The sequence below is a fragment of the Salmo salar genome, chromosome ssa01 (assembly GCF_905237065.1).
Source record: "Salmo salar chromosome ssa01, Ssal_v3.1, whole genome shotgun sequence".
Lineage (NCBI taxonomy): Eukaryota > Metazoa > Chordata > Actinopteri > Salmoniformes > Salmonidae > Salmo > Salmo salar.
The window spans coordinates 446,732-518,820 of record NC_059442.1 but is presented as its reverse complement, the minus strand read 5'-3'; the positions used below and the strand labels follow the sequence as shown (position 1 = coordinate 518,820).

The 72,089-nt window shown below is 41.0% G+C and overlaps 1 protein-coding gene across 1 annotated transcript; it reads right to left on the bottom strand.

Annotated features, from left to right (window-relative positions):
- Nucleotides 1-18,636: 18,636 nt before the first annotated feature.
- LOC106563190 (ubiquitin-conjugating enzyme E2 D2) lies at nucleotides 18,637-54,962 on the bottom strand. The gene is made up of 7 exons (XM_045703845.1): nucleotides 54,395-54,962; nucleotides 46,540-46,603; nucleotides 45,486-45,517; nucleotides 45,240-45,317; nucleotides 38,994-39,099; nucleotides 38,610-38,703; nucleotides 18,637-20,395 (listed from the first exon to the last, which is right to left on the bottom strand). Exons 1-7 carry the CDS (start codon nucleotides 54,416-54,418, stop codon nucleotides 20,350-20,352), a joined length of 444 nt encoding a protein of 147 aa, XP_045559801.1. The 5' UTR covers nucleotides 54,419-54,962; the 3' UTR covers nucleotides 18,637-20,349.
- Nucleotides 54,963-72,089: the final 17,127 nt, after the last annotated feature.

The window sequence follows — 72,089 nt, the reverse complement described above, 5'->3', positions numbered from 1 at the left end:
TGTATGTATGTGTATACATGCAGTATGTATGTATGTGTATATATGCAGTATGTATGTATGTGTATATATGCAGTATGTATGTGTATATATGCAGTATGTATGTGTATATATGCAGTATGTATGTGTATATATGCAGTATGTATGTGTATATATGCAGTGTGTATGTGTATATATGCAGTGTGTATGTGTATATATGCAGTATGTATGTGTATATATGCAGTATGTATGTGTATATATGCAGTGTGTATGTGTATATATGCAGTGTGTATGTGTATATATGCAGTATGTATGTGTATATATGCAGTATGTATGTGTATATATGCAGTATGTATGTGTATATATGCAGTGTTTATGTGTATATATGCAGTATGTATGTGTATATATGCAGTATGTATGAGTATATATGCAGTATGTATGTGAATATATGCAGTGTGTATGTGTATATATGCAGTATGTATGTATGTGTATATATGCAGTATGTATGTGTATATATGCAGTGTGTATGTGTATATATGCAGTATGTATGTTGTGTATATATGCAGTATGTATGTATGTGTATATATGCAGTATGTATGTATGTGTATATATGCAGTGTGTATGTGTATATATGCAGTATGTATGTATGTGTATATATGCAGTATGTATGTCTATATATGCAGTGTGTATGTGTATATATGCAGTATGTATGTGTATATATGCAGCGTGTATGTGTATATATGCAGTGTGTATGTGTATATTTGCAGTATGTATGTGTATATATGCAGTATGCATGTGTATATATGCAGTGTGTATGTGTATATATGCAGTATGTATGTATGTGTATATATGCAGTATGTATGTGTATATATGCAGTGTGTATGTGTATATATGCAGTATGTATGTATGTGTATATATGCAGTATGTATGTTTATATATGCAGTGTGTATGTGTATATATGCAGTATGTATGTATGTGTATATATGCAGTATGTATGTGTATATATGCAGTGTGTATGTGTATATATGCAGTATGTATGTATGTGTATATATGCAGTATGTATGTGTATATATGCAGTGTGTATGTGTATATATGCAGTGTGTATGTGTATATTTGCAGTGTGTATGTGTATATATGCAGTGTGTATGTGTATATTTGCAGTGTGTGTGTGTATATATGCAGTGTGTATGTGTATATTTGCAGTGTGTATGTGTATATATGCAGTGTGTATGTGTATATATGCAGTATGTATGTGTATATATGCAGTATGTATGTATGTGTATATATGCAGTATGTATGTATGTGTATATATGCAGTATGTCTGTGTACATATGCAGTGTGTATGTGTATATATGCAGTATGTATGTATGTGTATACATGCAGTATGTATGTATGTGTATATATGCAGTATGTATGTATGTGTATATATGCAGTATGTATGTGTATATATGCAGTATGTATGTGTATATATGCAGTATGTATGTGTATATATGCAGTATGTATGTGTATATATGCAGTGTGTATGTGTATATATGCAGTATGTATGTGTGTGTATATATGCAGTGTGTATGTGTATATATGCAGTGTGTATGTTTTGCGTGTGTATGTGTATATATGCAGTATGTATGTATGTGTATATATGCAGTATGTATGTGTATATTTGCAGTGTGTATGTGTATATATGCAGTGTGTATGTGTATATATGCAGTGTGTATGTATATATATATGCAGTGTGTGTGTATATATGCAGTGAGTATGTGTATATATGCAGTATGTATGTGTATTTTTCTGTGTATGTGTATATATGCAGTGTGTATGTGTATATATGCAGTGTGTATGTGTATATATGCAGTATGTATGTGTATATATGCAGTGTGTATGTATATATATATGCAGTGTGTATGTGTATATATGCAGTGTGTATGTGTATATATGCAGTATGTATATATGCAGTATGTATGTGTATACATGCAGTATGTATGTATGTGTATATATGCAGTATGTATGTATGTGTATATATGCAGTGTGTATGTGTATATATGCAGTGTGTATGTGTATATATGCAATGTGTACGTGTATATATGCAGTGTGTATGTGTATATATGCAGTATGTATGTGTATATATGCAGTATGTATAAATGCAGTATGTATATATGCAGTATGTATATATGCAGTATGTATGTGTATATATGCAGTATGTATGTGTATACATGCAGTATGTATGTATGTGTATATATGCAGTATGTATGTATGTGTATATATGCAGTATGTATGTGTATATATGCAGTGTGTATGTGTATATATGCAGTGTGTATGTGTATATATGCAGTGTGTATGTGTATATATATGCAGTGTGTATGTGTATATATGCAGTGTGTATGTGTATATATGCAGTATGTATGTATGTATGTATGTGTATATATGCAGTATGTATGTGTATATATGCAGTATGTATGTGTATATATGCAGTGTGTATGTGTATATATGCAGTATGTATATATGCAGTATGTATGTGTATACATGCAGTATGTATGTATGTGTATATATGCAGTATGTATGTATGTGTATATATGCAGTATGTATGTGTATATATGCAGTGTGTATGTGTTTTGCTTTATGTTGTGTATATATGCAGTGTGTATGTGTATATATGCAGTGTGTATATATGCAGTATGTATGTGTATACATGCAGTATGTATGTATGTGTATATATGCAGTATGTATGTATGTGTATATATGCAGTATGTATGTGTATATATGCAGTATGTATGTGTATATATGCAGTGTGTATGTGTATATATGCAGTATGTATGTGTATATATGCAGTATGTATGTGTATATATGCAGTGTGTATGTGTATATGCAGTATGTATGTGTATATATGCAGTGTGTACGTGTATATATGCAGTATGTATGTGTATATATGCAGTATGTATATATGCAGTATGTATGTGTATACATGCAGTATGTATGTATGTGTATATATGCAGTATGTATGTATGTGTATATATGCAGTATGTATGTGTATATATGCAGTATGTATGTGTATATATGCAGTGTGTATGTGTATATATGCAGTGTGTATGTGTATATATGCAGTGTGTATGTGTATATATGCAGTGTGTATGTGTATATATATGCAGTGTGTATTTGTATATATATGCAGTGTGTATGTGTATATATGCAGTGTGTATGTGTATATATGCAGTATGTACGTGTATATATGCAGTATGTACGTGTATATATGCAGTGTGTATATATGCAGTATGTATATATGCAGTATGTATGTGTTTACATGCAGTATGTATGTATGTGTATATATGCAGTATGTATGTATGTGTATATATGCAGTATGTATGTGTATATATGCAGTGTGTATGTGTATATATGCAGTGTGTATGTGTATATATGCGGTGTGTATGTGTATATATGCAGTATGTATGTGTATATATGCGGTGTGTATGTGTATATATGCAGTATGTATATATGCAGTATGTATATGTATATATGCAGTATGTATTTGTATACATGCAGTATGTTTATATATATGCAGTATGTATGTATGTGTATATATGTAGTATGTATGTGTATATATGCAGTATGTATGTGTATATATGCAGTGTGTATGTGTATATATGCAGTATGTATGTGTATATATGCAGTGTGTATGTGTATATATGCAGTATGTATGTGTATACATGCAGTATGTATGTATGTGTATATATGCAGTATGTATGTATGTGTATATATGCAGTATGTATGTGTATATATGCAGTGTGTATGTGTATATATGCAGTATGTATATATGCAGTGTGTATGTGTATATATGCAGTATGTATATTGCAGTATGTATGTATGTGTATATATGCAGTATGTATGTATGTGTATATATGCAGTATGTATGTGTATATATGCAGTGTGTATGTGTATATATGCAGTGTGTATGTGTATATATGCAGTATGTATGTGTATATATGCAGTATGTATGTGTATATATGCAGTGTGTATGTGTATATGCAGTATGTATGTGTATATATGCAGTGTGTGCGTGTATATATGCAGTATGTATGTGTATATATGCAGTATGTATATATGCAGTATGTATGTGTATACATGCCGTATGTATGTATGTGTATATATGCAGTATGTATGTGTATATATGCAGTGTGTATGTGTATATATGTATTGTGTATGTGTATATATGCAGTATGTATATATGCAGTATGTATGTGTTTACATGCAGTATGTATGTATGTGTATATATGCAGTATGTATGTATGTGTATATATGCAGTATGTATGTGTATATATGCAGTGTGTATGTGTATATATGCAGTGTGTATGTGTATATATGCAGTGTGTATGTGTATATATGCAGTATGTATGTGTATATATGCAGTGTGTATGTGTATATATGCAGTATGTATGTATGTGTATATATGCAGTATGTATGTGTATATATGCAGTGTGTATGTGTATATATGCAGTGTGTATGTGTATATATGCAGTGTGTATGTGTATATATGCAGTATGTATGTGTATATATGCAGTGTGTATGTGTATATATGCAGTATGTATATATGCAGTATGTATGTGTATATATGCAGTATGTATGTGTATACATGCAGTATGTATGTATGTGTATATATGCAGTATGTATGTATGTGTATATATGCAGTATGTATGTGTATATATGCAGTGTGTATGTGTATATATGCAGTATGTATATATGCAGTGTGTATGTGTATATATGCAGTATGTATATATGCAGTATGTATGTATGTGTATATATGCAGTATGTATGTATGTGTATATATGCAGTATGTATGTGTATATATGCAGTGTGTATGTGTATATATGCAGTGTGTATGTGTATATATGCAGTATGTATGTGTATATATGCAGTATGTATGTGTATATATGCAGTGTGTATGTGTATATGCAGTATGTATGTGTATATATGCAGTGTGTACGTGTATATATGCAGTATGTATGTGTATATATGCAGTATGTATATATGCAGTATGTATGTGTATACATGCCGTATGTATGTATGTGTATATATGCAGTATGTATGTGTATATATGCAGTGTGTATGTGTATATATGTATTGTGTATGTGTATATATGCAGTATGTATGTGTATATATGCAGTGTGTATGTATATATATATGCAGTGTGTATGTGTATATATGCAGTGTGTATGTGTATATATGCAGTATGTATATATGCAGTATGTGTGTGTATACATGCAGTATGTATGTATGTGTATATATGCAGTATGTATGTTATATATGCAGTATGTATGTGTATATATGCAGTGTGTATGTGTATATATGCAGTGTGTATGTGTATATATGCAGTAGTGTACGTGTATATATGCAGTGTGTATGTGTATATATGCAGTATGTATGTGTATATATGCAGTATGTATAATGCAGTATGTATATATGCAGTATGTATATATGCAGTATGTATGTGTATATATGCAGTATGTATGTGTATACATGCAGTATGTATGTATGTGTATATATGCAGTATGTATGTATGTGTATATATGCAGTATGTATGTGTATATATGCAGTGTGTATGTGTATATATGCAGTGTGTATGTGTATATATGCAGTGTGTATGTGTATATAGGCAGTATGTATGTGTATATATGCACATGTATGTGTATATGCAGTATGTATGTGTATATATGCAGTGTGTATGTGTATATATGCAGTATGTATGTGTATATATGCAGTGTGTATGTGTATATATGCAGTATGTATGTGTATATATGCAGTATGTATGTGTATATATGCAGTATGTATGTGTATATATGCAGTATGTATGTGTATATATGCAGTGTGTGTGTGTATATATGCAGTATGTATGTGTATATATGCAGTATGTATGTGTATATATGCAGTATGTATGTGTATATATGCAGTATGTATGTGTATATATGCAGTGTGTATGTGTATATAGGCAGTATGTATGTGTATATAGGCAGTATGTATGTGTATATATGCAGTATGTATGTATGTGTATATAGGCAGTATGTATGTGTATATATGCAGTGTGTATGTGTATATAGGCAGTATGTATGTGTATATATGCAGTATGTATGTGTATATGCAGTATGTATGTGTATATATGCAGTGTGTATGTGTATATATGCAGTATGTATGTGTATATATGCAGTGTGTATGTGTATATATGCAGTATGTATGTGTATATATGCAGTATGTATGTGTATATATGCAGTATGTATGTGTATATATGCAGTATGTATGTATGTGTATATATGCAGTATGTATGTGTATATATGCAGTGTGTATGTGTATATATGCAGTATGTATGTGTATATATGCAGTGTGTATGTGTATATATGCAGTGTGTATGTGTATATATGCAGTATGTATGTGTATATATGCAGTATGTATGTGTATATATGCAGTGTGTATGTGTATATATGCAGTGTGTATGTGTATATATGCAGTATGTATGTGTATATATGCAGTATGTATGTGTATATATGCAGTATGTATGTGTATATATGCAGTGTTTATGTGTATATATGCAGTATGTATGTGTATATATGCAGTATGTATGAGTATATATGCAGTATGTATGTGTATATATGCAGTGTGTATGTGTATATATGCAGTTGTATGTATGTGTATATATGCAGTATGTATGTGTATATATGCAGTGTGTATGTGTATATATGCAGTATGTATGTATGTGTATATATGCAGTATGTATGTATGTGTATATATGCAGTGTGTATGTGTATATATGCATTGTGTATGTGTATATATGCAGTATGTATGTATGTGTATATATGCAGTATGTATGTCTATATATGCAGTGTGTATGTGTATATATGCAGTATGTATGTGTATATATATGCAGTGTGTATGTGTATATTTGCAGTATGTATGTGTATATATGCAGTATGTATGTGTATATATGCAGTGTGTATGTGTATATATGCAGTATGTATGTATGTGTATATATGCAGTATGTATGTGTATATATGCAGTGTGTATGTGTATATATGCAGTATGTATGTATGTGTATATATGCAGTATGTATGTTTATATATGCAGTGTGTATGTGTATATATGCAGTATGTATGTATGTGTATATATGCAGTATGTATGTGTATATATGCAGTGTGTATGTGTATATATGCAGTATGTATGTTGTGTATATATGCAGTATGTATGTGTATATATGCAGTGTGTATGTGTATATATGCAGTGTGTATGTGTATATTTGCAGTGTGTATGTGTATATTTGCAGTGTGTGTGTGTATATATGCAGTGTGTGTGTGTATATATGCAGTATGTATGTGTATATATGCAGTATGTATGTGTATATATGCAGTGTGTATGTGTATATGCAGTATGTATGTGTATATATGCAGTGTGTACGTGTATATATGCAGTATGTATGTGTATATATGCAGTATGTATATATGCAGTATGTATGTGTATACATGCCGTATGTATGTATGTGTATATATGCAGTATGTATGTGTATATATGCAGTGTGTATGTGTATATATGTATTGTGTATGTGTATATATGCAGTATGTATGTGTATATATGCAGTGTGTATGTATATATATATGCAGTGTGTATGTGTATATATGCAGTGTGTATGTGTATATATGCAGTATGTATATATGCAGTATGTATGTGTATACATGCAGTATGTATGTATGTGTATATATGCAGTATGTATGTGTATATATGCAGTATGTATGTGTATATATGCAGTGTGTATGTGTATATATGCAGTGTGTATGTGTATATATGCAGTGTGTACGTGTATATATGCAGTGTGTATGTGTATATATGCAGTATGTATGTGTATATATGCAGTATGTATAAATGCAGTATGTATATATGCAGTATGTATATATGCAGTATGTATGTGTATATATGCAGTATGTATGTGTATACATGCAGTATGTATGTATGTGTATATATGCAGTATGTATGTATGTGTATATATGCAGTATGTATGTGTATATATGCAGTGTGTATGTGTATATATGCAGTGTGTATGTGTATATATGCAGTGTGTATGTGTATATAGGCAGTATGTATGTGTATATGTGCACAATGTATGTGTATATGCAGTATGTATGTGTATATATGCAGTGTGTATGTGTATATATGCAGTATGTATGTGTATATATGCAGTGTGTATGTGTATATATGCAGTATGTATGTGTATATATGCAGTATGTATGTGTATATATGCAGTATGTATGTGTATATATGCAGTATGTATGTGTATATATGCAGTGTGTGTGTGTATATATGCAGTATGTATGTGTATATATGCAGTATGTATGTGTATATATGCAGTATGTATGTGTATATATGCAGTATGTATGTGTATATATGCAGTGTGTATGTGTATATAGGCAGTATGTATGTGTATATAGGCAGTATGTATGTGTATATATGCAGTATGTATGTATGTGTATATAGGCAGTATGTATGTGTATATATGCAGTGTGTATGTGTATATAGGCAGTATGTATGTGTATATATGCAGTATGTATGTGTATATGCAGTATGTATGTGTATATATGCAGTGTGTATGTGTATATATGCAGTATGTATGTGTATATATGCAGTGTGTATGTGTATATATGCAGTATGTATGTGTATATATGCAGTATGTATGTGTATATATGCAGTATGTATGTGTATATATGCAGTATGTATGTATGTGTATATATGCAGTATGTATGTGTATATATGCAGTGTGTATGTGTATATATGCAGTATGTATGTGTATATATGCAGTGTGTATGTGTATATATGCAGTGTGTATGTGTATATATGCAGTATGTATGTGTATATATGCAGTATGTATGTGTATATATGCAGTGTGTATGTGTATATATGCAGTGTGTATGTGTATATATGCAGTATGTATGTGTATATATGCAGTATGTATGTGTATATATGCAGTATGTATGTGTATATATGCAGTGTTTATGTGTATATATGCAGTATGTATGTGTATATATGCAGTATGTATGAGTATATATGCAGTATGTATGTGTATATATGCAGTGTGTATGTGTATATATGCAGTATGTATGTATGTGTATATATGCAGTATGTATGTGTATATATGCAGTGTGTATGTGTATATATGCATTGTGTATGTGTATATATGCAGTATGTATGTATGTGTATATATGCAGTATGTATGTCTATATATGCAGTGTGTATGTGTATATATGCAGTATGTATGTGTATATATGCAGCGTGTATGTGTATATATATGCAGTGTGTATGTGTATATTTGCAGTATGTATGTGTATATATGCAGTATGCATGTGTATATATGCAGTGTGTATGTGTATATATGCAGTATGTATGTATGTGTATATATGCAGTATGTATGTGTATATATGCAGTGTGTATGTGTATATATGCAGTATGTATGTATGTGTATATATGCAGTATGTATGTTTATATATGCAGTGTGTATGTGTATATATGCAGTATGTATGTATGTGTATATATGCAGTATGTATGTGTATATATGCAGTGTGTATGTGTATATATGCAGTATGTATGTATGTGTATATATGCAGTATGTATGTGTATATATGCAGTGTGTATGTGTATATATGCAGTGTGTATGTGTATATTTGCAGTGTGTATGTGTATATTTGCAGTGTGTGTGTGTATATATGCAGTGTGTGTGTGTATATTTGCAGTGTGTATGTGTATATATGCAGTGTGTATGTGTATATATGCAGTGTGTATGTGTATATATGCAGTATGTATGTATGTGTATATATGCAGTATGTATGTATGTGTATATATGCAGTATGTATGTGTACATATGCAGTGTGTATGTGTATATATGCAGTATGTATGTATGTGTATATATGCAGTATGTATGTATGTGTATATATGCAGTATGTATGTATGTGTATATATGCAGTATGTATGTATGTGTATATATGCAGTATGTATGTGTATATATGCAGTATGTATGTGTATATATGCAGTATGTATGTGTATATATGCAGTATGTATGTGTATATATGCAGTGTGTATGTGTATATATGCAGTGTGTATGTGTATATATGCAGTATGTATGTGTATATATGCAGTATGTATGTGTATATATGCAGTGTGTATGTGTATATATGCAGTGTGTATGTGTATATATGCAGTATGTATGTGTATATATGCAGTATGTATGTGTATATATGCAGTATGTATGTGTATATATGCAGTGTTTATGTGTATATATGCAGTATGTATGTGTATATATGCAGTATGTATGAGTATATATGCAGTATGTATGTGAATATATGCAGTGTGTATGTGTATATATGCAGTATGTATGTATGTGTATATATGCAGTATGTATGTGTATATATGCAGTGTGTATGTGTATATATGCAGTATGTATGTATGTGTATATATGCAGTATGTATGTATGTGTATATATGCAGTGTGTATGTGTATATATGCATTGTGTATGTGTATATATGCAGTATGTATGTATGTGTATATATGCAGTATGTATGTCTATATATGCAGTGTGTATGTGTATATATGCAGTATGTATGTGTATATATGCAGCGTGTATGTGTATATATGCAGTGTGTATGTGTATATTTGCAGTATGTATGTGTATATATGCAGTATGCATGTGTATATATGCAGTGTGTATGTGTATATATGCAGTATGTATGTATGTGTATATATGCAGTATGTATGTGTATATATGCAGTGTGTATGTGTATATATGCAGTATGTATGTATGTGTATATATGCAGTATGTATGTTTATATATGCAGTGTGTATGTGTATATATGCAGTATGTATGTATGTGTATATATGCAGTATGTATGTGTATATATGCAGTGTGTATGTGTATATATGCAGTATGTATGTATGTGTATATATGCAGTATGTATGTGTATATATGCAGTGTGTATGTGTATATATGCAGTGTGTATGTGTATATTTGCAGTGTGTATGTGTATATATGCAGTGTGTATGTGTATATTTGCAGTGTGTGTGTGTATATATGCAGTGTGTATGTGTATATTTGCAGTGTGTATGTGTATATATGCAGTGTGTATGTGTATATATGCAGTATGTATGTGTATATATGCAGTATGTATGTATGTGTATATATGCAGTATGTATGTATGTGTATATATGCAGTATGTCTGTGTACATATGCAGTGTGTATGTGTATATATGCAGTATGTATGTATGTGTATACATGCAGTATGTATGTATGTGTATATATGCAGTATGTATGTATGTGTATATATGCAGTATGTATGTGTATATATGCAGTATGTATGTGTATATATGCAGTATGTATGTGTATATATGCAGTATGTATGTGTATATATGCAGTGTGTATGTGTATATATGCAGTATGTATGTGTGTGTATATATGCAGTGTGTATGTGTATATATGCAGTGTGTATGTGTATATATGCAGTATGTATGTATGTGTATATATGCAGTATGTATGTGTATATTTGCAGTGTGTATGTGTATATATGCAGTGTGTATGTGTATATATGCAGTGTGTATGTATATATATATGCAGTGTGTGTGTATATATGCAGTGAGTATGTGTATATATGCAGTATGTATGTGTATATTTGCAGTGTGTATGTGTATATATGCAGTGTGTATGTGTATATATGCAGTGTGTATGTGTATATATGCAGTATGTATGTGTATATATGCAGTGTGTATGTATATATATATGCAGTGTGTATGTGTATATATGCAGTGTGTATGTGTATATATGCAGTATGTATATATGCAGTATGTATGTGTATACATGCAGTATGTATGTATGTGTATATATGCAGTATGTATGTATGTGTATATATGCAGTGTGTATGTGTATATATGCAGTGTGTATGTGTATATATGCAATGTGTACGTGTATATATGCAGTGTGTATGTGTATATATGCAGTATGTATGTGTATATATGCAGTATGTATAAATGCAGTATGTATATATGCAGTATGTATATATGCAGTATGTATGTGTATATATGCAGTATGTATGTGTATACATGCAGTATGTATGTATGTGTATATATGCAGTATGTATGTATGTGTATATATGCAGTATGTATGTGTATATATGCAGTGTGTATGTGTATATATGCAGTGTGTATGTGTATATATGCAGTGTGTATGTGTATATATATGCAGTGTGTATGTGTATATATGCAGTGTGTATGTGTATATATGCAGTATGTATGTATGTATGTATGTGTATATATGCAGTATGTATGTGTATATATGCAGTATGTATGTGTATATATGCAGTGTGTATGTGTATATATGCAGTATGTATATATGCAGTATGTATGTGTATACATGCAGTATGTATGTATGTGTATATATGCAGTATGTATGTATGTGTATATATGCAGTATGTATGTGTATATATGCAGTGTGTATGTGTATATATGCTTTATGTATGTGTATATATGCAGTGTGTATGTGTATATATGCAGTGTGTATATATGCAGTATGTATGTGTATACATGCAGTATGTATGTATGTGTATATATGCAGTATGTATGTATGTGTATATATGCAGTATGTATGTGTATATATGCAGTATGTATGTGTATATATGCAGTGTGTATGTGTATATGCAGTATGTATGTGTATATATGCAGTGTGTACGTGTATATATGCAGTATGTATGTGTATATATGCAGTATGTATATATGCAGTATGTATGTGTATACATGCAGTATGTATGTATGTGTATATATGCAGTATGTATGTATGTGTATATATGCAGTATGTATGTGTATATATGCAGTATGTATGTGTATATATGCAGTGTGTATGTGTATATATGCAGTGTGTATGTGTATATATGCAGTGTGTATGTGTATATATGCAGTGTGTATGTGTATATATATGCAGTGTGTATTTGTATATATATGCAGTGTGTATGTGTATATATGCAGTGTGTATGTGTATATATGCAGTATGTACGTGTATATATGCAGTATGTACGTGTATATATGCAGTGTGTATATATGCAGTATGTATATATGCAGTATGTATGTGTTTACATGCAGTATGTATGTATGTGTATATATGCAGTATGTATGTATGTGTATATATGCAGTATGTATGTGTATATATGCAGTGTGTATGTGTATATATGCAGTGTGTATGTGTATATATGCAGTGTGTATGTGTATATATGCAGTATGTATGTGTATATATGCAGTGTCTATGTGTATATATGCAGTATGTATATATGCAGTATGTATATGTATATATGCAGTATGTATTTGTATACATGCAGTATGTTTATATATATGCAGTATGTATGTATGTGTATATATGTAGTATGTATGTGTATATATGCAGTATGTATGTGTATATATGCAGTGTGTATGTGTATATATGCAGTATGTATGTGTATATATGCAGTGTGTATGTGTATATATGCAGTATGTATGTGTATACATGCAGTATGTATGTATGTGTATATATGCAGTATGTATGTATGTGTATATATGCAGTATGTATGTGTATATATGCAGTGTGTATGTGTATATATGCAGTATGTATATATGCAGTGTGTATGTGTATATATGCAGTATGTATATATGCAGTATGTATGTATGTGTATATATGCAGTATGTATGTATGTGTATATATGCAGTATGTATGTGTATATATGCAGTGTGTATGTGTATATATGCAGTGTGTATGTGTATATATGCAGTATGTATGTGTATATATGCAGTATGTATGTGTATATATGCAGTGTGTATGTGTATATGCAGTATGTATGTGTATATATGCAGTGTGTACGTGTATATATGCAGTATGTATGTGTATATATGCAGTATGTATATATGCAGTATGTATGTGTATACATGCCGTATGTATGTATGTGTATATATGCAGTATGTATGTGTATATATGCAGTGTGTATGTGTATATATGTATTGTGTATGTGTATATATGCAGTATGTATATATGCAGTATGTATGTGTTTACATGCAGTATGTATGTATGTGTATATATGCAGTATGTATGTATGTGTATATATGCAGTATGTATGTGTATATATGCAGTGTGTATGTGTATATATGCAGTGTGTATGTGTATATATGCAGTGTGTATGTGTATATATGCAGTATGTATGTGTATATATGCAGTGTGTATGTGTATATATGCAGTATGTATGTATGTGTATATATGCAGTATGTATGTGTATATATGCAGTGTGTATGTGTATATATGCAGTGTGTATGTGTATATATGCAGTGTGTATGTGTATATATGCAGTATGTATGTGTATATATGCAGTGTGTATGTGTATATATGCAGTATGTATGTGTATATATGCAGTATGTATGTGTATACATGCAGTATGTATGTATGTGTATATATGCAGTATGTATGTATGTGTATATATGCAGTATGTATGTGTATATATGCAGTGTGTATGTGTATATATGCAGTATGTATATATGCAGTGTGTATGTGTATATATGCAGTATGTATATATGCAGTATGTATGTATGTGTATATATGCAGTATGTATGTATGTGTATATATGCAGTATGTATGTGTATATATGCAGTGTGTATGTGTATATATGCAGTGTGTATGTGTATATATGCAGTATGTATGTGTATATATGCAGTATGTATGTGTATATATGCAGTGTGTATGTGTATATGCAGTATGTATGTGTATATATGCAGTGTGTACGTGTATATATGCAGTATGTATGTGTATATATGCAGTATGTATATATGCAGTATGTATGTGTATACATGCCGTATGTATGTATGTGTATATATGCAGTATGTATGTGTATATATGCAGTGTGTATGTGTATATATGTATTGTGTATGTGTATATATGCAGTATGTATGTGTATATATGCAGTGTGTATGTATATATATATGCAGTGTGTATGTGTATATATGCAGTGTGTATGTGTATATATGCAGTATGTATATATGCAGTATGTATGTGTATACATGCAGTATGTATGTATGTGTATATATGCAGTATGTATGTGTATATATGCAGTATGTATGTGTATATATGCAGTGTGTATGTGTATATATGCAGTGTGTATGTGTATATATGCAGTGTGTACGTGTATATATGCAGTGTGTATGTGTATATATGCAGTATGTATGTGTATATATGCAGTATGTATAAATGCAGTATGTATATATGCAGTATGTATATATGCAGTATGTATGTGTATATATGCAGTATGTATGTGTATACACGCAGTATGTATGTATGTGTATATATGCAGTATGTATGTATGTGTATATATGCAGTATGTATGTGTATATATGCAGTGTGTATGTGTATATATGCAGTATGTATGTGTATATATGCAGTGTGTATGTGTATATATGCAGTGTGTATGTGTATATATGCAGTGTGTATGTGTATATATATGCAGTGTGTATGTGTATATATGCAGTGTGTATGTGTATATATGCAGTATGTATGTATGTATGTATGTGTATATATGCAGTATGTATGTGTATATATGCAGTATGTATGTGTATATATGCAGTGTGTATGTGTATATATGCAGTATGTATATATGCAGTATGTATGTGTATACATGCAGTATGTTTGTATGTGTATATATGCAGTATGTATGTATGTGTATATATGCAGTATGTATGTGTATATATGCAGTGTGTATGTGTATATATGCAGTGTGTATATATGCAGTATGTATGTGTATACATGCAGTATGTATGTATGTGTATATATGCAGTATGTATGTATGTGTATATATGCAGTATGTATGTGTATATATGCAGTGTGTATGTGTATATATGCAGTATGTATGTGTATATATGCAGTATGTATGTGTATATATGCAGTGTGTATGTGTATATGCAGTATGTATGTGTATATATGCAGTGTGTACGTGTATATATGCAGTATGTATGTGTATATATGCAGTATGTATATATGCAGTATGTATGTGTATACATGCAGTATGTATGTATGTGTATATATGCAGTATGTATGTATGTGTATATATGCAGTATGTATGTGTATATATGCAGTATGTATGTGTATATATGCAGTGTGTATGTGTATATATGCAGTGTGTATGTGTATATATGCAGTGTGTATGTGTATATATGCAGTGTGTATGTGTATATATATGCAGTGTGTATTTGTATATATATGCAGTGTGTATGTGTATATATGCAGTGTGTATGTGTATATATGCAGTATGTACGTGTATATATGCAGTGTGTATGTGTATATATGCAGTATGTATATATGCAGTATGTATGTGTATACATGCAGTATGTATGTGTATATATGCAGTATGTATGTATGTGTATATATGCAGTATGTATGTGTATATATGCAGTGTGTATGTGTATATATGCAGTGTGTATGTGTATATATGCAGTGTGTATGTGTATATATGCAGTATGTATGTGTATATATGCAGTGTGTATGTGTATATATGCAGTATGTATATATGCAGTATGTATATGTATATATGCAGTATGTATTTGTATACATGCAGTATGTTTATATATATGCAGTATGTATGTATGTGTATATATGTAGTATGTATGTGTATATATGCAGTATGTATGTGTATATATGCAGTGTGTATGTGTATATATGCAGTATGTATGTGTATATATGCAGTGTGTATGTGTATATATGCAGTATGTATGTGTATACATGCAGTATGTATGTATGTGTATATATGCAGTATGTATGTATGTGTATATATGCAGTATGTATGTGTATATATGCAGTGTGTATGTGTATATATGCAGTATGTATATATGCAGTGTGTATATGTATATATGCAGTATGTATATATGCAGTATGTATGTATGTGTATATATGCAGTATGTATGTATGTGTATATATGCAGTATGTATGTGTATATATGCAGTGTGTATGTGTATATATGCAGTGTGTGTGTATATATGCAGTATGTATGTGTATATATGCAGTATGTATGTGTATATATGCAGTGTGTATGTGTATATGCAGTATGTATGTGTATATATGCAGTGTGTACGTGTATATATGCAGTATGTATGTGTATATATGCAGTATGTATATATGCAGTATGTATGTGTATACATGCCGTATGTATGTATGTGTATATATGCAGTATGTATGTGTATATATGCAGTGTGTATGTGTATATATGTATTGTGTATGTGTATATATGCAGTTTGTATATACGCAGTATGTATGTATGTGTATATATGCAGTATGTATGTATGTGTATATATGCAGTATGTATGTGTATATATGCAGTGTGTGTGTATATATGCAGTATGTATATATGCAGTATGTATATATGCAGTATGTATGTATGTGTATATATGCAGTATGTATGTATGTGTATATATTCAGTATGTATGTGTGTATATGCAGTATGTATGTGTATATATGCAGTGTGTATGTGTATATATGCAGTATGTATGTGTATATATGCAGTGTGTGTGTATACATGCAGTATGTATATATGCAGTATGTATATATGCAGTATGTATGTATGTGTATATATGCAGTATGTATGTATGTGTATATATTCAGTATGTATGTGTGTATATGCAGTGTGTATGTGTATATATGCAGTGTGTATGTGTATATATGCAGTATGTATGTGTATATATGCAGTATGTATGTGTATATATGCAGTGTGTATGTGTATATATGCAGTATGTATGTGTATACATGCGGTATGCATGTATGTGTATATATGCAGTATGTATGTGTGTGTATATTATTGTACTGCTCTAGGGATATAATTATTGTTTGGATAACATTGACTACTATGTATTGTATTTGTTTCACTCTTCATGTGATGGACAATGCAGAGAACGCTGGAAGAGTTATCATTTAATTACCATAGTAAATTATTGTAATGTTTGTTAATGTGCCAATTAATCCCACAAGGGATGGGCTGCCAATTAATCCCATAAGGGATGGGTTACCAATTAATCCCATAAGGGATGGGATGCCAATTAATCCCATAAGGGATGGATTACCAATTAATCCCATAAGGGATGGGCTGCCAATTAATCCCATAATGGGCTGCCAATTAATCCCATAAGGGATGGGCTGCCAATTAATCCCATAATGGGCTGCCAATTAATCCCATAAGGGATGGGCTGCCAAATTGGCGATTTGACACAAAAATCTAATTTCATTCATTCAGTATCTGTGATCAACAGATGCATATCTGCATTCTCAGTCATGTGAAATCCAGAGATATTGGCGTAATGAATATATTCCAATTGACAGTTGCATGTATATTTTTGTTCAGTACAGTGATGTGAACCGGGTAGATAAGGGAGTCAAAAGATAGTTAATTAACTATCACAGCTTTCCTCGCTGTTCAGTGCTGCCTGACACCACCACCAATGGCCTCCCTGTATGTAAAAGGACACTTCCACCTTTGCCAAGAGGTCTGAACCTTTATTGCACAGAATCTGGATCTACCCTTTAAAATCACTACATTATAAACTCAACAGCTCAAAAAACACACAGGCATGTAGAACATTTACAGTAGACAACAATAAAATTGATAAGAGCCTAGAAAGTGTTTTATGATTTAACTTTATTGATGGGAAAACAGAAGAAGAAAAAAAAAACGAAATAAAAAACAAAATGGCGACAGAGGAACCAGTAGATAGTTGAACCAATAGCTCTTCGGCACGTCTCAGGGCTACAAGACAGTGTTTAGGTTGGTGACCTAACGAGAAGCTCTCAACTTCTAAAAAAAAAAAATTCATCAAAGATCGAAAGCTTTCATTTAATAAATTTCCCCTCCCCATTTGCCCACCCCCTGCAACATATCCACTTCATATGGATAACATCCCCCTATTCCTATCACATGCATAAAATACATTACAGTTATTTTTTTTTCTTTTTTTGGCTGACTGGATGTTGTTGACATACCCGCAGCATTTGTTTGTCTGTTCACACATTTGGTTATGAGGTAAATATTCTCTCAGGCCATGGGTCGACAAACAATATTAAAAAGCATAACACTGCTACCACTGAAATGGCATCGAATTCTTGATATAATGCACAACTTTAGACCAGGATCCCCAGAGATATTCCCCCTGGTGGACCAGGATCCCCAGAGATATTCCCCCTGGTGGACCAGGATCCCCAGAGATATTTCCCCTGGTGGACCAGGATCCCCAGAGATATTTCCCCTGGTGGACCAGGATCCCCAGAGATATTCCCCCTGGTGGACCAGGATCACCAGAGATATTCCCCCTGGTCGACCAGGATCCCCAGAGATATTCCCCCTGGTGGACCAGGATCCCCAGAGATATTTCCCCTGGTCGACCAGGATCCCCAGAGATATTCCCCCTGGTCGACCAGGATCCCCAGAGATATTCCCCCTGGTCGACCAGGATCCCCAGAGATATTCCCCCTGGTGGACCAGGATCCCCAGAGATATTTCCCCTGGTCGACCAGGATCCCCAGAGATATTTCCCCTGGTGGACCAGGATCCCCAGAGATATTCCCCCTGGTGGACCAGGATCCCCAGAGATATTCCCCCTGGTGGACCAGGATCCCAGAGATATTCCCCCTGGTCGACCAGGATCCCCAGAGATATTCCCCCTGGTGGACCAGGATCCCCAGAGATATTCCCCCTGGTGGACCAGGATCCCCAGAGATATTCCCCCTGGTCGACCAGGATCCCCAGAGATATTCCCCCTGGTGGACCAGGATCCCCAGAGATATTCCCCCTGGTAGACCAGGATCCCCAGAGATATTCCCCCTGGTGGACCCCTGGCTAAAAGTAATGCACAATACAGGGGAATAGAGTTGCCATTTTAGACACAACCAACGACATCACACACACCAGTTATTGTATCCTGAAGCGACACGTCTGTCCGGTTTGGTCTTCGACGTCCTCAGAACAACCCGGACGGAAAACGCTGTCTAGTGGTTTTAGTGTGATAACCAAGAGGCCAATCGGCACGGCCGTATACTGCTGTTGCATGCTCAACATGAAGAGTTCAGAACCCATGAAAAGACTTACATTAAAAATGTGTTTTTTTTTTTCTTTTTATCTCTCACTTAAAAAAAATTATAATAAATGAAACCAGTACATGTTGACTGTCCGAGGAATAAACACTTATCTTTTTAATAGCACATGAATGAAGGAGTGGAGAAAAAAAAAATGGGGGCAAAATGAGTCTAATTCAATAACAAAATGAACAAAATAATGGAAACCAGCTATTGAAGTTGACTCCAGCTACGACGACGTTCTCCTTCCGCGAGGCCAGTCATCACATGGCGTATTTCTGCGTCCATTCTCTTGCTATTCTGCTGTATCTGCATGAGGGAGAACAAAAAACAAAAACAATAGATGCAGCTTCCCAAACGGCACACTATCGACTGCACTAGTTTTCACCAAAGCCCTACTACTAAGGGGAACAGCCCTACGGTCTGCCGGGGGGGGGAACGGCCCTACGGTCTGCCGGGGGGAACAGCCCTACGGTCTGCCGGGAGGGGAACGCCCTACGGTCTGCCGGGGGAACGGCCCTACGGTCTGCCGGGGGGGAACGGCCCTACGGTCTGCCGGGGGAACGGCCCTACGGTCTGCCAGGGGGAACGGCCCTACGGTCTGCCAGGGGGGAACGGCCCTACGGTCTGCCAGGGTGGAACGGCCCTACGGTCTGCCGGGGGGGAACGGCCCTACGGTCTGCCGGGGGGAACGGCCCTACGGTCTGCCAGGGGGAACGGCCCTACGGTCTGCCGGGGGAACGGCCCTACGGTCTGCCGGGGGGAACGGCCCTACGGTCTGCCGGGGGAAACGGCCCTACGGTCTGCCGGGGGAACGGCCCTACGGTCTGCCAGGGGGGGAAACGGCCCTACGGTCTGCCAGGGGGGGAAACGGCCCTACGGTCTGCCAGGGGGAAACGGCCCTACGGTCTGCCAGGGGGGAAACGGTCCCTACGGTCTGCCAGGGGGGAACGGTCCTACGGTCTGCGGGGGGAACGGCCCCTACGGTCTGCCAGGGGGAAACGGCCCTACGGTCTGCCAGGGGGGGAACGGTCCCTACGGTCTGCCAGGGGGGAACGGTCCCTACGGTCTGCCGGGGGGAAACGGTCCTACGGTCTGCCGGGGGAACGGCCCTACGGTCTGCCAGGGGGGGAACGGCCCTACGGTCTGCCTACGGTCTGCCAGGGGGGAACGGCCCTACGGTCTGCCAGGGGGGAACGGCCCTACGGTCTGCCAGGGGAACGGCCCTACGGTCTGCCGGGAGGGGAAACGCCCTACGGTCTGCGGGAGGGGAACGGTCCCTACGGTCTGCCAGGGGGGAAACGGCCCCTACGGTCTGCCAGGGGGGAACGGCCCCTACGGTCTGCCGGGAGGGGAACGGTCCTACGGTCTGCCAGGGGGGAACGGCCCTACGGTCTGCCGGGGGGAAACGCCCTACGGTCTGCCGGGGGGGGAACGGCCCTACGGTCTGCCGGGGGGGGAACGGCCCTACGGTCTGCCGGGGGGACGGCCCTACGGTCTGCCGGGGGGGAACGGCCCTACGGTCTGCCAGGGTGGAACGGTCCTACGGTCTGCCGGGGGGAACGGCCCTACGGATTTCTACGTCCCTGTCCGAGTCTGTAATACCTACTCGTTTCAAGCAGAACACCATAGTGCCTGCGCACAAGAACGTCAAGGTAATCTGCATAAATGAGGCGTCACTACAGACCCTGGTTCGATCCCAGGCTGTATCACAACCGGCCGCGATCGGGAATCCCATAGGACGGCGCACAATTGGCCCAGCGTCGTCCGGGTTAGGGGGTTTGGCCGGGGTAGACAGTCACTGTAAATAAGAATTTGTTCTTAACTGACTTGCCAGGTTAAATAAACGTTAAATATATATTTTTAATGACTACCACCCTGTAGTGCTCACGTCTAACCATGAAGGGCTTTGAAAGGCTGGTCCTGGCTCACATCAACACCATCATCCCAGGGTCCTCAGAACCTCAAAAAGTTCTACAGCTGCACCATCGAGAGCATCCTGACTGGTTGCATCACCGCCTGGTATGGCAACTGCTCGGCCTCCAACCGTTACAGAGGGTAGTGCGAACGGCCCAGTACGTCACCGGGGCCAAGCTTCCTGCCATCCAGGACCTCTATACCAGGCGGTGTCAGAGTAAGGCTCTAAAAATAGCCAAAAGCCTTCAGCCACCCTAGTCAGAGACTTCTCTCTGCTACCCCTAAGCCATAAGACTGCTGAACAGCTAATCAAATGGATACCCAGACTATTTGCATTGACACCCCCCCCCTTTTTTTATGCTGCTGCTACTCTGTTTATTATCTATGGATGGTCACTTTACCCCTACCTACATTATATTACCTCAACTACCAACACTGCTGCTACTCTGTTTATTATCTATGGATGGTCACTTTACCCCTACCTACATTATATTACCTCAACTACCAACACTGCTGCTACTCTCTGTTTATTATCTATGGATAGTTACTTCACCCCTACCTACATTATATTACCTCAACTACCAACACTGCTGCTACTCTCTGTTTATTATCTATGCATGGTCACTTTACCCCACCTACATTATATTACCTCAGTTACCTAGACTAACCTGTACACAACCTGGTTATTATCTATGGATGGTCACTTTACCCCACCTACATTATATTACCTCAGTTACCTAGACTAACCTGTACACAACCTGGTTATTATCTATGGATGGTCACTTCACCCCACCTACATTATATTACCTCAGTTACCTAGACTAACCTGTACACAACCTGTTTATTATCTATGGGTGGTCACTTTACCCCACCTACATTATATTACCTCAGTTACCTAGACTAACCTGTACACAACCTGGTTATTATCTATGGATGGTTACTTTACCCCACCTACATTATATTACCTCAGTTACCTAGACTAACCTGTACACAACCTGGTTATTATCTATGGATGGTTACTTTACCCCACCTACATTATATTACCTCAGTTACCTAGACTAACCTGTACACAACCTGGTTATTATCTATGGATGGTCACTTTACCCCACCTACATTATATTACCTCAGTTAACTAGACTAACCTGTACACAACCTGGTTATTATCTATGCATGGTCACTTTACCCCACCTACATTATATTACCTCAGTTACCTAGACTAACCTGTACACAACCTGTTTATTATCTATGCATGGTCACTTTACCCCACCTACATTATATTACCTCAGTTACCTAGACTAACCTGTACACAACCTGTTTATTATCTATGCATGGTTACTTCACCCCACCTACATTATATTACCTCAGTTACCTAGACTAACCTGTACACAACCTGGTTATTATCTATGGATGGTCCCTTCACCCCACCTACATTATATTACCTCAGTTACCTAGACTAACCTGTACACAACCTGGTTATTATCTATGGATGGTTACTTTACCCCACCTACATTATATTACCTCAGTTACCTAGACTAACCTGTACACAACCTGGTTATTATCTATGGATGGTCACTTTACCCCACCTACATTATATTACCTCAGTTACCTAGACTAACCTGTACACAACCTGGTTATTATCTATGGATGGTTACTTTACCCCACCTACATTATATTACCTCAGTTACCTAGACTAACCTGTACACAACCTGGTTATTATCTATGGATGGTCCCTTTACCCCACCTACATTATATTACCTCAGTTACCTAGACTAACCTGTACACAACCTGGTTATTATCTATGGATGGTTACTTTACCCCACCTACATTATATTACCTCAGTTACCTAGACTAACCTGTACACAACCTGGTTATTATCTATGGATGGTTACTTTACCCCACCTACATTATATTACCTCAGTTACCTAGACTAACCTGTACACAACCTGGTTATTATCTATGGATGGTTACTTTACCCCACCTACATTATATTACCTCAGTTACCTAGACTAACCTGTACACAACCTGGTTATTATCTATGGATGGTTACTTTACCCCACCTACATTATATTACCTCAGTTACCTAGACTAACCTGTACACAACCTGGTTATTATCTATGGATGGTTACTTTACCCCCACCTACATTATATTACCTCAGTTACCTAGACTAACCTGTACACAACCTGGTTATTATCTATGGATGGTTACTTTACCCCCACCTACATTATATTACCTCAGTTACCTAGACTACCCTGTACACAACCTGTTTATTATCTATGGATGGTTACTTTACCCCACCTACATTATATTACCTCAGTTACCTAGACTAACCTGTACACAACCTGGTTATTATCTATGCATGGTTACTTTACCCCACCTACATTATATTACCTCAGTTACCTAGACTAACCTGTACACAACCTGGTTATTATCTATGGATGGTCACTTTACCCCACCTACATTATATTACCTCAGTTACCTAGACTAACCTGTACACAACCTGGTTATTATCTATGGATGGTCACTTTACCCCACCTACATTATATTACCTCAGTTACCTAGACTAACCTGTACACAACCTGGTTATTATCTATGGATGGTTACTTTACCCCACCTACATTATATTACCTCAGTTACCTAGACTAACCTGTACACAACCTGGTTATTATCTATGCATGGTCACTTTACCCCACCTACATTATATTACCTCAGTTACCTAGACTAACCTGTACACAACCTGTTTATTATCTATGCATGGTCCCTTCACCCCACCTACATTATATTACCTCAGTTACCTAGACTAACCTGTACACAACCTGGTTATTATCTATGGATGGTCACTTTACCCCACCTACATTATATTACCTCAGTTACCTAGACTAACCTGTACACAACCTGGTTATTATCTATGGATGGTTACTTTACCCCACCTACATTATATTACCTCAGTTACCTAGACTAACCTGTACACAACCTGGTTATTATCTATGGATGGTTACTTTACCCCACCTACATTATATTACCTCAGTTACCTAGACTAACCTGTACACAACCTGGTTATTATCTATGCATGGTCACTTTACCCCACCTACATTATATTACCTCAGTTACATAGACTAACCTGTACACAACCTGGTTATTATCTATGGATGGTCACTTTACCCCACCTACATTATATTACCTCAGTTACCTAGACTAACCTGTACACAACCTGGTTATTATCTATGGATGGTTACTTTACCCCACCTACATTATATTACCTCAGTTACCTAGACTAACCTGTACACAACCTGGTTATTATCTATGGATGGTCACTTTACCCCACCTACATTATATTACCTCAACTACCAACACTGCTGCTACTCTCTGTTTATTATCTATGCATGGTCACTTTACCCCACCTACATTATATTACCTCAACTACCAACACTGCTGCTACTCTGGTTATTATCTATGGATGGTTACTTTACCCCACCTACATTATATTACCTCAGTTACCTAGACTAACCTGTACACAACCTGGTTATTATCTATGGATAGTCCCTTCACCCCACCTACATTATATTACCTCAGTTACCTAGACTAACCTGTACACAACCTGGTTATTATCTATGCATGGTCACTTTACCCCACCTACATTATATTACCTCAGTTACCTAGACTAACCTGTACACAACCTGGTTATTATCTATGCATGGTTACTTTACCCCACCTACATTATATTACCTCAGTTACCTAGACTAACCTGTACACAACCTGGTTATTATCTATGGATGGTTACTTTACCCCACCTACATTATATTACCTCAGTTACCTAGACTAACCTGTACACAACCTGGTTATTATCTATGGATGGTTACTTTACCCCACCTACATTATATTACCTCAGTTACCTAGACTAACCTGTACACAACCTGGTTATTATCTATGGATAGTTACTTTACCCCACCTACATTATATTACCTCAGTTACCTAGACTAACCTGTACACAACCTGGTTATTATCTATGGATGGTTACTTTACCCCACCTACATTATATTACCTCAGTTACCTAGACTAACCTGTACACAACCTGGTTATTATCTATGGATGGTTACTTTACCCCACCTACATTATATTACCTCAGTTACCTAGACTAACCTGTACACAACCTGGTTATTATCTATGGATGGTTACTTCACCCCTACCTACATTATATTACCTCAGTTACCTAGACTAACCTGTACACAACCTGTTTATTATCTATGGATGGTCACTTTACCCCACCTACATTATATTACCTCAGTTACCTAGACTAACCTGTACACAACCTGTTTATTATCTATGGATGGTCACTTTACCCCACCTACATTATATTACCTCAGTTACCTAGACTAACCTGTACACAACCTGTTTATTATCTATGGATGGTTACTTCACCCCACCTACATTATATTACCTCAGTTACCTAGACTAACCTGTACACAACCTGGTTATTATCTATGGATGGTCACTTCACCCCACCTACATTATATTACCTCAGTTACCTAGACTAACCTGTACACAACCTGGTTATTATCTATGGATGGTTACTTTACCCCACCTACATTATATTACCTCAACTACCAACACTGCTGCTACTCTGTTTATTATCTATGGATGGTCACTTCACCCCTACCTACATTATATTACCTCAGTTACCTAGACTAACCTGTACACAACCTGGTTATTATCTATGGATGGTTACTTCACCCCTACCTACATTATATTACCTCAGTTACCTAGACTAACCTGTACACAACCTGTTTATTATCTATGGATGGTCACTTTACCCCACCTACATTATATTACCTCAGTTACCTAGACTAACCTGTACACAACCTGGTTATTATCTATGGATGGTTACTTTACCCCACCTACATTATATTACCTCAGTTACCTAGACTAACCTGTACACAACCTGTTTATTATCTATGGATGGTTACTTTACCCCACCTACATTATATTACCTCAGTTACCTAGACTAACCTGTACACAACCTGGTTATTATCTATGGATGGTTACTTTACCCCACCTACATTATATTACCTCAGTTACCTAGACTAACCTGTACACAACCTGGTTATTATCTATGGATGGTCACTTTACCCCACCTACATTATATTACCTCAGTTACCTAGACTAACCTGTACACAACCTGTTTATTATCTATGGATGGTCACTTCACCCCTACCTACATTATATTACCTCAGTTACCTAGACTAACCTGTACACAACCTGTTTATTATCTATGCATGGTTACTTTACCCCACCTACATTATATTACCTCAGTTACCTAGACTAACCTGTACACAACCTGGTTATTATCTATGGATGGTCACTTTACCCCACCTACATTATATTACCTCAGTTACCTAGACTAACCTGTACACAACCTGGTTATTATCTATGGATGGTTACTTCACCCCACCTACATTATATTACCTCAGTTACCTAGACTAACCTGTACACAACCTGGTTATTATCTATGGATGGTCACTTTACCCCACCTACATTATATTACCTCAGTTACCTAGACTAACCTGTACACAACCTGGTTATTATCTATGGATGGTTACTTTACCCCCACCTACATTATATTACCTCAGTTACCTAGACTAACCTGTACACAACCTGTTTATTATCTATGGATGGTTACTTTACCCCTACCTACATTATATTACCTCAGTTACCTAGACTAACCTGTACACAACCTGGTTATTATCTATGGATGGTTACTTTACCCCACCTACATTATATTACCTCAGTTACCTAGACTAACCTGTACACAACCTGGTTATTATCTATGGATGGTTACTTCACCCCTACCTACATTATATTACCTCAGTTACCTAGACTAACCTGTACACAACCTGTTTATTATCTATGGATGGTCACTTTACCCCACCTACATTATATTACCTCAGTTACATAGACTAACCTGTACACAACCTGGTTATTATCTATGGATGGTTACTTTACCCCACCTACATTATATTACCTCAGTTACCTAGACTAACCTGTACACAACCTGTTTATTATCTATGGATGGTCACTTTACCCCACCTACATTATATTACCTCAGTTACCTAGACTAACCTGTACACAACCTGGTTATTATCTATGGATGGTTACTTTACCCCCACCTACATTATATTACCTCAGTTACCTAGACTAACCTGTACACAACCTGGTTATTATCTATGGATGGTCACTTTACCCCACCTACATTATATTACCTCAGTTACCTAGACTAACCTGTACACAACCTGTTTATTATCTATGGATGGTCACTTTACCCCACCTACATTATATTACCTCAGTTACCTAGACTAACCTGTACACAACCTGTTTATTATCTATGCATGGTTACTTTACCCCACCTACATTATATTACCTCAGTTACCTAGACTAACCTGTACACAACCTGGTTATTATCTATGGATGGTCACTTTACCCCACCTACATTATATTACCTCAGTTACCTAGACTAACCTGTACACAACCTGGTTATTATCTATGGATGGTTACTTCACCCCACCTACATTATATTACCTCAGTTACCTAGACTAACCTGTACACAACCTGGTTATTATCTATGGATGGTTACTTTACCCCACCTACATTATATTACCTCAGTTACCTAGACTAACCTGTACACAACCTGTTTATTATCTATGGATGGTTACTTTACCCCACCTACATTATATTACCTCAGTTACCTAGACTAACCTGTACACAACCTGGTTATTATCTATGGATGGTTACTTCACCCCACCTACATTATATTACCTCAGTTACCTAGACTAACCTGTACACAACCTGTTTATTATCTATGGATGGTTACTTTACCCCTACCTACATTATATTACCTCAGTTACCTAGACCAACCTGTACACAACCTGTTTATTATCTATGGATGGTTACTTTACCCCACCTACATTATATTACCTCAGTTACCTAGACTAACCTGTACACAACCTGGTTATTATCTATGGATGGTTACTTTACCCCACCTACATTATATTACCTCAGTTACCTAGACTAACCTGTACACAACCTGGTTATTATCTATGGATGGTTACTTTACCCCACCTACATTATATTACCTCAGTTACCTAGACTAACCTGTACACAACCTGTTTATTATCTATGGATGGTTACTTTACCCCACCTACATTATATTACCTCAGTTACCTAGACTAACCTGTACACAACCTGGTTATTATCTATGGATGGTCACTTTACCCCACCTACATTATATTACCTCAGTTACCTAGACTAACCTGTACACAACCTGGTTATTATCTATGGATGGTTACTTTACCCCTACCTACATTATATTACCTCAGTTACCTAGACTAACCTGTACACAACCTGGTTATTATCTATGGATGGTCACTTTACCCCACCTACATTATATTACCTCAGTTACCTAGACTAACCTGTACACAACCTGGTTATTATCTATGCATGGTTACTTTACCCCACCTACATTATATTACCTCAGTTACCTAGACTAACCTGTACACAACCTGGTTATTATCTATGGATGGTTACTTTACCCCTACCTACATTATATTACCTCAGTTACCTAGACTAACCTGTACACAACCTGTTTATTATCTATGGATGGTCACTTCACCCCTACCTACATTATATTACCTCAGTTACCTAGACTAACCTGTACACAACCTGTTTATTATCTATGGATGGTTACTTTACCCCACCTACATTATATTACCTCAGTTACCTAGACTAACCTGTACACAACCTGGTTATTATCTATGGATGGTTACTTTACCCCACCTACATTATATTACCTCAGTTACCTAGACTAACCTGTACACAACCTGGTTATTATCTATGGATGGTTACTTTACCCCACCTACATTATATTACCTCAGTTACCTAGACTAACCTGTACACAACCTGGTTATTATCTATGGATGGTCACTTTACCCCACCTACATTATATTACCTCAGTTACCTAGACTAACCTGTACACAACCTGTTTATTATCTATGGATGGTCACTTTACCCCTACCTACATTATATTACCTCAGTTACCTAGACTAACCTGTACACAACCTGTTTATTATCTATGCATGGTTACTTTACCCCACCTACATTATATTACCTCAGTTACCTAGACTAACCTGTACACAACCTGGTTATTATCTATGGATGGTCACTTTACCCCACCTACATTATATTACCTCAGTTACCTAGACTAACCTGTACACAACCTGTTTATTATCTATGGATGGTCACTTTCACCCCACCTACATTATATTACCTCAGTTACCTAGACTAACCTGTACACAACCTGGTTATTATCTATGGATGGTTACTTTACCCCACCTACATTATATTACCTCAGTTACCTAGACTAACCTGTACACAACCTGGTTATTATCTATGGATGGTTACTTTACCCCACCTACATTATATTACCTCAGTTACCTAGACTAACCTGTACACAACCTGGTTATTATCTATGGATGGTCACTTTACCCCACCTACATTATATTACCTCAGTTACCTAGACTAACCTGTACACAACCTGGTTATTATCTATGGATGGTTACTTTACCCCACCTACATTATATTACCTCAGTTACCTAGACTAACCTGTACACAACCTGGTTATTATCTATGGATGGTTACTTTACCCCACCTACATTATATTACCTCAGTTACCTAGACTAACCTGTACACAACCTGGTTATTATCTATGGATGGTCACTTTACCCCACCTACATTATATTACCTCAGTTACCTAGACTAACCTGTACACAACCTGGTTATTATCTATGGATGGTCCCTTCACCCCTACATACATTATATTACCTCAGTTACCTAGACTAACCTGTACACAACCTGTTTATTATCTATGGATGGTCACTTTACCCCACCTACATTATATTACCTCAGTTACCTAGACTAACCTGTACACAACCTGTTTATTATCTATGGATGGTCACTTTACCCCACCTACATTATATTACCTCAGTTACCTAGACTAACCTGTACACAACCTGGTTATTATCTATGGATGGTTACTTCACCCCACCTACATTATATTACCTCAGTTACCTAGACTAACCTGTACACAACCTGGTTATTATCTATGGATGGTCCCTTCACCCCACCTACATTATATTACCTCAGTTACCTAGACTAACCTGTACACAACCTGGTTATTATCTATGGATGGTTACTTTACCCCACCTACATTATATTACCTCAACTACCAACACTGCTGCTACTCTGTTTATTATCTATGGATGGTCACTTCACCCCTACCTACATTATATTACCTCAGTTACCTAGACTAACCTGTACACAACCTGGTTATTATCTATGGATGGTCACTTCACCCCTACCTACATTATATTACCTCAGTTACCTAGACTAACCTGTACACAACCTGTTTATTATCTATGGATGGTCACTTTACCCCACCTACATTATATTACCTCAGTTACCTAGACTAACCTGTACACAACCTGTTTATTATCTATGGATGGTTACTTTACCCCACCTACATTATATTACCTCAGTTACCTAGACTAACCTGTACACAACCTGTTTATTATCTATGGATGGTTACTTTACCCCACCTACATTATATTACCTCAGTTACCTAGACTAACCTGTACACAACCTGGTTATTATCTATGGATGGTCACTTTACCCCACCTACATTATATTACCTCAGTTACCTAGACTAACCTGTACACAACCTGGTTATTATCTATGGATGGTCACTTTACCCCACCTACATTATATTACCTCAGTTACCTAGACTAACCTGTACACAACCTGTTTATTATCTATGGATGGTCACTTTACCCCTACCTACATTATATTACCTCAGTTACCTAGACTAACCTGTACACAACCTGTTTATTATCTATGCATGGTCACTTTACCCCACCTACATTATATTACCTCAGTTACCTAGACTAACCTGTACACAACCTGGTTATTATCTATGGATAGTTACTTTACCCCACCTACATTATATTACCTCAGTTACCTAGACTAACCTGTACACAACCTGGTTATTATCTATGGATGGTTACTTTCACCCCACCTACATTATATTACCTCAGTTACCTAGACTAACCTGTACACAACCTGGTTATTATCTATGGATGGTCACTTTACCCCACCTACATTATATTACCTCAGTTACCTAGACTAACCTGTACACAACCTGGTTATTATCTATGGATGGTTACTTTACCCCACCTACATTATATTACCTCAGTTACCTAGACTAACCTGTACACAACCTGTTTATTATCTATGGATGGTTACTTTACCCCTACCTACATTATATTACCTCAGTTACCTAGACTAACCTGTACACAACCTGGTTATTATCTATGGATGGTTACTTTACCCCACCTACATTATATTACCTCAGTTACCTAGACTAACCTGTACACAACCTGGTTATTATCTATGGATGGTTACTTCACCCCTACCTACATTATATTACCTCAGTTACCTAGACTAACCTGTACACAACCTGTTTATTATCTATGGATGGTCACTTTACCCCACCTACATTATATTACCTCAGTTACCTAGACTAACCTGTACACAACCTGTTTATTATCTATGGATGGTCACTTTACCCCCACCTACATTATATTACCTCAGTTACCTAGACTAACCTGTACACAACCTGTTTATTATCTATGGATGGTTACTTTACCCCACCTACATTATATTACCTCAGTTACCTAGACTAACCTGTACACAACCTGGTTATTATCTATGGATGGTTACTTTACCCCACCTACATTATATTACCTCAGTTACCTAGACTAACCTGTACACAACCTGGTTATTATCTATGGATGGTCACTTTACCCCACCTACATTATATTACCTCAGTTACCTAGACTAACCTGTACACAACCTGTTTATTATCTATGGATGGTCACTTCACCCCTACCTACATTATATTACCTCAGTTACCTAGACTAACCTGTACACAACCTGTTTATTATCTATGCATGGTTACTTTACCCCACCTACATTATATTACCTCAGTTACCTAGACTAACCTGTACACAACCTGGTTATTATCTATGGATAGTCACTTTACCCCACCTACATTATATTACCTCAGTTACCTAGACTAACCTGTACACAACCTGTTTATTATCTATGGATGGTTACTTCACCCCACCTACATTATATTACCTCAGTTACCTAGACTAACCTGTACACAACCTGTTTATTATCTATGGATGGTTACTTTACCCCTACCTACATTATATTACCTCAGTTACCTAGACTAACCTGTACACAACCTGTTTATTATCTATGGATGGTTACTTTACCCCACCTACATTATATTACCTCAGTTACCTAGACTAACCTGTACACAACCTGGTTATTATCTATGGATGGTCACTTTACCCCACCTACATTATATTACCTCAGTTACCTAGACTAACCTGTACACAACCTGGTTATTATCTATGGATGGTTACTTTACCCCCACCTACATTATATTACCTCAGTTACCTAGACTAACCTGTACACAACCTGGTTATTATCTATGGATGGTTACTTTACCCCACCTACATTATATTACCTCAGTTACCTAGACTAACCTGTACACAACCTGGTTATTATCTATGGATGGTCACTTTACCCCACCTACATTATATTACCTCAGTTACCTAGACTAACCTGTACACAACCTGTTTATTATCTATGGATGGTTACTTTACCCCACCTACATTATATTACCTCAGTTACCTAGACTAACCTGTACACAACCTGGTTATTATCTATGGATGGTCACTTTACCCCACCTACATTATATTACCTCAGTTACCTAGACTAACCTGTACACAACCTGTTTATTATCTATGGATGGTTACTTTACCCCTACCTACATTATATTACCTCAGTTACCTAGACTAACCTGTACACAACCTGTTTATTATCTATGGATGGTCACTTTACCCCACCTACATTATATTACCTCAGTTACCTAGACTAACCTGTACACAACCTGGTTATTATCTATGCATGGTTACTTTACCCCACCTACATTATATTACCTCAGTTACCTAGACTAACCTGTACACAACCTGGTTATTATCTATGGATGGTTACTTTACCCCACCTACATTATATTACCTCAGTTACCTAGACTAACCTGTACACAACCTGGTTATTATCTATGGATGGTTACTTTACCCCTACCTACATTATATTACCTCAGTTACCTAGACTAACCTGTACACAACCTGTTTATTATCTATGGATGGTTACTTTACCCCACCTACATTATATTACCTCAGTTACCTAGACTAACCTGTACACAACCTGTTTATTATCTATGGATGGTTACTTTACCCCACCTACATTATATTACCTCAGTTACCTAGACTAACCTGTACACAACCTGGTTATTATCTATGGATGGTTACTTTACCCCACCTACATTATATTACCTCAGTTACCTAGACTAACCTGTACACAACCTGGTTATTATCTATGGATGGTCACTTTACCCCACCTACATTATATTACCTCAGTTACCTAGACTAACCTGTACACAACCTGTTTATTATCTATGGATGGTCACTTCACCCCTACCTACATTATATTACCTCAGTTACCTAGACTAACCTGTACACAACCTGTTTATTATCTATGCATGGTTACTTTACCCCCACCTACATTATATTACCTCAGTTACCTAGACTAACCTGTACACAACCTGGTTATTATCTATGGATAGTCACTTTACCCCACCTACATTATATTACCTCAGTTACCTAGACTAACCTGTACACAACCTGTTTATTATCTATGGATGGTTACTTCACCCCACCTACATTATATTACCTCAGTTACCTAGACTAACCTGTACACAACCTGGTTATTATCTATGGATGGTTACTTTACCCCACCTACATTATATTACCTCAGTTACCTAGACTAACCTGTACACAACCTGGTTATTATCTATGGATGGTTACTTCACCCCACCTACATTATATTACCTCAGTTACCTAGACTAACCTGTACACAACCTGTTTATTATCTATGGATGGTTACTTTACCCCTACCTACATTATATTACCTCAGTTACCTAGACTAACCTGTACACAACCTGTTTATTATCTATGGATGGTTACTTTACCCCACCTACATTATATTACCTCAGTTACCTAGACTAACCTGTACACAACCTGTTTATTATCTATGGATGGTTACTTTACCCCACCTACATTATATTACCTCAGTTACCTAGACTAACCTGTACACAACCTGTTTATTATCTATGGATGGTTACTTTACCCCACCTACATTATATTACCTCAGTTACCTAGACTAACCTGTACACAACCTGGTTATTATCTATGGATGGTCACTTTACCCCACCTACATTATATTACCTCAGTTACCTAGACTAACCTGTACACAACCTGTTTATTATCTATGGATGGTTACTTCACCCCACCTACATTATATTACCTCAGTTACCTAGACTAACCTGTACACAACCTGGTTATTATCTATGGATGGTTACTTTACCCCACCTACATTATATTACCTCAGTTACCTAGACTAACCTGTACACAACCTGGTTATTATCTATGGATGGTTACTTCACCCCACCTACATTATATTACCTCAGTTACCTAGACTAACCTGTACACAACCTGGTTATTATCTATGGATGGTTACTTTACCCCACCTACATTATATTACCTCAGTTACCTAGACTAACCTGTACACAACCTGGTTATTATCTATGGATGGTTACTTTACCCCACCTACATTATATTACCTCAGTTACCTAGACTAACCTGTACACAACCTGTTTATTATCTATGGATGGTTACTTTACCCCACCTACATTATATTACCTCAGTTACCTAGACTAACCTGTACACAACCTGGTTATTATCTATGGATGGTCACTTTACCCCACCTACATTATATTACCTCAGTTACCTAGACTAACCTGTACACAACCTGGTTATTATCTATGGATGGTCACTTCACCCCACCTACATTATATTACCTCAGTTACCTAGACTAACCTGTACACAACCTGGTTATTATCTATGGATGGTCACTTTACCCCACCTACATTATATTACCTCAGTTACCTAGACTAACCTGTACACAACCTGGTTATTATCTATGGATGGTTACTTTACCCCTACCTACATTATATTACCTCAGTTACCTAGACTAACCTGTACACAACCTGGTTATTATCTATGGATGGTCACTTTACCCCACCTACATTATATTACCTCAGTTACCTAGACTAACCTGTACACAACCTGGTTATTATCTATGGATGGTTACTTTACCCCACCTACATTATATTACCTCAGTTACCTAGACTAACCTGTACACAACCTGGTTATTATCTATGGATGGTTACTTTACCCCACCTACATTATATTACCTCAGTTACCTAGACTAACCTGTACACAACCTGGTTATTATCTATGGATGGTTACTTTACCCCACCTACATTATATTACCTCAGTTACCTAGACTAACCTGTACACAACCTGGTTATTATCTATTGATGGTTACTTCACCCCACCTACATTATATTACCTCAGTTACCTAGACTAACCTGTACACAACCTGTTTATTATCTATGCATGGTCACTTTACCCCACCTACATTATATTACCTCAGTTACCTAGACTAACCTGTACACAACCTGGTTATTATCTATGGATGGTTACTTTACCCCCACCTACATTATATTACCTCAGTTACCTAGACTAACCTGTACACAACCTGGTTATTATCTATAGATGGTCACTTTACCCCACCTACATTATATTACCTCAGTTACCTAGAGTAACCTGTACACAACCTGGTTATTATCTATGGATAGTTACTTTACCCCTACCTACATTATATTACCTCAGTTACCTAGACTAACCTGTACACAACCTGGTTATTATCTATGGATGGTTACTTTACCCCACCTACATTATATTACCTCAGTTACCTAGACTAACCTGTACACAACCTGGTTATTATCTATGGATGGTTACTTTACCCCACCTACATTATATTACCTCAGTTACCTAGACTAACCTGTACACAACCTGTTTATTATCTATGGATGGTCACTTTACCCCACCTACATTATATTACCTCAGTTACCTAGACTAACCTGTACACAACCTGGTTATTATCTATGGATGGTTACTTTACCCCACCTACATTATATTACCTCAGTTACCTAGACTAACCTGTACACAACCTGGTTATTATTACTGTTATTCTTTTACTCTAGTTTGTTTTGTAAATATTTTCTCAACTCTATTTTTTCTTAGAACTGCATTGTTGGTAAAATAATGTGATTTAAATAGCATTATTTAAGAGAGCGGTAACATCTGGGCCTTTATCCGCGTAGTGTCTCAGAGTTGGCGCCCTGATCTCGGATCAAGAACCCACCTGTCCAGATCATCTCATCGATTATGATCTGAAAGGCCAAGCTGATCATAGATCAGCACTCAGACCGATTTAAGGACACACAGGCCCTGACGACGATCAACACCATGAACGAACACTCAATTACACGTCGCCCGTGTCATGAAACATCTGAACTTAATAATAATCCCTGCCTGTACAATAAGCACAGAGAAACACATTCACTCAATCCCCGAAAGATTATAGTCGACAGAAGAAAAGAAGAAAAAAAAAAACGAGTTGTCCACACAACCAAACTAAAGCCTTACAAGGACTGTGGAAGACGGTTGTTGGCTGAACGATGAGAAAACGTCCAGGGAATCCAGCGAGACCAGCCCTGAGTGAGGACTACATGCATAAACATAGACCGCCACAAAACAACCTCCTCTCCACAGACACGGGGACGTTATTCTGCTTTGAGAGACAACGGGGACATTATTCTGCTTTGAGAGACAACGGGGACATTATTCTGCTTTGAGAGACACGGGGACATTATTCTGCTTTGAGAGACAACGGGGACATTATTCTGCTTTGAGAGACAACGGGGACATTATTCTGCTTTGAGAGACAACGGGGACATTATTCTGCTTTGAGAGACAACGGGGACATTATTCTGCTTTGAGAGACAACGGGGACATTATTCTGCTTTGAGAGACAACGGGGACATTATTCTGCTTTGAGAGACAACGGGGACATTATTCTGCTTTGAGAGACAACGGGGACATTATTCTGTTTTGAGAGACAACGGGGACATTATTCTGTTTTGAGAGACAACGGGGACATTATTCTGCTTTGAGAGACAACGGGGACATTAGACATTATTCTGCTTTGAGAGACAACGGGGACGTTATTCTGCTTTGAGAGACAACGGGGACGTTATTCTGCTTTGAGAGACAACGGGGACATTATTCTGCTTTGTCTCGGCTGCAGACCATTATCGTGTTTACATGTCCCCAACTGAAAGCAGACAGGAAGTTACGTTTATCACCTTCCCAGTGAGCAAAACGTGATGAAAAAATACATAATTTTCACAGGGTTTATACAGAATAATAAATAGTGATGTCTCCAACAGACAACATTACTTACTTGTCACTATCTGTTTTATAGATGCGAGCGATCTCTGGTACTAGAGGGTCGTCTGGGTTGGGGTCGCATAAGAGGGAGCAAATGGAGAGCAGAACTGCAGAGGAAAATACGAGAGTTAAAACCCTGTTTCTCTCTGTTGTGGAACTAGGAACAAGGGTTGTATTCTCCCGCTACGGACTATTCTGTGATGTAGAAATGTCTGATTCCTTTATGATACACACACAGAGAGGCACATTCAAAAAAAAAAATGTAGAAAACATCTCAGGAATCTCCATTGAAAAATAACTTTTGTAGTCCAGGACGAGGTTTAATCTGTGTCCGGTAAAAACTGCCCCATAATGCACTTTCAGTGGATCTGTCCATCACAGAGTCGTCGTAACTCACCTTTAGAAATAGTTAAAGCAGGGGACCACTGTGATCGGAGAATATCCAGACAGATGCTGCCGTTGCTGTTAATATTGGGGTGGTAAATTCTGGTGGTAAACGCTAACTGGGAGAGAGAGAGAGAAATATTAACAACATTAACTAGGAAAATATTAATTAAACAACATGTTAATACATTTAGTAACCCTCCCTCCTACCACACATTAACTAGTAACCCCCCCCCACCACACATTAACTAGTAACCCCCCCCTCCTACCACACATTAACTAGTAACCCCCCCCCTCCCTCCTACCACACATTAACTAGTAACCCCTCCCTCCTACCACACATTAACTAGTAACCCCCCTCCCTTCTACCACACATTAACTAGTAACCCCCCTCCTACCACACATTAACTAGTAACCCCCCTCATACCACACATTAACTAGTAACCCCCCCTCCTACCACACATTAACTAGTAACCCCTCCCTCCTACCACACATTAACTAGTAACCCCCCCTCCTACCACACATTAACTAGTAACCCCCCACCTCCTACCACACATTAACTAGTAACCCCCACCTCCTACCACACATTAACTAGTAACCCCCCCCACATTAACTAGCAACCCCCCCCACCACACATTAACTAGTAACCCCCCTCCTACCACACATTAACTAGTAACCCCCCCCACCACACATTAACTAGTAACCCCCCCACCACCACATTAACTAGTAACCCCCCTCCTACCACACATTAACTAGTAACCCCCCCTCCTACCACACATTAACTAGTAACCCCCCCTCCTACCACACATTAACTAGTAACCCCCCTACTACCACACATTAACTAGTAACCCCCCCCACCACACATTAACTAGTAACCCCCCCCACCACACATTAACTAGTAACCCCCCTTCTACCACACATTAACTAGTAACCCCCCTCCTACCACACATTAACTAGTAACCCCCCCCACCACACATTAACTAGTAACCCCCCCACCACACATTAACTAGTAACCCCCCTCCTACCACACATTAACTAGTAACCCCCCCTCCTACCACACATTAACTAGTAACCCCCCCTCCTACCACACATTAACTAGTAACCCCCCTACTACCACACATTAACTAGTAACCCCCCCCACCACACATTAACTAGTAACCCCCCCCACCACACATTAACTAGTAACCCCCCTTCTACCACACATTAACTAGTAACCCCCCTCCTACCACACATTAACTAGTAACCCCCCTCCTACCACACATTAACTAGTAACCCCCCTCCTACCACACATTAACTAGTAACCCCCCCTCCTACCACACATTAACTAGTAACCCCCCTCCTACCACACATTAACTAGTAACCCCCCACCCCACCACACATTAACTAGTAACCCCCCCCCACCACACATTAACTAGTAACCCCCCTCCTACCACACATTAACTAGTAACCCCCCCTCCTACCACACATTAACTAGTAACCCCCCTACTACCACACATTAACTAGTAACCCCCCCCACCACACATTAACTAGTAACCCCCTCCTACCACACATTAACTAGTAACCCCCCCTCCTACCACACATTAACTAGTAACCCCCCCCACCACACATTAACTAGTAACCCCCCCCACCACACATTAACTAGTAACCCCCCCTCCTACCACACATTAACTAGTAACCCCCCTCCTACCACACATTAACTAGTAACCCCCCCTCCTACCACACATTAACTAGTAACCCCCCTACTACCACACATTAACTAGTAACCCCCCCTACCACACATTAACTAGTAACCCCCCCCACCACACATTAACTAGTAACCCCCCTTCTACCACACATTAACTAGTAACCCCCCTCCTACCACACATTAACTAGTAACCCCCCCCACCACACATTAACTAGTAACCCCCCCCACCACACATTAACTAGTAACCCCCCCTCCTACCACACATTAACTAGTAACCCCCCCTCCTACCACACATTAACTAGTAACCCCCCCTCCTACCACACATTAACTAGTAACCCCCCTCCTACCACACATTAACTAGTAACCCCCCCTCCTACCACACATTAACTAGTAACCCCCCCTCCTACCACACATTAACTAGTAACCCCCTACTACCACACATTAACTAGTAACCCCCCACCACACATTAACTAGTAACCCCCCCCCACCACACATTAACTAGTAACCCCCCCTCCTACCACACATTAACTAGTAACCCCCCCTCCTACCACACATTAACCTGACGGGGATTTAGGATCGATCCCCTTTGCTAACCCCCCTCCCTCGTACCACACATTAACTAGTAACCCCCCCTCCTACCACACATTAACTAGTAACCCCCCCTCCTACCACACATTAACTAGTAACCCCCCCTCCTACCACACATTAACTAGTAACCCCCCTCCTACCACACATTAACCTGACGGGGATTTAGGATCGATCCCCTTTGCTAACCCCCCTCCCTCGTACCACACATTAACTAGTAACCCCCCTCCTACCACACATTAACTAGTAACCCCCCCTCCTACCACACATTAACTAGTAACCCCCCTCCTACCACACATTAACTAGTAACCCCCCCTCCTACCACACATTAACTAGTAACCCCCCCCTCCTACCACACATTAACTAGTAACCCCCTACTACCACACATTAACTAGTAACCCCCCCACCACACATTAACTAGTAACCCCCCCCCACCACACATTAACTAGTAACCCCCCTTCTACCACACATTAACTAGTAACCCCCCTCCTACCACACATTAACTAGTAAACCCCCTCCTACCACACATTAACTAGTAACCCCCCTTCTACCACACATTAACTAGTAACCCCCTCCTACCACACATTAACTAGTAACCCCCCCTTCTACCACACATTAACTAGTAACCCCCCCTCCTACCACACATTAACTAGTAACCCCCCCTCCTACCACACATTAACTAGTAACCCCCCTCCTACCACACATTAACCTGACGGGGATTTAGGATCGATCCCCTTTGCTAACCCCCCCTCCCTCGTACCACACATTAACTAGTAACCCCCCCTCCTACCACACATTAACTAGTAACCCCCCCTCCTACCACACATTAACTAGTAAACCCCCTCCTACCACACATTAACTAGTAACCCCCCCTTCTACCACACATTAACTAGTAACCCCCCCTCCTACCACACATTAACTAGTAACCCCCCCTCCTACCACACATTAACTAGTAACCCCCCCTCCTACCACACATTAACTAGTAAACCCCCTCCTACCACACATTAACTAGTAACCCCCCTTCTACCACACATTAACTAGTAACCCCCCCTCCTACCACACATTAACTAGTAACCCCCCCTTCTACCACACATTAACTAGTAACCCCCCCTCCTACCACACATTAACTAGTAACCCCCCCTCCTACCACACATTAACTAGTAACCCCCCTCCTACCACACATTAACCTGACGGGGATTTAGGATCGATCCCCTTTGCTAACCCCCCTCCTCGTACCACACATTAACTAGTAACCCCCCTCCTACCACACATTAACTAGTAACCCCCCCTCCTACCACACATTAACTAGTAAACCCCCTCCTACCACACATTAACTAGTAACCCCCCTTCTACCACACATTAACTAGTAACCCCCCCTCCTACCACACATTAACTAGTAACCCCCCTTCTACCACACATTAACTAGTAACCCCCCCTCCTACCACACATTAACTAGTAACCCCCCTCCTACCACACATTAACTAGTAACCCCCCCTTCTACCACACATTAACTAGTAACCCCCCCTCCTACCACACATTAACTAGTAACCCCCCTCCTACCACACATTAACTAGTAACCCCCCTCCTACCACACATTAACCTGACGGGGATTTAGGATCGATCCCCTTTGCTAACCCCCCTCCCTCGTACCACACATTAACTAGTAACCCCCCTCCTACCACACATTAACTAGTAACCCCCCTCCTACCACACATTAACTAGTAAACCCCCTCCTACCACACATTAACTAGTAACCCCCCTTCTACCACACATTAACTAGTAACCCCCCCTCCTACCACACATTAACTAGTAACCCCCCCTTCTACCACACATTAACTAGTAACCCCCCCTCCTACCACACATTAACTAGTAACCCCCCCTCCTACCACACATTAACTAGTAACCCCCCCTCCTACCACACATTAACCTGACGGGGATTTAGGATCGATCCCCTTTGCTAACCCCCCCTCCCTCGTACCACACATTAACTAGTAACCCCCCTCCTACCACACATTAACTAGTAACCCCCTCCTACCACACATTAACTAGTAACCCCCCCCTCCTACCACACATTAACCTGACGGGGATTTAGGATCGATCCCCTTTGCTAACCCCCCTCCCTCGTACCACACATTAACCTGACGGGGATTTAGGATCGATCCCCTTTGCTAACCCCCCTCCTACCACACATTAACCTGACGGGGATTTAGGATCGATCCCCTTTGCTAACCCCCCTCCCTCCTACCACACATTAACCTGACGGGGATTTAGGATCGATCCCCTTTGCTAACCCCCCTCCTACCACACATTAACTAGTAACCCCCCCTCCTACCACACATTAACCTGACGGGGATTTAGGATCGATCCCCTTTGCTAACCCCCCCTCCTACCACACATTAACCTGACGGGGATTTAGGATCGATCCCCTTTGCTAACCCCCCCCTCTCCACCATTAACAGGGATTTAGGATCGATCCCCTTTGCTAACCCCCCCTCCTACCACACATTAACTAGTAACCCCCCTCCTACCACACATTAACCTGACGGGGATTTAGGATCGATCCCCTTTGCTAACCCCCCCTCCTACCACACATTAACCTGACGGGGATTTAGGATCGATCCCCTTTGCTAACCCCCCCTCCTACCACACATTAACCTGACGGGGATTTAGGATCGATCCCCTTTGCTAACCCCCCCCTCCTACCACACATTAACCTGACGGGGATTTAGGATCGATCCCCTTTGCTAACCCCCCTCCCTCGTACCACACATTAACTAGTAACCCCCCTCCTACCACACATTAACTAGTAACCCCCCCTCCTACCACACATTAACTAGTAACCCCCCCTCCTACCACACATTAACCTGACGGGGATTTAGGATCGATCCCCTTTTGCTAACCCCCCTCCCTCGTACCACACATTAACTAGTAACCCCCACTCCTACCACACATTAACTAGTAACCCCCCCTCCTACCACACATTAACTAGTAACCCCCTCCTACCACACATTAACTAGTAACCCCCCTCCTACCACACATTAACCTGACGGGGATTTAGGATCGATCCCCTTTGCTAACCCCCCCCCACCACACATTAACCTGACGGGGATTTAGGATCGATCCCCTTTGCTAACCCCCCCTCCTACCACACATTAACCTGACGGGGATTTAGGATCGATCCCCTTTGCTAACCCCCCCTCCTACCACACATTAACCTGACGGGGATTTAGGATCGATCCCCTTTGCTAACCCCCCTCCCCTCCTACCACACATTAACCTGACGGGGATTTAGGATCGATCCCCTTTGCTAACCCCCTCCCCCTCCTACCACACATTAACCTGACGGGGATTTAGGATCGATCCCCTTTGCTAACCCCCCCTCCTACCACACATTAACCTGACGGGGATTTAGGATCGATCCCCTTTGCTAACCCCCTCCCTCCTACCACACATTAACCTGACGGGGATTTAGGATCGATCCCCTTTGCTAACCCCCCCTCCTACCACACATTAACCTGACGGGGATTTAGGATCGATCCCCTTTGCTAACCCCCCTCCCCCTCCTACCACACATTAACCTGACGGGGATTTAGGATCGATCCCCTTTGCTAACCCCCCCCTCCTACCACACATTAACCTGACGGGGATTTAGGATCGATCCCCTTTGCTAACCCCCCTCCTACCACACATTAACCTGACGGGGATTTAGGATCGATCCCCTTTGCTAACCCCCCTCCTACCACACATTAACCTGACGGGGATTTAGGATCGATCCCCTTTGCTAACCCCCCCTCCTACCACACATTAACCTGACGGGGATTTAGGATCGATCCCCTTTGCTAACCCCCCCTCCTACCACACATTAACTAGTAACCCCCCCTCCTACCACACATTAACTAGTAACCCCCCCCTCCTACCACACATTAACCTGACGGGGATTTAGGATCGATCCCCTTTGCTAACCCCCAGCGAAGCGACATGACCCCTTACCTTAGGGGGTTTGAAAGGGTAGTCTGTAGGGAAATGAATAGTCAAGAAGAAAACACCGCCCTGATATGGACTGTCATTCTGAAAAAAGGAGAGAGATCATCGTCTGTAATAACGACTCATCAACGTTTCCCCTCCATCCGTCTTTACTTTCCAGAACGTTTAACACAGTCATCAAAACAGCAATTCAAGATTTTTTTTTTTTTTACAATTCTCCACATTTTAGTAGGATACATGACTGGTACTCACAGGTCCCATGATTGTGGCTTGCCAGTGAAACACTGATGGAAGGAGAGGGGGGAGAGAAGGGGGGAGAGAAGGAGAGGGGGGAAGAGAAGGAGAGGGGGGGAGAGAAGGGGGAGAGAAGGAGAAGGGGGGAGAGAAGGAGAGGGGGAAGAGAAGGAGGGGGAAGAGAAGGAGAGGGGGGAAGAGAAGGAGAGGGGGGAAGAGAAGGAGAGGGGGGAGAGAAGGAGAGGGGGGAGAGAAGGAGAGGGGGGGAGAGAAGGAGAGGGGGGAAGAGAAGGAGAGGGGGGGAGAGAAGGAGAGGGGGGAGAGAAGGAGAGGGGGAGAGAAGGAGAGGGGGGGAGAGAAGGAGAGGGGGAAGAGAAGGAGGGGGGGAAGAGAAGGAGGGGGGGAAGAGAAGGAGGGGGGAGAGAAGGGGGGAGAGAAGGAGAAGGGGGGAGAGAAGGAGAGGGGGAAGAGAAGGAGGGGGAAGAGAAGGAGAGGGGGGAAGAGAAGGAGAGGGGGGAAGAGAAGGAGAGAGGGGAAGAGAAGGAGAGGGGGGAGAGAAGGAGAGGGGGGAGAGAAGGAGAGGGGGGGAGAGAAGGAGAGGGGGAAGAGAAGGAGAGGGGGGAAGAGAAGGAGAGGGGGGGAAGAGAAGGAGAGGGGGGAGAGAAGGAGAGGGGGGAGAGAAGGAGAGGGGGGGAAGAGAAGGAGAGGGGGGGAAGAGAAGGAGAGGGGGGGAGAGAAGGAGAGGGGGGAAGAGAAGGAGAGGGGGGAGAGAAGGAGAGGGGGGAAGAGAAGGAGAGGGGGGGAGAGAAGGAGAGGGGGAGAGAAGGAGAGGGGGGGAGAGAAGGAGAGGGGGAGAGAAGGGGAGGGGGGGAGAGAAGGAGAGTTTGTGCACATTAAGGATCATTATAATATTTAACCAGTGTTTCTTAACGCACCTTTGATCAGGTGTATTAGTGCTCGGGCAAAAAACACTAAAATATTCAGCCCTTTTTGGTTCTCCAGGACCAAGATGAAGAATAACTGCCTTCAACAGAACCATAAAAACAAAACAAAAAAGTCTTAAGACACCTACTGTCGTCTCCCACCGGTCCTGCTGAGCACTGTGCTGGAGGGTCACGAGCCAGATCGTTCAGCTCCTGCAATCAACAAGACAGACGAGGAACAATTAGCTCGAAACCAGAGGCAGACATTTTGAATGATTAAAGCAACAGGGTGAGTCTGAGAACAAAGAAGAATGAGTGGATAGCTTGTCACTGGGCTTATAGGCTATGAGCCCAAAGTAACCTACACCGGGGCCATACTCAGTAGAGCACACACCGTAGCAAAAACGTATGGCAAAGGGAGAAAAAAAAAGTGTTTGGTATTTGAAAGTTCAGGAAGTCCCTCCTCACTGCTGTTTGTTTTCTTGGTGCATAGTGATTAACAACCCAACTGTGTGTTGTTGTGAAAAAAGGAAGCAGCCATTTCTCCAAGAACTAGTCAGACGGTCAATCGACACCACCTATACAAATGTGGCAAAAGCATAACCTCTACCGTGTTCGGCAACCACTGACGGAAAGCTGTTGTACTGTTCACATTACAGACAAAACGGACCTATGGGGCCTGGTCAAAAGTGGTGAAGAGGGTGCCATTAGGGATGTAAGTATCGCCTGGGTCCAGGGTTAGCAAAGCTAAAACACCATATTGACTGTTGACAACAATGCGGTGGAGGCAGCAGCGGAGTTAGGAAATGAGAAAACAGACTTTTCCTTAACTGTCTAAGAAAACTGAGGAGAGAGGACACCAAATGAATGAACTCTGTAATCAATAGCCTAACTGTTAAATGTGCCTGGCTTTAATAAATCATCCATATATACAGTGCATTTGGAAAGTATTCAGACCCGTTTACCTTTCCACACAGTTTTGCCTTCCCTGTGGCTCAGTTGGTAGAGCATGGTGTTTGCAATGCCAGGGTTGTGGGTTCGATTCCCACGGGGGGCCAGTACAAAAAAAATGCATGAAATGTATGCATTCACTATTGTAAGTCGCTCTGGATAAGAGCGTCTGCTAAATGACTAAAAATGTAAAAATGTTACGTTACAGCCTTGGGTATGACGCTACAAGTTTGGCACACCTATATTTGGGGAGTTTCTCCTATTCTTCTCTGCAGATCCTCTCAAGCTCTGTCAGGTTGGATAGGGAGTGTCGCTGCACAGCTATTTTCAGGTCTCTCAAGAGACCTAAGATTGGCTTCAAGTCCGGGCCACACAAGGAAATTCAGAGACTAGTCCCAAAGTCACTCCTGTGTTGTCTTGGCTGTGTTCTTAGAGTCATTGTCCTGTTGGAAGGTGAACCTTCACTACAGTCTGAAGTCCTGATCAGGTTTTTAATCAAGGATCTCTCTGTACTTTCCTCTGTTCATCTTTCCCTCAATCCTGACTAGTCTCTCAGTCCCTGCCGCTGAAAAACATCCCCACCATGCTTCACCATAGAGATGGCGCAACGTTTCCTCCAGACGTGACACTTGGCATTTAGACCAAGTTTCTCATGGTCAGAGTCCTTTAGCTGCCTTTTGGCAAATGTTATTTGTCACATGCGCCGAATACAACAATCTTACCGTATAATGTTTACTTACAAGCCTTTAACCAACAATGTAGTTAAGAAAATAGAGTTAAGTTAATATTCACTAAATAAAATAAATTAAAAAGTAAAATAACGAGGCTGTATACAGGGTATTACGGTACAGAGTCAATGTGGAGGCTATATACAGGGGGTACCGGTACAGAGTCAATGTGGAGGCTATATACAGGGTGTTACGGTACAGAGTTAACGTGGAGGCTATATACAGGGGGTACCGGTACAGAGTCAATGTGGAGGCTATATACAGGGTGTTACGGTACAGAGTCAATGTGGAGGCTATATACAGGGGGTACCGGTACAGAGTCAATGTGGAGGCTATATACAGGGGGTACCGGTACAGAGTTAACGTGGAGGCTATATACAGGGTATTACGGTACAGAGTCAATGTGGAGGCTATATACAGGGGGTACCGGTACAGAGTCAATGTGGAGGCTATATACAGGGGGTACCGGTACAGAGTTAACGTGGAGGCTATATACAGGGTATTACGGTACAGAGTCAATGTGGAGGCTATATACAGGGGGTACCGGTACAGAGTCAATGTGGAGGCTATATACAGGGGGTACCGGTACAGAGTTAACGTGGAGGCTATATACAGGGTATTACGGTACAGAGTCAATGTGGAGGCTATATACAGGGGGTACCGGTACAGAGTCAATGTGGAGGCTATATACAGGGGGTACCGGTACAGAGTCAATGTGGAGGCTATATACAGGGGGTACCGGTACAGAGTCAATGTGGAGGCTATATACAGGGGGTACCGGTACAGAGTCAATGTGGAGGCTATATACAGGGGGTACCGGTACAGAGTCAATGTGGAGGCTATATACAGGGGGTACCGGTACAGAGTCAATGTGGAGTCTATATACAGGGGGTACCGGTACAGAGTTAACGTGGAGGCAATATACAGGGGGTACCGATACAGAGTCAATGTGGAGGCTATATACAGGGGGTACCGGTACAGAGTCAATGTGGAGGCTATATACAGGGGGTACCGGTACAGAGTCAATGTGGAGGCTATATACAGGGTGTTACGGTACAGAGTCAATGTGGAGGCTATATACAGGGGGTACCGGTACAGAGTTAACGTGGAGGCAATATACAGGGGGTACCGATACAGAGTCAATGTGGAGGCTATATACAGGGGGTACCGGTACAGAGTCAATGTGGAGGCTATATACAGGGGGTACTGGTACAGAGTCAATGTGGAGGCTATATACAGGGGGTACCGGTACAGAGTCAATGTGGAGGCTATATACAGGGGGTACCGGTACAGAGTCAATGTGGAGGCTATATACAGGGGGTACCGGTACAGAGTTAACGTGGAGGCAATATACAGGGGGTACTGATACAGAGTCAATGTGGAGGCTATATACAGGGGGTACCGGTACAGAGTTAACGTGGAGGCAATATACAGGGGGTACCGATACAGAGTCAATGTGGAGGCTATATACAGGGGGTACCGGTACAGAGTCAATGTGGAGGCTATATACAGGGGGTACCGGTACAGAGTCAATGTGGAGGCTATATACAGGGGGGTACCGGTACAGAGTCAATGTGGAGGCTATATACAGGGAGTACCGGTACAGAGTCAATGTGGAGGCTATATACAGGGGGTACCGGTACAGAGTCAATGTGGAGGCTATATACAGGGGGGTACCGGTACAGAGTCAATGTGGAGGCTATATACAGGGGGTACCGGTACAGAGTCAATGTGGAGGCTATATACAGGGGGTACCGGTACAGAGTCAATGTGGAGGCTATATACAGGAGGTACTGGTACAGAGTCAATGTGGAGGCAATATACAGGGGGTACCAGTACAGAGTCAATGTGGAGGCTATATACAGGGGGTACCGGTACAGAGTCAATGTGGAGGCTATATACAGGGGGTACCGGTACAGAGTCAATGTGGAGGCTATATACAGGGGGTACCGGTACAGAGTCAATGTGGAGGCTATATACAGGGGGGTACCGGTACAGAGTCAATGTGGAGGCTATATACAGGGGGGTACCGGTACAGAGTCAATGTGGAGGCTATATACAGGGGGTACCGGTACAGAGACAATGTGGAGGCTATATACAGGGTGTTACGGTACAGAGACAATGTGCGGGGTACAGGTTAGTCGAGCCAATATGTACATGTAGGTAGGGGTGAAGTGACCATCCATAGATAATAAACAGAGAGTAGCAGCAGTGTTGGTAGTTGAGGTAATATAATGTAGGTGGGGTTAAAGTGACCATCCATAGATAATAAACAGAGTAGCAGCAGTGTTGGTAGTTGAGGTAATATAATGTAGGTGGGGTAAAGTAACCATCCATAGATAATAAACAGGTTGTGTACAGGTTAGTCTAGGTAACTGAGGTAATATAATGTAGGTGGGGGTAAAGTAACCATCCATAGATAATAACCAGGTTGTGTACAGGTTAGTCTAGGTAACTGAGGTAATATAATGTAGGTAGGGGTAAAGTGACCATCCATAGATAATAACCAGGTTGTGTACAGGTTAGTCTAGGTAACTGAGGTAATATAATGTAGGTGGGTTAAAGTAACCATCCATAGATAATAAACAGAGTAGCAGCAGTGTTGGTAGTTGAGGTAATATAATGTAGGTGGGGTAAAGTAACCATCCATAGATAATAAACAGGTTTGTAGCAGCTTAGTCTAGGTAGCTGAGGTAATATAATGTAGGTAGGGGTAAAGTGACCATCCATAGATAATAAACAGAGTAGCAGCAGTGTTGGTAGTTGAGGTAATATAATGTAGGTGGGGTAAAGTGACCATCCATAGATAATAAACAGAGTAGCAGCAGTGTTGGTAGTTGAGGTAATATAATGTAGGTAGGGGTAAAGTGACAATGCATAGATAATAAACAGAGTAGCAGCAGAACCGAGGCTTGGCGTTGCGGTAGCGCTTGCAATTTGTCAGACAGCGCCTTCAACAGATCTGTGCCTTGACACAATCAATTTTAGAATAAGGCTGTAAGGTAACAAAGTGTGGGGGAAAAAAAACCCCGAAGGGGTCTGAATACTTTCTGAAAGCTCTGTATGTACTGAAATATGACAGAACCCGCTTCTGTTTGAGTGTTTGTTTAATAACCTACTGATTCCGTGAGCACCGACCACAACAACGTCGCAAACAATTGAACAAATCTTTAAGGTTACAAAATGTGGGACTATTTTTTTTTTTTTACGATGTTCAGAGAGTTTGTTATAACAAATGTATTGATATGATTATGATAGGCTATAGGTCAGTCCCTATTAATCACGGGCATGGTGGATGCCAGGAGAACGCTACCTGCCCGAATGCATAGTGTCAACTGTAAAGATTGGTGGGGGAGGAATAATGGTCTGGGGCTGTTTTTCATGGTTCGGGCCCCTTAGTTACAATGAAGGGACATCTTAACGCTACAGCATGTAATGACATTCTAGACTACTTTGTGGGAACAGTTTAGGGAAGGCCGTTTCCTGTCTCAGCATGACAAATTGCATTTATTAGGGATCCCCATTAGTTCCTGTCAAGGCAGCGGCTACTCTTCCTGGGGTTTATTATGGATCCCCATTAGTTCCTGCCAAGGCAGCAGCTACTCTTCCTGGGGTTTATTATGGATCCCTATTAGTTCCTGTCAAGGCAGCAGCTACTCTTCCTGGGGTTTATTATGGATCCCCATTAGTTCCTGTCAAGGCAGCAGCTACTCTTCCTGGGGTTTATTATGGATCCCCATTAGTTCCTGCCAAGGCAGCAGCTACTCTTCCTGGGGTTTATTATGGATCCCCATTAGTTCCTGCCAAGGCAGCAGCTTCTCTTCCTGGGGTTTATTATGGATCCCCGTTAGTTCCTGCCAAGGCAGCAGCTACTCTTCCTGGGGGTTTATTATGGATCCCCATTAGTTCCTGCCAAGGCAGCAGCTACTCTTCCTGGGGTTTATTATGGATCCCCATTAGTTCCTGCCAAGGCAGCAGCTTCTCTTCCTGGGGTTTATTATGGATCCCCATTAGTTCCTGCCAAGGCAGCAGCTACTCTTCCTGGGGTTTATTATGGATCCCCATTAGTTCCTGCCATGGCAGCAGCTACTCTTCCTGGGGTTTATTATGGATCCCCATTAGTTCCTGCCATGGCAGCAGCTACTCTTCCTGGGGTCCAAACACATTAAGACACTACTTACATTACACATAAAACAAAATATAAAACAGTACATCATATAACATTATTACACCACTACTTATCTACAATACAACAATTTATAATACCACCATACTACAATGTATGCGTATGTCTGTACCTGTGTGTGTGTGTGTGTGTGTGTCTCTTCACAGTCACCGTTGTTCCATAAGGTGCATTTATACCAGTTTTTTTATATATTTTGTTGTGGAATAGAGTTCCATGTAGTCATGGCTCTATGTAGTACTGTGTGCCTCCCATAGTCTGTGATGGGTTTGGGGACTGTGAAGAGACCTCTGGTGGCATGTCTTGTGGGGTATGGATGGGTGTCTGAGCTGTGTGCCAGTAGTTTAGACAGACAGCTCAGTGTATTCGACATGTCAATACCTCTCACAAATACAAGTAGTGATGAAGTCAATCTCTCCTTCACTTTGAGCCAGGAGAGATTGACATGCATATTATTATTGTTAGCTCTCTGTGTACTTTTAAGGGCCAGCTGTGCTGTCCGGAGAATTTTGCAATTTTCTTAAGTCCCTCTTTGTGGCACCTGACCACACGACTGAACAGTAGTCTAGGTGCGACAAAACTAGGGCCTGTAGGACCTGCCTTGTTGATAGTGCTGTTAAGAAGGTAGAAACTAGGGCCTGTAGGACCTGCCTTGTTGATAGTGTTGTTAAGAAGGTAGAAACTAGGGCCTGTAGGACCTGCCTTGTTGATAGTGTTGTTAAGAAGGCAGAGCAGCGCTTTATAATGGACAGACTTCTCCCCATCTTAGCTACTGTTATATAAATATGTTTTGACCACGACAGCTTACAATCCAGAGTTACTCCACGCAGTTCAGTCACCTCAATTTGTTCAATTTCCACATGATTGATAACAAGATTTAGTTGAGGTTTAGGGTTTAGTCCTAAATACAATGCATTTAGTTTTGGGAATATTTGGGACTAACATTCCTTGCCACCCATTCTGGAACTAACTGCAGCTCTTTGCAGCTGGGGACAATAAAATGCACACAATGATACAGACGGTTCAAGTTGAGGGAATTGGAATGCTGGCTCCAGGAATGTTCACCAGAGCTGTTGGTCAATAATCGAATGTTAATTTCTCTACCATAAGCCGCCTCCAACGCTGTTTTAGAGAATTTGGCAGTACTTCCAAAAAAACGCAGACCACAAAGCTTGTGTGGCATTACCTCTGTTGTATTTATGTAACTTCATTTAAGCCCTTTTAAACTGGTGTTTATCAAATATGAACCGTTAACTACACCTGCAGATGTGTAACAGTGAGTGGTAACCAGTAATGACTGTATTCATATGCCCATATGTATTCATATGCCCCCACCCCGGGGGTCTCTCCATTGGGATATCAATGGCCCAACTTCATCAAAATGGCTGAGGTGTCGCTGGCTAGTGGCTTATAGAGGAGCAGGTTCAGATAAGAGTACAATAATTAAGATACACACATTTATATTCATTTACATTGTTAGTGATCTTCCTAGCTAAACGTGTTATCCACCTAGCTAGCTAGTCGGTCTCATCTTACATGTACATTTTGCTAGCTAACGTTTCGTTAGCATTCGTTACCGGTAACTTTTAGCTAGATCTGGTGAGAAGGCTATCTACCGTTCAGCTAACATCTAGCTAGCTGGCAGCACAACAATGACGACTGAAATTGACTTTCAGTAGCCAACTAGCATCAATGTTGCCTCAAAGAAATGCTGTTGTTTTTTTTATATATCAGACAGGCCTTGTATCAGAAGTTAGCCGATCAAACTGGTACGATTTACGATGAGTTGAGTGGCGACTAACTTAACTTAATAACTAAACGTTAGCTAGATCTTAACAAAAACGACTTGTTTCAGCACCCAAAAGGATAGCAGGCAATTACAGTACGATCATAACGTGTAATTACGGGCTATTCTTTAGGTGCTGAAATCAGTAGTTTGACACCCAAATAACTAGTAATAGGTATGGTACAAACTCGTTATCTAGGTAGCTAGGTACTACCTAACGAGCTAGCCAGTCTAGTGTCAACAAAACCGATGGCACAGATGATAAATAATATTTGGATATGGGGACGGGCGTTAACTAGATTGCTAACTAGCCAACTTTAGCCATATTTGGCTAACTAGCTACCTAGTTAAGTTACCTTGTGGATCCTTTTCAGCGCCATCCTCGCTCCGAGAGTATTGCAATCAATGTTGCAATGTGAATCTTCACCGAGTTTGCCCAACTGGGCAACTGACGAGGTATAACAGGGTAGCTAGCTAGCTAGCCGGACAGACAAATTCAATGTTAGCTAACGTTAAGCGTCGACCCTAATATAGCTAGCTAGGCTAACGTTAAACGTCGACCCTAATATAGCTAGCTAGGCTAACGTTAAACGTCGACCCTAATATAGCTAGCTAGGCTAACGTTAAACGTCGACCCTAATATAGCTAGCTAGGCTAACGTTAGCTAGATGGCTAACGTACGGCTGTGCGTCGAGGAAAAAAAACAAAACAAAAAAAACAATTCCTTGACAAAATAGCTAGCTATCTAATCTTCACTTTAAATAAAAGTCAATACGGACGACTACGTTTTTAATCGTCATTAACGTGTGTGTATATATATATATTCCTTCGTAGCTTTGTATAAATAAGTGTTCTTCCGCTAAAATGTTAACAAGATGTCCTCTCCGTACCGATAACAAGTAGCATGACAGAGAGCTAACCGCTTGCTAGCTAGATCATGTATTCATACTGGGCGGTCCTGTGGTTCAGTCCGCACCAACCCCTTCTGCACTAATAACAAATAAGATTGTTGAATTTCACACATAACGTTTTTGACCTTCATATAAATATCCCACTAATATGAACCTAATTTCAATCAAATGTATTTATAAAGCCCCTTTTAAACCATGCAGATGTCACAAAGTGTATAACATAAACACAGCCTAAAACCCCAAACAGCAAGCAATGCAAATATGGGTACCTATTTATATATTAGGTAACACATAGTTATAATAAACACACACACAAAGTCTCATGATATAATTTATATGCAAAAAATAATTAGTTGTCATACATCTCAGCAACAAAAGGAGCCACTGTTCAATGTTGTGTTTCATACATATCGGTACCACAAGTATCATAGGAACAACCGTAGAGCATACAGTGTGAGCAAACATAATTCATTCATTTAGAATCCACAGTAGACAATATGGTAGCTTATGTTATTGTAAATAAACCTGAACCTAAATAAACCTGAAGTGACCATGAACATGGAGCTTAGTACAGATGATGAATTATGAGATCATTTACAATTAAATATGGCAGCATATATATATATATATATATATATATATATATATATATATATATATATATATATATATGCACTTAGTTTTTCAGTGACACAACTGTAGTCAAAAGAAAATAACATGCTCCGCAAAAAGTTACTTCATTTTTTGAAAATAAATAGGACAACTTTTCAGGTGTAGGCTACCTTATATTAGCCTGGGTACCAGTCTGTTTGTGCTAACATTCCACTCCTTGTCATGTTTGGCATGACAAAGAGTTGGAAGGATAGCACAAACAGATCTTCGACCAGGCTAACCTTCTATATCTTCATTATTATTTATTTATTTAACAATACGAAATAGAGGTCGACCGATTAATCGGCATGGCCGATTAATTAGGGACGATTTTCAAGTTTTCATAACAATCGGTAATCTGCATTTTTGGACGCCGATTATGGCTGATTACATTGCACTCCACGAGGAGACTGCGTGGCAGGCTGACCACCTGTTACACGAGTGTAGCAAGGAGCCAAGGTAAGTTGCTAGCTAGCATTAGACTTATCTTATTAAAAACAATCAATCTTCACATAATCACTACTTAACTACACATGGTTGATGATATTACTAGGTTAACGAACTTGTCCTGCGTTGCATATAATCAATGCCAGTGCTAGCCTCCCTACACTGACTTCCTGTTAAGGCAAGGGCTGATTTCAAGGTTTTACTGCTAATCTACAAAGCATTACATGGGCTTGCTCCTACCTATCTTTCCGATTTGGTCCTGCCGTACATACCTACACGTACGCTACGGTCACAAGACGCAGGCCTCCTAACTGTCCCTAGAATTTCTAAGCAAACAGCTGGAGGCCGGGCTTTCTCTTATAGAGCTCCATTATTATGGAATAGTCTGCCTATCCATGTGAGAGATGCAGACTCAGTCTCAACCTTTAAGTCTTTACTGAAGACTTATCTCTTCAGTAGGTCCTATGATTAAGTATAGTCTGGCCCAGGAGTGTGAAGGTGAACGGAAAGGCTCTGGAGCAACGAACCGCCCTTGCTGTCTCTGCCTAGCCGGTTCCCCTCTCTCCACTTGGATTCTCTGCCTCTAACCCTATTACAGGGGCTGAGTCACTGGCTTACTGGTGCTCTTCCATGCCGTCCCTAGGAGGGGTGCGTCACTTGAGTGGGTTGAGTCACTGACGTGGTCTTCCTGTCTGGGTTGGTGCCCCCCCCTTGGGTTGTGCCATGGTGGAGATCTTTGTGGGCTATACTCGGCCTTGTCTCAGGATGGTAAGTTGGTGGTTGAAGATATCCCTCTAGTGGTGTGGGGGCTGTGCTTTGGCAAAGTGGGTGGGGTTATATCCTGCCTGTTTGGCCCTGTCCGGGGGTATCATCGGATGGGGCCACAGTGTCTCCTGACCCCTCCTGTCTCAGCCTCCAGTATTTATGCTGCAGTAGTTTATGTGTTGGGGGGCTAGGGTCAGTCTGTTATATCTGGAGTATTTCTCCAATGTCCTGTGTGAATTTAGGTATGCTCTCTCTAATTCTCTCTTTCTTTCTCTCTCTCGGGGGACCTGAGCCCTAGGACCATGCCTCAGGACTATCTGGCATGATGACTCCTTGCTGTCCGCAGTCCACCTGGCCGTGCTGCTGCTCCAGGTTCAACTGTTCTGCCTGCGGCTATGGAACCCTGACCTGTTCACCAGACGTGCTACCTGTCCCAGACCTGCTGTTTTCAACTCTCTAGAGACAGCAGGAGCGGTAGAGATACTCTCAATGATTGGCTATGAAAAGCCAACTGACATTTACTCCTGAGGTGCTGACCTGTTGCACCCTCGACAACTACTGTGATAATTATTATTTGACCATGCTGGTCATTTATGAACATTTGAACATCTTGGCCATGTTCTGTTATAATCTCCACCCGGCACAGCCTCTCTAGGTTTCTTCCTAGGTTTTGGCCTTTCTAGGGAGTTTTTCCTAGCCACCGTGCTTCTACACCTGCATTTCTTGCCGTTTGGGGGTTTTAGGCTGGGTTTCTGTACAGCACTTTGAGATATCAGCTGATGTAAGAAGGGCTATATAAATACATTTGATTTGTTGGTAGGATGAGCTCCAGCCCAAAGCTCCGGTCTCTAGAACTATCCCCAGAAGAGCAGCTGGATCCTGGGCTGTCAGAGCCTACAAAGTCCACTGTGGAGCTGAAGCGGAGACCCTGGACAGGCTTCCTTCGTGGGGGGGAGAGAGAGTCCTAATCTGTCCTCGCTATCTTAACCTCTCTCTCCCAGGGTCTCTGCCCCTCCTGCTGATCTCTGGAGCCTCTCCTCTCCGCTGCCCGGCCTGACCCAGGGTAGTCTCCTGCCGTGTGGCCTGTGGCGGACAGCCTGGTGGTACAGGACTCACGGATGTAGACCCACTTACTCAGACAGTTTCCATGGAAGAAATTTCCACAGTGTATCAACACGACTCATTTCCTGGATGTGTGCTTTACTGGAAGGAACTAACCACATAACTGAGCTCAGCTCTCTCCCAGGAACATCAACCCTCTGACGAGCAAAGTAACAAGTTAACTATTTGGTAAGTCATAATACCATGACTATGTTTGTACTGTATATATATATATATATATAGTGCCTTGAGATAGTATTCATACCCCTTGACTTATTCCACATTTTGTTGTGTTACAGCCTGACTTAAAAATTGATGAAGTACATTTTCTCTCACCCATCTACACCCAATAATGACGAAGTGAAAACATGTTTTTAGACATTTTAGCTGTAATAACAGAGCTGAGTCGGGAAGCAGGTGCAGGTGAAACGTTTAATTATAACAAAACCAGGAATGAGATAATTCCGTAAGGCTACACGCCGGTAAACGAGAACAATACCAACAGGTGAGAAAACATAAGGGAGGGAAGGAAATGAAGCCCAGGTGTGAATCATAATGATTAACAGGTGTGCGTAATGAGTGCCAGGACCTGTGGTTAGTATTCTGGCAACGTCGTACGCCAGAGGGGAGGCGTAGATGTGACAGTACCCGTCTGTCCGTCCCCCTCTGATGCGCGGCTCCAGACGCAGGACGACGCCAACCAGGGGGACGACCCCGAGGAGCGGGTTGGTCCGTGCGGCGAAGGTGGAAATCACGGATGATGTTTGGGGTCCAGAATGTCCTCCAACGGAAACCAACACCGCTCCTCTGGGCCATACCCCTCCCAGGCCACCAGGTACTGGAGCCAACCCCAACAACGTCGGGAGTCAAGTAGGGATCTGACAGCGTACGCCGGACCCCCCCTCAATATCCGGGGTGAGTGTCGTGGCAGACAGTATCAGCTAGGGGACCAGGAACCACCGGCCAGAGAAGGGAGACATGAAGAGGGTGAGATGCGATAGTGACTGGGTAGTTGTAACCTGTACGTCACCTCGTTGACCCTCCAGAGAACCTTGACCGGCCACACAAACCAGTTTCTTGCAGGGCAGGCAGAGTGGGAGGTTCCTGGTAGAGAACCAGACGCGGTTACAAAGTCAATGGATAGATGTGACCAAGGTTGCTGAGGCATGGGAAGCGGCAGGAGCTTCCCTGCTGGAGCATTCCGGGGGGACTTGGTTTGAGCACCAATGGAACAGGAGCTGACATACCGAGTGACATCCTGCACCAAGACAGGCCACCAGTTCTTCTCAGCAATGGAGTGGATGTTGCGATAAATACCTGGATGTCCAGCAACGACAGCTGTGTGTGCCCAGGTCAGCAGCCGATCCCTTACCCCCTTTGGGAACGTAGATACGCTCGGGATGCAGGCTCCCTCTAGAGCCTGGCGGATGTCCACATCTACGTCCCAAACCACTGGATCCACGACTCGGGAGGATGGGATTATGGGTGCCTTCTGGACAGTAACTTCTCCCGAAACGTAGATATGGGACAGGGCATCGGCCTTGATGTTCTTAGAACCTGGGCGATGGGTCAGCGTGAAGTCGAACCAGGTGGAGAAATGTGCCACCTGGCTTGGCGCGGAATCAGTCTCCTCGCTGTCCGTATGTACTCTAGGTTCTGATGGTCGGTGAGGATGACGAATGGTTCCTTGGCGCCCTCCAGCCAGTGTCTCCACTCCTCTAATGCCAACTTCACCGCCAGGAGCTCCCGATCGCAGACGTCGTAATTCCTCTCTGCGGAGGACAATTTCTTGGAGAAAAAAAGCACAAGGATACAATTTCAATGGGTTACCCTGTCTTTGTGACAAAACTGCCCCCACGCCCACCTCGGATGCGTCTACCTCAACAAAAAAGGTAATGTGGGATCTGGGTGTTTTAGGAAGGAGGCAGAGGTGAAACGCCCCTTGAGACAAAAGGCCTCGCCGGCTGCTGGAGACCTATGAGGAGGGAGGTGAGAGGGGTGGCAACAGAGCTGAAGTTCCTGATGAAGCAGCGGTAGAAGTTGGCGAACCCCAGAAACCATTGTAACCCCTTGATGGTGGTTGAGACTCGCCATGACCTTACTGCATCTACAGTTAAAGTCGGAAGTTTACATACACTTAGGTTGGAGTCATTAACTTCTCTAGGGTAGGGGGCAGTATTTTGACGTCCGGATGAAAGGCGTGCCCGTAGTAAACTGCCTGCTACTCAGGCTCAGAAGGTAGGATATGCATATTATTAGTAGATTTGGATAGAAAACACTCTGAAGTTTCAAAACTGTTTGAATGATGTCTGTGAGTATAACAGAACTCATATGGCAGGCAAAAACCTGAGAAAAATCCAACCAGGAAGTGTGGAAATCTGAGGTTTGTAGTTTTTTAAGTGATTGCCTATACAGTGACTTAGGGTTAATTTTGCACTTCCTAAGGCTTCCACTAGATGTCAACAGTCATTAGAATGTTGTTTCATGCTTCTACTGTGACTGGGGAGAGAATAAGAGCTGACTCAACAAGTGGACTGCCTGAGGCCAATGAGTTGTTTACTGCGCAGTCAAAAGGGACGCCGTTCCTTATTTTTCCTCTGTAATGAATACGTTATTGTCCGGTTGGAATATTATCAAAGATTTATGATAAAAAGACCCTAAGTATTGATTGTGAACATCGTTTGACATGTTTCTTACGAACAGTAATGGAACTTTTTGACTTTTCGTCTAGGGTTTTGCGCAAGCGCATTGTGCCTTTGGAATAGTGATCTGAACACACAAACAAAACGGAGGTATTTGGACATAAATATGGAGTTTATCGAACAAAACGAACATTTCTTGTGGAAGTGGGAGCCCTGGGAGTGCATTCCGACGAAGATCAGCAAAGGTAAGTAAAGATTTATAATACTATTTCTGAGTTTTGTTGACTCCAGAACTTGGCGGGTAACTGCTTTGATGGCTGAGCTCTGTACTCAGAATATTGAACAATGTGCTTTCGCCGTAAAGCTATTTTGAAATCTGACACAGCGGTTGCATTAAGAAGTGTATCTGTAATTTTTTCAATAACTGTTGTAAATTTTATCAATGTTTATGATGAGTATTTTTGTAAATTGATGTGCTCATTCACCGGCAGTTTTGGAGGCAATACATTTTCTGAACATCACGCACCAATGTAAAAATGGGGTTTTTGGATATAAATATGAACTTTATCGAACAAAACATACATGTATTGTGTAACATTGAGTCCTGGGAGTGTCATCTGATGAAGATCGTCAAAGGTTAGTAAATAATTTTAGCTGTATTTCTGGTTTTTGTGACGCCTCTCCTTGCTTGGAAAATGGCTGTGTGGTTTTTCTTGTCTCGGCGCTGTCCTAACATAATCTAATGTTATGCTTTCGCCGTAAAGCCCTTTTGAAATCGGACAATGTGGTTGGATTAACGAGAAGTGTATCTTTAAAATGGGATATAATAGTTGTATGTTTGAGAAATTTGAATTATGAGATTTTTGTTGTTTTGAATTTGCCGCCCTGCTATTTCACTGGCTGTTGACTAGTGTGTCCCCCAGATGTCCCAGAGAGGTTAAAACTCGTTTTTCAACCACTCCACAAATTTCTTGCTGAAAAACTATTGTTTTGGCAAGTCGGTTAGGACATCTACTTTGTGCATGACACAAGTAATTTTTCCAATAATTGTTTACAGACAGATTATTTCACTTATAATTCACTGTATCACAATTCCTGTGGGTCAGAAGTTTACATACATTAAGCTGACTATGCCTTTACACAACTTGGAAAATTCCAGAAAATGATGTCATGGCTTTAGTAGCTTCTGATAGGCTAATTGACATCATTTGAGTCAATTGGAGGTGTACCTCTGGATGTATTTCAAGGCCTACCTTCAAACTCAGTGCCTCTTTGCTTGACATCATGAGAAAATCAAAAGAAATCAACCAAGACCTCAGACAAAAAAATTGTAGACCTCCATATGTCTGGTTCATCCTTGGTAGCAATTTCCAAATGCCTGAAGGTACCACGTTCATCTGTACAAACAATAGTACGCAAGTATAACACCATGGGACCACGCAGCCGTCATACCGCTCAGGAAGGAGATGCGTTCTGTCTCCTAGAGATGAACGTACTTTGGTGCGAAAAGTGCAAATCAATCCCAGAACAGCAACGGACCTTGTGAAGATGCTAGAGGAAAAAAGGTACAAAAGTATCTATATCCACAGTAAAACGAGTCCTATATCGACATAACCTGAAAGGCCACTCAGCAAGGAAGAAGCCACTGCTCCAAAACCGCCATAAAAAAGCCAGACTACGGTTTGCAACTGCACATGGGGACAAAGATTGTACTTTTTTGGAGAATGTCCTCTGGTCTGATGAAACAAAAATAGAACTGTTGGGCCATAATGATCATCATTATGCTTGGAGGAAAAGGGGGGGGGGCTTGCAAGCCCAAAGAAAACCATCCCAACTGTGAAGCACGGGGGTGACAGCATCATGTTGTGGGGGTGCTTTGCTGCAGGAGGGACTGGTGCACTTCACAAAATAGATGGCATCATGAGGGAGGAAAATGATGTGGATATATTGAAGCAACATCTCAAGACATCAGTCAGGAAGTTAAAGCTTGGTCGCAAATGGGTCTTCCAAATGGACAATGACCCCAAGCATACTCCCAAAGTTGTGGCAAAATGGCTTATGGACAACAAAGTCAAGGTATTGGAGTGGCCATCACAAAGCTCTGACCTCAATCCCATAGAACATTTCTGGGCAGAACTGAAAAAGCGTGTGCGAGCAATGAGGCCTACGAACCTGACTCAGTTACACCAGCTCTGTCAGGAGGAATGGGCCAAAATTCACCCAACCTATTGTGGGAAGCTTGTGAAAGACTACCCAAAACGCTTGACCCAAGGTAAACAATTTAAAGGCTATGCTACCAAATACTAATTGAGTGTATGTAAACTTCTGACCCACTGGGAATGTGTTGAAAGAAATAAAAGCTGAAATAAATAATTCTCTACTATTATTCTGACATTTCCCATTCTTAAAATAAAGTGGTGATCCTAACTGACCTAAGACATGGAATTTTTACTAGGATTAAATGTCAGAAATTGTTAAAAACTGTATTAGGTGTATGTAAATTTCTGACTTCAACTGTACCTTCTTGTCCTCTATCCTCACTCCCTGCGGGCTGATTTGGTAACCCAGGAAGGATACAGCCCTCTGATGGAATTGGCACTTCTCCGCCATGACGAACAAGTGATTGACCAAGAGGCGTTCCAGGACTGCTCGGACGTGGGTGATGTGATCTTTCAGGTTGGTCGAGAAGATCAGGATGTCATCGATGTATACAATCATCTGCCGTCCGAGCATGTCCCTGAACATCTCATTGACGAATGCCTGGAACACTGACGGAGAATTGGCTAAGCCAAAGGGCATAACCAAATACTCGTAGTTACCAGAGATTGTGCTGAACGCCGTCTTTCACTCATCCCCCTCCCGGATGTGGATGAGATTGTAGGCACTCCGCAGGTCCAGTTTGGTGAAGAACCGGGCCCTGCAGAGCTGCTCTATGGCTGACGGCACCAACGGGAGAGGGTACCAATACTTCTTGGTGATGTCATTGAGTCCTCGGTAAACGATACATGGGCGTAATCCTCCCTCCTTGGCCACGAAGAAGAACCCAGCAGACGCAGGCCTCCATGGCCTGGGTCTTAGCCACAGACAGAGGGTAGATGTGTTTGCGTGGAGGTGTAGCACCGGAAAACAGGTCGATGTCACAGTCCCAGGGGCGATGAGGAGGAGGGAGACAAGTAGCGCGGGTCTTGGAGAATACCACTTTAAGGTCCTGGTATTCCTCTGGGATGTTGGGCTGAAGGGCAACCATTGGACTCTCAACCGACGTGGAACAGGGATGCAGGTCTACCGGCATTCAGATGAGTCTGATTTTCCTCCTCAACCATGAGATAATAGGGTTATGGCATTGGCGCCAAGGGAGGCCGAGGATGATTTTGTGACCTGGTGCACTTGTATTGAAGAAAGACATGTTCTCCTGTTGATTGGACTCCACGAAGTGAGTGGGTGAGTGGTTGAGTGATGTGTGTGATGGTCCCAGATCCTTATGGGCCGACAGTCGAGTCTTCGAAAAGGAGAGGAGAGCTGATAGATGGTAATGTTGAGGGAGGAGGCAAGGGTCTGATCCATAAAGTTTCCCGCGGCGCCGGAATCCACTGAAGCTGTAGACACAGGGCATGAGGGACAGTCAGCCAGAGTGATGGACACCAAAAAGAGTCTAGCAGGAAGAGCTGAATCTAGAATACTCACTCCTGGTCCAGGGGATGGAACATCACGTGACCGTCCCTCTGCTCTAGTGGATCCTGAAGTACCGGACTCCGCTGGAGCTTGTGCCCTCCTTGCCCACAATCCAGACATAGCCCCAGCTGTATCTGTCTGCGTCGTTCTGCCACAGAAAGGCGTGTGACCCTTACCTCCATGGGTTCAGGCTCTCATCCCGAATATTTGCCGAAGGAGGGAAAGAAGCGATGAGAATACCAACGCTCCCGGAGGAGGTTATCGGGGCGGATGGCCATCGCAATGAGTGTGTCCAGGGTGAGGTAGTCATCCCAACAGGCCAGTTCTGTCTGGACCTCTTCTGAATAGCGTGTGAAGCACCGGCTCATTCCATCTAGTGGAAGCTGCTACTGTCCGGAAGTTAAGCACATACTCAGCAGCCGTCTGATTCCCCTGCTGTAGCTGAAGCAGACGCTCACCTCCCTCTCTGACCTCCGCGGGATGATCAAAAATACATTTAAAACAGAGCCATGAACCCCTCATAAGAATCTAGCTCCTCCTCTCCTCTCTCCCAGACGGCCGTAGCCCATTCCAATACCCGCCCGGTCAGCAGAGAAATAACCATGGCAACCTTAGATCTCTCGGTGGTGGGGGCTCCCAATTGGTTGAAAAATAGAGGACGCACTGAAGGAGGAAGCCACGGCATTTTGGATGGTGTACCGTCGTATTCATCCGGCAGGGATAGACGGGCGTCGCTGACCTGAGTGGGTTGTTGAATGGGCCGTTGCGCTGGCTCGTTGGGTAGACTGGCTCTAGAGTTTCCTCCGATACTGGGATGCAGCGTCTCTCGGAGAACCTCTTCCACGGCCGTCCCCAGTTGAGCCAGCTGGTTATGGCGTTGACGTAGAAGGTACGCTTGTTCGTCGACCGTCTGAGAGATTTCCGATTTTCCTGCTGCTTCGATAGTTTGAGTTGGTAATAACGGAGCTGTGAGTCGGGAAGCAGGAAGCAATGAAATGTTAAAAAAAAACAACCAAAAAATCAGTAACGAGACAATTCCATTTCAACGCCAGTAAACACAAACAATACCAACTGGTGAGAAAACATAAGGGAGTGACATATAAAGGGGAGGAAATGATGAAGGTAATGGAGTCCAGGTGTGAATCATAATGATTAACAGGTGCGCGTAATGATGAGTGCCAGGTGCGCGTAATGATGAATCCCAGGACCGGTGGTTAGTATTCTGGCGACGTCGTACGCCGGAAGGGAGGAGCAGAAGAAGATGTGACTTGAGCAAATCTATTGAAAATGAATTACAGAAATATCTCATTTCCATAAGTATTCACACCTCAGTCAATACTTTGTGGAAGCACCTTTGGCAGTGATTACAGTTGTGAGGCTTTCTGGGTAAGTCTTTAAGAGCTTTTCACACCTGGATTGTGCAACATTGGCCCATTTTTTTATTTTATTCTTCAAGCTCTGTTAAATTAGTTGTTGATCATTGCTAGACAACCATTTTCAGGTCTTGCCATAGATTTTTGAATTAAATCTACTTGAAAATCTAACTAGGCCACTCAGGAACATTCACTGTCTTCTTGGTGAGCAACTCCAGTGTAGATTTGACCTTGTGTTTTAGGTTATTGTCCTGCTGAAAGGTGAATTCATCTCCCAGTGTCTGCTGGAAAGCAGACTGAACCAGGTTTTCCTCTAGGATTTTGCCTGTGCTTAGCTCCATTCTGTTTTAATTGTGAAAAACTCCTCAGTCCTTATCTATTACAAGCATACCCATAACATGATGCAGCCACCACTATGCTTGAAAATATGGAGAGTGGTACTCAGTAATGTGTTGTATTGGATTTGCCCCAAACAAAACACTTAATAGCTTTGCCACATTTTTTGCTGTATTACTTTAGTGCATTGTTGCAAACAGGATGCATGTTTTGGAATATTTTTTATTCTGTACAGGCTTCCTTCTTTTTACTCTGTCATTTAGGGTTAGTATTGTGGAGTAACTACAATGTTGTTGATTCATCCTCAGTTCTCCTATCACAGACATTAATAATCCTTAATAAGCTATTGATGCACCCCTACGTCAATCTAAGTAACATAATTTTAAAAAATCCCTTTATTCATTCACAGCCATTAAACTCTGTAACTGTTTTAAAGTCACCATTGGCCTCATGGTGAAATCCATGAGCAGTTTCCTTCTTCTTCAGAAACTGAGTTAGGAAGGACGCCTGTATCTTTGTAGTGACTGGGTGTATTGATACACCATCCAAAGTGTCATTAAATAACTTCCCCATGCTCAAAGGGATATTCAATGTCTGCTTCTTTAATTTTTTTTGCCAATCGATGCCCTTCTTTGCGAGGCATTGGAAAACCTCCCTGGTCTTTGTGGTTGAATCTGTGTTTGAAATTCACTGCTGGACTGAGGGACCTTACAGATAATTGTATGTGTGGGGTACAGAGATGAGGTGATCATTCAAAAATAATGTTAAACGCTATTATTACACACAGAGTGAATCCATGCAACTCACCCTTTAGTATCGACCGATTATTGGAGGACCAAAAAAAGCCGATACCGATTAATCTGACGATTTTTATATACACTGCTCAAAAAAATAAAGGGAACACTTAAACAACACAATGTAACTCCAAGTCAATCACACTTCTCTGAAATCAAACTGTCCACTTAGGAAGCAACACTGATTGACAATACATTTCACATGCTGTTGTGCAAATGGAATAGACAACAGGTGGAAATTATAGGCAATAAGCAAGACACCCCCAATAAAGGAGTGGTTCTGCAGGTGGTGACCACAGACCACTTCTCAGTTCTTATGCTTCCTGGCTGATGTTTTGGTCACTTTTGAATGCTGGCGGTGCTTTTACTCTAGTGGTAGCATGAGACGGAGTCTACAACCCACACAAGTGGCTCAGGTAGTGCAGCTCATCCAGGATGGCACATCAATGCGAGCTGTGCCAAGAAGGTTTGCTGTGTCTGTCAGCGTAGTGTCCAGAGCATGGAGGCGCTACCAGGAGACGTGGAGGAGGCCATAGGAGGGCAACAACCCAGCAGCAGGACCGCTACCTCCGCCTTTGTGCAAGGAGGAGCAGGAGGAGCACTGCCAGAGCCCTGCAAAATGACCTCCAGCAGGCCAGAAATGTGCATGTGTCTGCTCAAACGGTCGGAAACTGACTCCATGAGGGTGGTATGAGAGCCCGACGTCCACAGGTGGGGGTTGTGCTTACAGCCCAAGACCGTGCAGGACGTTTGGCATTTGCCAGAGAACACCATGATTGGCAAATTTGCCACTGGCGCCCTGTGCTCTTCACAGATGAAAGCAGGTTCACACTGAGCTCATGTGACAGACGTGACAGAGTCTGGAGAGGCCGTGGAGAACGTTCTGCTGCCTGCAACATCCTCCAGCATGGCCGGTTTGGCGGTGGGTCAGTCATGGTGTGGGGTGGCATTTCTTTGGGGGGCCGCACAGCCCTCCATGTGCTCGCCAGAGGTAGCCTGACTGCCATTAGGTACCGAGATGAGATCCTCAGACCCCTTGTGAGACCATATGCTGGTGCGGTTGGCCCTGGGTTCCTCCTAATGCAAGACAATGCTAGACCTCATGTGGCTGGAGTGTATCAGCAGTTCCTGCAAGAGGAAGGCATTGATGCTATGGACTGGCCCGCCCGTTCCCCAGACCTGAATCCAATTGAGCACATCTGGGACATCGGAGGGAGAGAGGGGACGCAGGGGACATCATGTCTCGCTCCATCCACCAACGCCACGTTGCACCACAGACTGTCCAGGAGTTGGCGGATGCTTTAGTCCAGGTCTGGGAGGAGATCCCTCAGGAGACCATCCGCCACCTCATCAGGAGCATGCCCAGGCGTTGTAGGGAGGTCATACAGGTACGTGGAGGCCACACACACACTACTGAGCCTCATTTTGACTTGTTTTAAGGACATTACATCAAAGTAATTACATCAAACATTACATCAAAGTTGGATCAGCCTGTAGTGTGGTTTTCCACTTTAATTTTGAGTGTGACTCCAAATCCAGACCTCCATGGGTTGATAAATTGGATTTCCATTGATTATTTTTGTGTGATTTTGTTGTCAGCACATTCAACTATGTAAAGAAAAAAGTATTTAATAAGATGATTTATTTCATTCAGATCTAGGATGTGTTGCTTAAGTGTTCCCTTTATTTTTTTGAGCAATATATATATATAAAATTATATTGTCATTATATATATATATATATATATATATATATATATATATATATATATATATATATAAAATAATAATAATAATGACAATTACAACAATATTGAATGAACAACAAACAAACACTTTTATTTAAACTTAATATAAATACATAAATCAAATCTATTTAGTCTCAAATAAATAATGAAAAAATGCTCAACTTGGTTTAAATAATGGAAAAACAAAGTGTTGGAGAAGAAAGTAAAAGTGCAATATGTGCCATGTAAGAAAGCTAACGTTTAAGTTCCTTGCTCAGAACATGAGAACATATGAAACCTGGTGGTTCAATATTCCAAGTTCTTCAGTATTCCCAGATAAGAAGTTTTAGGTTGTAGTTATTATAGGAATTATGATGCGTCGACTATTTCTCTCTATACCATTTTGTATTTCATATACCTTTGACTATTGGATGTTCTAATAGGCACTTTAGTATTGCCAGCCTAATCTCGGGAGTTGATAGGCTTGAAGTCATAAACAGCGCTGTGCTTCAAGCATTGCTAAGAGTTGCTGGCAAACACAGTAAAGTTTGAATGAATGCTTACGAGCCTGCTGCTGCCTACCACCGCTCAGTCAGACTGCTCTATCAAATATCAAATCATAGACTTAATTCAAATTTAATAACACACAGAAATACGAGCCTTAGGTCATTAATATGGTCAAATCCGGAAACTATCATTTCGAAAACAAACGTTTTATTCTTTCAGTGAAATACGGAACCGTTCCGTATTTTATCTAACGGGTGGCATCCCTAAGTCTAAATATTGCTGTTGCATTGCACAACCTTCAATGTTATGTCATAATTATGTAAAATTCTGGCAAATTAGTTCGCAACGAGCCAGGCGGCCCAAACTGTTGCATATACCCTGACTCTGCGTGCAATGAACGCAAGAGAAGTGACACAATTTCCCTAGTTAATATTGCCTGCTAACATGAATTTATTTTAGCTAAATATGCAGGTTTAAAACAAATATTCTTCTGTATATTGATTTTAAGAAAGGCATTGATGTTTATGGTCAAGTACATTCATGCAGCAATTGTGTTTTTTTTTCGTGAATGAGCTTTTGTTAAATCATCACCCGTTTGACAATTGCATTGATTATATGCGATACAGGACAAGCTAGTTAACCTAGTAATATCATCAACCATGTGTAGTTAAGTAGTGATTATGTGAAGATTGATTGTTTTTTTTATAAGATAAGTTTAATGCTAGCTAGCAACTTAACTTACCTTCTTGCTGCACGCGCATAACAGGTGGTCAGCCTGCCACGCAGTCTCCTCGTGGAGTGCAATGTAATCGGCGACCCCCCCAAAAAAATGCAGATTTACCGATTGTTATGAAAACTTGAAAATCGGCCCACCTCTCCTTTAGAACCCACTATAATTCTAGAATGCTGATGTAGATTACTGAGACATGGCTAAAAAAAACAAATAAAGACAAGTTAACTTAAGTTTAAAGGACACCTCTTCTATAATATGCCACCACATTCATGTCAATAGGAATAACACTTGTTCTGTCTTCCATTGTGTAAAGACACTCAACACAACAACAAAAAACCCTACAGTATTTAAATTGTAGTACATTTGACTAAATTACTCACTCAAAATGTACCAAGTATAATATATATTATACTTATAAATATTATTTACATATAAATAAAACAATTATCCAAAAATGTATAACAGAGGACAATATTCAGAAAGTATTTCAAAACCCTGTTATTCTTACATCTGTAAAAAATGCAAACAACTAATCAGAGACTAATTTCAAGATGTAGATAACCTCTCTCAATAAGATTTAGTTCAGACCAGGCCTGACAACATTCAGAAATGGTAGATTTAGTTCAGACCAGGCCTGACAACATTCAGAAATAGTAGCCAACTTTGACAACAATTCAGTGAATGCAACGACTATTAGATAGCGACAGATAAAGAGTTACAAGATACAAAAACACCACAACTGTTCAGAGACAATAAAACATTTGTAGGACAAATTCACACTGTCACTTCAATGTTTTCATTAAGCCTACAACATGTCACAGAACTTCTGGAAGCACGGTCCCATCCTGCGGAGTGGCACAGATCACGTAAAGCACCCAAAGGAGGTTTCTACACATCTCCCAGTCTTTGCCCTGCGTCCACTCAGGATGCACGTCACCACACGCTCTCTTGTGCCCTTCAAACTTCACCTGCCTTCAAAATGAGTTCCAACTCGCTCCTCCTGCCCTGGTGCCACACCCTTTTCCTGCCCTGGTGCCACACCCTCTTCACGCCCTGGTGCCACACCCTCTTCCTGCCCTGGTGCCACACCCTCTTCCTGCCTTGGTGCCACACCCTCTTCACGCTGATGTAGCCACGTCACAACGTGAATGGACAATCTGAATGCCTTCATGGACCAGCGCTTGCATTTTCTGGGAAGGGGCCTTTGCAGGGTCCCTCACACAATGGCCCCCCTGTGGCTCACTTGGTAGAGCATGGTGTTTGCAACGCCAGGGTTGTGGGTTCGATTCCCACGGGGGGGCCAGTACAAAAAAAAAAAAATGTATGAAATGTATGTATTCACTACTGTAAGTCGCTCTGGATAAGAGCGTCTGCTAAATGACTAAAATGTAAAAACAATGTACACATTTGATGGCAATGTTGAGTATCCCCCAAAACACATACTTCCACCATTTTCTTCCCGTGTCCAACATTGTAATTGCTCCTCATTTGGTCAAGATGGTCATTTTCTTGTTATAATCCATTACAAACTCTGTAAGTTTAATAATAATATATAAGTTCCTACCACTTTTAAAAACAACTCCAAAACCCCTTGCAACTGTAATTTCAGGCCCAGGCTGTGTGGTACAAGGGTGAATGGTGGGACTTAGGGCAGACACACGCCATGGAAACATATACTGCACTCTCGTGTGTCCTCTCCCTCTGCTGCATCCTCTCTCCCTCTGCTGCGTCCTCTCTCTCTCCCTCCGCTGCGTCCTCTCTCTCTCCCTCCGCTGCGTCCTCTCTCTCTCCCTCCCTCCGCTCGTCCTCTCTCTCCCCTCCCTCCGCTGCGTCCTCTCTCTCCCCTCCCTCCGCTCGTCCTCTCTCTCTCTCTCCCTCCGCTGCGTCCTCTCTCTCTCCCTCCCTCCGCTCGTCCTCTCTCTCTCCCTCCCTCCGCTGCGTCCTCTCTCTCTCCCTCCCTCCGCTGCGTCCTCTCTCTCTCCCTCCCTCCGCTGCGTCCTCTCTCTCTCCCTCCCTCCGCTGCGTCCTCTCTCTCTCCCTCCCTCCGCTGCGTCCTCTCTCTCTCCCTCCCTCCGCTCGTCCTCTCTCTCTCCCTCCGCTGCGTCCCCTCTCTCTCCCTCCGCTGCGTCCCCTCTCTCCCTCCGCTCGTCCTCTCTCTCCCTCCGCTGCGTCCTCTCTCTCCCTCCGCTGCGTCCTCTCTCTCTCCCTCCGCTGCGTCCTCTCTCTCTCCCTCCGCTGCGTCCTCTCTCTCTCCCTCCGCTGCGTCCCCTCTCTCTCCCTCTGCTCGCCTCTCCCTCCGCTCGCCCTCTCCCTCTGTCCTCTCCCTCCGCTCGCCCTCTCCCTCTCTCGCTCCCTCTGCTGCGTCCTCTCCCTCCTCTCCCTCCGCTGCGTCC

Coding starts and splice junctions, on each gene's coding strand:
- LOC106563190 (XM_045703845.1), bottom strand. CDS start 54,418: ATGGCGCTGAAAAGGATCCACAAG. Junction 38,704..38,993: donor TGCTTTAACTATTTCTAAAG/GTGAGTTACGAC, acceptor TTTCCTCTGCAG/TTCTGCTCTCCATTTGCTCC. Junction 20,396..38,609: donor TATAAAACAGATAGTGACAA/GTAAGTAATGTT, acceptor TCCCTCATGCAG/ATACAGCAGAATAGCAAGAG.